At 41.2% G+C, this 72,089-nt stretch overlaps 2 protein-coding genes across 2 annotated transcripts; one reads left to right on the top strand and one right to left on the bottom strand.

Annotated features, from left to right (window-relative positions):
• Nucleotides 1–35,336: 35,336 nt before the first annotated feature.
• On the top strand, nucleotides 35,337–38,264 carry adoa (2-aminoethanethiol (cysteamine) dioxygenase a). Its single transcript, XM_026316488.1, has 2 exons — nucleotides 35,337–35,850; nucleotides 36,889–38,264. Exons 1-2 carry the CDS (start codon nucleotides 35,515–35,517, stop codon nucleotides 37,345–37,347), a joined length of 795 nt encoding a protein of 264 aa, XP_026172273.1. The 5' UTR covers nucleotides 35,337–35,514; the 3' UTR covers nucleotides 37,348–38,264.
• A 2,918-nt stretch (nucleotides 38,265–41,182) lies between these two features.
• Nucleotides 41,183–43,673, bottom strand: egr2b (early growth response 2b). The gene is made up of 2 exons (XM_026316499.2): nucleotides 43,277–43,673; nucleotides 41,183–42,974 (listed from the first exon to the last, which is right to left on the bottom strand). Exons 1-2 carry the CDS (start codon nucleotides 43,443–43,445, stop codon nucleotides 41,797–41,799), a joined length of 1,347 nt encoding a protein of 448 aa, XP_026172284.1. The 5' UTR covers nucleotides 43,446–43,673; the 3' UTR covers nucleotides 41,183–41,796.
• Nucleotides 43,674–72,089: the final 28,416 nt, after the last annotated feature.

The following is a 72,089-nucleotide window of genomic DNA, read 5'->3' as shown; positions in this document are numbered from 1 at the left end:
ATCTTAGAAGTGCATGCTGGTGGGCTGAGGGTGCTTTTCAACCTTTTTCTTAAACTGCAGAAAATAAAGAACTTCAGAAACAAACCACTCACACCTCTGACATATAAAATATACATATTGATATAGATGTTATTAGATCATAAATAGACAGGTAACAACTTTGTGTTAGGGTTGGAACAAACTTTATGCGGCTTCTCTACAGCTGTGTGCACACTGCCCACAGGCTGGTAAGAATGAACCTGAGAACAAGATTAAGTGAGAGAGGGTAAACATACGTACACACACCCATACTAATAAAGAGAGTTGATGAATAGGTTCACTTTCAGTGCTGTGGTGTTTGTGGTGGAATAATCCGTCATTTAGTAGAGATGACCTGATGTTATCAAAGAGTAAGAGAGAACCAGAGAGATGAATGAGACTATAACACACCCACAGCCAATATTTCCACATCATTGAGTCTCTCTTTTGCCATCTGAAACAAACACACACAGTAAACAGCAGCACTCTGGGTAAACCATCTGTTACAAAACACAGTGTTGTCTTAAGTTAACTGTTCATGAAAATCCCCTGCACAGAGCCAGGAGTTCATAATAATGAGTGCATTGCAACACTAATACATATTTTCGTACAGTTCTATGTATTCCAAAATGAAGAAACAATTGACCAAATTAGCAACAAATGTGTAGGACTCATAAATACAGACAACTAAGCAGAGAAATATAATAACTGAACAAACCAAAATGAGCCCAAGGTTGGATTATATAAAGACTGATTAGACCATTTTAGGTAAAAAAAAAAAAAAAAGCAATACAAAGAAAAAGTATTTTAACTAAACCAAATACAGAAAAACAGGACAGTTGTGTATTTGTTTTTAAAAACTTAAAATTACATAGAACAGTGCCACAACATATATACTGTACATGCTGAAGGACTAAACAAAATCTTTATATAAACCATAAAAAAGTAAGGAATGAGTGCATTAAAATCACCCCTATAGTTGCTGGTGTGACCATCACCATGGTCATGACCAGTTTAACGTGTTAACGTTTGCTATACACTGAAATAAGTGTATCTGATTAGCAGTTGAAGAAATGCCATGTCTTAAATGATTTAACTTGAAATAAGTTGCATCTTGTTTCAACAAATTTCTTTTTTCAGTGTAGGAATCCCATTTCTTTCAGTTAGGCCTACTGAATTAATTGAAATTTCAACTCCATTATGGCACAATGAAAACTGCCTCCTACTGAACACCTCTAAAACCAAGGAGATGGTTGTGGATTTTCGAAGGTCCAGTCAACATCTGTGCTGCTGACACTGAATCAGTGCCAACCTCCAGATATCTAGTCATGGACCTGGACAATTAGTTGGACTGGTCATTTAACACAGATTTATAATGTAAAAACACATATTTTATTAAACTATGGTAACAAGTGTGCTGTTTTATGCTGCAGGACTGGAATGAGGCTGGACTCACTGGAGGCTGTGGTGGAGAGATGCTCACAGACAAAGGTAGAGGCCATCCTGGAATACACTGACCATCTCCTTCACAACATCCTGATAGAGCAGAGAAGCAGCTGCAGTGGACGACTCACCTCACTGAGCTGCAGGACTGAACGATACAGGAGATCCTTCATCCCCACTGCCATCAGGCTCTTCAACACCTTAGCCAATGGCAGATGACAAGTGAGTACTGAGTACTGTCACTACCTACTTACTAATTAACTACAAGACTACCTGAATTTCCCTTTGGATGAATGAAGTTTATCTTATTTTATCTTACTTGATAAAAACTCAGGACTTTCAAAGCTACAAATCATGCTAAGTGGAACATTAATGTATGTACAGCAGTTAATTCAAGTTCAAGCCAAATCAAAATTTTCTGGTGACACAGTTCACAAATTAGGATACAAAGACAGTGAACTGTTACGCCAAAAAAACCAGTTAATGTTGAGATATTGGATAGTAGAAAACTATGTAATCTTATATGATAATCTGAAGGTTGCCAAAGTCATTTGGATTATTTGTCTGGACACCTGTGGTGTCCCACAACAAATTTACCAACTAATCTAACTCTAAATGTCTTACAGGAAAAACATTGATTTTGTATTTCAAAAAAAAGCTGTTGAATAAGCATCTACATATTCAGACATTTAATATCGTGTGAGTCTGTGTCCTCGTGAGCATGTGTGACCAGACCATCTCCTGAGTTCTGTGTTCATGCTTCGGCACCTCTGAGTTCTGTGTTCATGCGTCTGTATTCTGTGTTTCGTCTTGTCTGGTGTTTACCCTTTTGTTTCTCTGTGACCCAAGCCTTTGTTCCCGGAGTTTTGGTTTTCTGTTAATAAATCATTCTTGCACTGAGTACCAGAGTGAGCGTATTTTTGGTCCTTTAAATTAAAACCACACGGTTTTGACAAGTCCCAGTTGTCCAAACACTCTATTTGCCTGTACTGCTGATTTGTTCTCCCACACATTTGACCATGCACACATATCAATTAGAGGTGGAATGTAGAGGCTATGTTTAGCAGCATGACTCATAAACATATACATATAAACACAAATTGAGAGTAAGGCCTTGTCGATCATTCATGACCTATGAGCTGGCCATAATCAACTGTTTTCACTTCCCTGTTTTGAATATGTGGATTCCCCTCAAGACATACACAAACTGCTTCTTTTTAAGGCATTGCCAACATGACGAACAACATAAGATATGCACAGACTTCACTGAAAACCAAATAACACAGAGATGCAGCTGATGTATAGCTATGATTTATTACTTAAAGTAATGCAGGCTGTTTGATACAACTAACTCTGACAAGTTTTTAAGCTAGTCTTTACAGAGTACAATATCATCCAGGAGGCTCTTGTCTTTCTTTAAATGTGCAGTGACCTTCACCTGCCAATGAAATATCTTGACCAAACTCAGACTACTTCACATGATTACCTTCAAGAGGAAAATTATAAGCTGAAATCTTCTTGGTGGAGACAGTGCTAACCACTGCCCCGCCATGCCATTCTCATTATACCACTTTGGAGCCATAACAAAGGCATTGACCTAAATGAATGGCAACAGGGTCCTTTAAGTGATGGGGCAGCTAAATGGTCAGAAGCACAGTGGTCAGGGTGTAGGATTTCACAAGTGCTTGGAGGTAGAAAGGAGCAGAAACTGCAGTGCAGTCCAGCACCAAAGCTGTGAACTGAATGTGAGCAGCAACAGGGACAGAGAAGCAGAGTAGTTTGGGAAATTGGAATACTGGGGGGGGCAACAATATTCGAGAACTGATTTGATTTTGAGTGATTTTATTAGTGCCAACATTATATCAACATACTACTTTTAAAAGCATTTCTTCTATTATTATTATTATTATTATTAATAGAGGTAGTAGCACTAGCAGTTTTCTTCTGTTAAACTATTAATAGCACAGGTTCTACAAGTTCTATGACCAAAACATTTGATATATGTATTTATGCATTATTATTCTGATCACAGGAAATGATTCATTGCAGACATATACAAGTGTATTAAGTCTTTGTGTAGTAAGGACATTAGTCAGATATTATTCTGTATTATCTATTTAATAATTGAGCCTCCATTTCTAAAAGCTTATAATATCCATTTCCTATCTGAGTCATAATCCGTGCACATATTGTACACACACAAACACATACACACAGACTGAGATGAACTTAGCATTCAACACCTCTCTTACAAACCCATACTCTACTTTCCCCCCTCCACCTGTGTAATGCTCATGTTTGAAGTCATCTCTCTATTACACCCTTGTTTTTGTTCCAGTGTTCCTCTCCTCATTGTTCGTTTCCTTATTATGTGCCCTCTAAAACTTGATCATTATAGTAATATTGAATTTCTGCAGTAAGCTGACTTTGTGATCTTCAGCGAAAATGACTTATTGTGTCACTGAAAGGTTTACTAATGTACACAGTCAATGGAAACCAAAATCATCAACCCATGGAGGGCTGTATTCAAAATCACACTGAAAATCTAACTGAACAAAATGAAATTACAGGCTCACTGTGTCAACTTCATCACAGGAACTTATAATGTGACCCAGAAGTGTTTGTGGACCTGCATGGACATCTTCTGGTGTTCTTTAATGAATGCCAATGGAGCTGCACTGCGCTGGACTGTAAGCACTGAATGTACTAGATGACATCACTCTCATGGAGTCTGTTTCTGACAGTTTGCTGACACAAAACCTGAGAAGAATCAGAATAGGAAAAGGAAGGATAAGGAGAGAGCATTTGGCTGTGGCCACCACATTCAAATCCTTTTTGGTGAGATTGGTTTGACCTGTTGTCACTTTCATTTGCACCAAAGGATCTGAAACGGTTTCACAATCACTTGTGTTTCCTAAATAGATCGATTGATATCCCTGTAGTTGTCATGGCTGCTGGTGGTTTACTGGACTCAAAACATGCAGACACAGAAATGACATCTGTTTGTAAGGTTTTAGTGGTCTTTAATAAGAATGAATGTTCAGGAAAAATAGTTTGGCAGTGGTGGTTGGGTAAGTGACTCAGTGTTGAATACAGTGAGTACAAATTTCCAAGAGCACCAGCAGATTCCAGAACAGCATTACCAAAGCCCATAAGGGCCAGAGGAATCATGGAGGAGGACCAGGGCATAGAGTCATAGGTAGGAATAGCATGCTCTCCTTCAAGGAACGCTGAAGAGAATGGCAAGGACTAAAAGAATAGAAAACAGATTCTCGAAGCATGGTCAATTTCAGAGGCAGCTGGACATCTTGCTACTATTAAAAGCAAGAAGTACAAAATAGCGACGAGTTGAGTTCCAGCGCCACCTTAAAAAAACTGTGGATTAGCAGGTGTGTCTGACACTCTGTGCCACTGGAGCACACCAACAGGTACCAGTTTTTAGCATTTTATTTACCTAATTTCATCTTGAAGCTAAGAAGTGAATGCATGTGCAGTTTGTGGAATCAGTGTATTTGCTCAATATATTATGCTCGTGACTCTGTAACATAAGTCATGGTTGGTAATGACAACAAGCTCATCATACCTTTCCTTAATAATGATGCACCAAAACAAAAAAGTAAAATAGAATTTAAAAAAATAAAAGTGAAAGAAGCTTCAAAGTTACAGTTACAATTTATGGAGACAGTTCCTGGAAATTTAGCATAAAATATTAGAGTAAAGGTGTTTCCAAAGTGATGGATATACAGTGGGTACGGAAAGTATTCAGACCCCTTTAAATTTTTCACTCTTTGTGTCATTGCAGCCATTTGCCAAAATCAAAAAAGTTCATTTTATTTCTCATTAATGTACACTCAGCACCCCATCTTGACAGAAAAAACCAGAAATGTAGAAATTTTTGCAAGTTTATTAAAAAAGAAAAACTGAAATATCACATGGTCATAAGTATTCAGACCCTGTGCTCAGTATTGAGTAGAAGCACCCTTTTGAGCTAGTACAGCCATGAGTCTTCTTGAGAATGATGCAACAAGTTTTTCACACCTGGATTTGGGGATCCTCTGCCATTCTTCCTTGCAGATCCTCTCCAGTTCTGTCAGGTTGGATGGTGAACGTTGGTGGACAGCCATTTTCAGGTCTCTCCAGAGATGCTCAATTGGGTTTAGGTCAGGACTCTGGCTGGACCAGTCAAGAACAGTCACAGAGTTGTTCTGATGCCACTCCTTTGTTATTTTAGTTGTGTGCTTAGGGTCATTGTCCTGTTGAAAGGTGAACCTTCGGCCCAGTCTGAGGTCCTGAGCACTCTGGAAGAGGTTTTCTTCCAGGATATCTTTGTACTTGGCCGCATTCATCTTTCCTTCAATTGCAACCAGTCGTCCCGTCCCTGCAGCTGGAAAACACCCCCACAACATGATGCTCCCACCACCATGTTTCACTGTAGGGATTGTATTGGGCAGGTGATGAGCAGTGCCTGGTTTTCTCCACACATACTGCTTCGAATTAACGCCAAAAAGTTCAATCTTGGTCTCATCAGACCAGAGAATCTTATTTCTCATAGTCTGGGAGTCCTTCATGTGGTTTTTGGCAAACTCTATGCAGGCTTTCATGTGTCTTGCACTGAGGAGAGGCTTCCGTCGGGCCACTCTGCCATAAAGCCCCGACTGGTGGAGGGCTGCAGTGATAGTTGACTTTGTGGAACTTTCTCCCATCTCCCTACTGCATCTCTGGAGCTCAGCCACAGTGACCTTTGGGTTCTTCTTTACCTCTCTCACCAAGGCTCTTCTCCCACGATTGCTCAGTTTGGCTGGACGGCCAGGTCTAGGAAGAGTTCTGGTCGTCCCAAACTTTTTCCATTTGAGGATTATGGAGGCCACTGTGCTCTTAGGAACCTTGAGTGCTGCAGAAATTCTTTTGTAACCTTGGCCAGATCTGTGCCTTGCCACAATTCTGTCTCTGAGCTCCTAGGGCAGTTCCTTCGACCTCATGATTCTCATTTGCTCTGACATGCACTGTGAGCTGTAAGGTCTTATATAGACAGGTGTGTGCCTTTCCTAATCAAGTCCAATCAGTTTAATTAAACACAGCTGGACTCCAATGAAGGAGCAGAACCATCTCAAGGAGGATCAGAAGAAATGGACAGCATGTGAGTTAAATATGAGTGTCACTGCAAAGGGTCTGAATACTTATGACCATGTGCTATTTCAGTTTTTCTTTTTTAATAAATTTGCAAAAATTTCTACATTTCTGTTTTTTTCTGTCAAGATGGGGTGCTGAGTGTACATTAATGAGAAATAAAATGAACTTTTTTGATTTTGGCAAATGGCTGCAATGACACAAAGAGTGAAAAATTTAAAGGGGTCTGAATACTTTCCGTACCCACTGTAGGTATGGATGGATGGATGTTTCCAAAGTTATTAAAAGCCGACTGTATTAACTCTCTAATTTTATAATATTCATCATCTTAATTTAGCATGTTAGCAAGCAAACAGGTGCTACTTGGAAGTGCACTACAGTTATGCTTGATGACGATTTCATTAGAAATTTTGACCTGATGATCGATTCAAAGTTATTATACTAAGGGAAACATAAATCTGAAACCAAATTTTTTGGCAATAGCAGTTGTTTAGAGATGGTATTTCAGTCTGGATGGGTTTTAAATTTTGTACATATTACTGAATGTCTGCCAACATGTATTCTAATATTCATCCCAAATGCTTTTTATTCTTATATAAGGTCCTAAACTGTGTCAATTTTACCCTCTTTACTCCAATAAGACATCATCCAGAAATCAGCTGATGGCTGCCTTTGGGATCTCAGGAATCTCAGGAATGTTCATCAGGAACCAGGGAACCAGGGATCCCCCTCACCTCTACTTCACTGTCACCCAAGCCTTCAAAGAACTGTGCAGGTCCCCCGTCCATGCATGCACCCCTCAGCCTTCTCATATATAATCCATCCATCCATCTACCTGTCAGGCTGTGGCGGGAACCAGTATAGCCAACACACGTGAGCTGCCATCAGGTTGTCTTTTATTATGAAGGTCTCTCTTAGAGCTGTTCAAGGGTCCCATCGGAGCCTGGAGTGCATTGCCAACTCAATCTTAGTAGTCAACAAAGTGGAGTGAACAGGAGCTGTCCCATCAGTCTCCGTTATGTGATAGTGTTGTTGCTCCACTGTCGTGTTCCTGTGGTACTCCAAGGGAGATGCTGTCTCATACATCATCGGGGAACAAAGGGCCTGACTGGGGTGGGGGTGGGGAGAGGAGCCAGGCCCTTCCTGCCCCCTGACACAAACACACAAGCATGTACTAATTCCTTGTGGGGGCATTGCATTGACTTACATCCATTTCCTGGAGACATGCCCTAACATCGTGCCCACTTGTCACTGTGTACAGGTTACAGGTACAATGTAGTAAAAACATAGTATGTACACACACACACGCCAACCCCCTCATCGAATTCCACAAATATCAGAAGAATCAACCCTCTTCCTACTGTTCAACTTAAAGTTTGTTTCAAGATTAATTATCAAAATACAATGTCCTTGTTCTAATAGCAAGACCTTATTTCCAATAATGGCCTGTGTAGTATGCATTAACAGATTATCCTCATCTAACAAAATGAGTTTTCTTTTCATAAGCAAATGCCATTGATGAAAAGCTGTGGAATTTTAATTTCAGTATTTTCAGAGTGTTTTGTATGTTTCTTTCTATGAGAACCCTTTTTCTATCCTATCCTACAAAAAGTATCAAACATATTTCAGTGACACACTTTTGTATTTTGCTGGCACATACATTATTGGAAAAATGCAGAATTCTATGAGGACACAGCTGGGAAATATAACTGTAAGATGTTTTTGGAGCAATTTTGACTAAATTATTTTAATTCTAACTTTAACATGAAAAAACACCCTGGCTGTGTTCATATCATCGACATTTCCTTGTGTATACAGAAACAATGAGCATAAATACTCTGTAGGGCTCAACCTTTACCAACAGAAGCAAAGGAATTTCTGCAGTATGCATTTTGCATGATTAAAGTATTTTTCATGCAGTAATTCATAAATATGAAACAGATAACACATACACTTCAAGGAATTCTGTTGCTCAATACATAAGTGGCCAGTAGTCCAAGATGGCCACCATGTATTAAACATGCACAGAAGTGCTGTTTCAAGGACACAGTACTTTCAGCTCTTTGTCAGAAATTTAGCAGAACAGGACCACTGTATAGGGTCTGTGTGTGTGTGTGAGAGAGAAGAGCTTCTGGCAGCTGAAATGGATAAGCAGAACATTAGCATAGCAATTGGAAGCTTTACTACAAAGGGGATTCCTCCAGTCCTCCCCCAATCTCTGCTGTCAGTAAAACAGCTGTAATAAGACCAATTATGGCAGTGTAGTTTAAGGGGGTTTGGTAGAACTGTGGGGATGCCAACAAACAAATTCCATATGAATTAGCAAAGGTAACCAGGACTTAGCACAAAATTTGTACTGCACAGCACTTTGTGACCTGCTCAGGGTTATTTAAGTTGAAAACCTGTTATTATGCATGATAGTTATGATGCAATGTTGTTAACAGTACCAATTATACTCATACACATGAGTATAATCTACAGCACTGCAAAAAGCCAAGTCTTGTTTATAACAGTTTTGCACTTGTTGGCTCTAACATAACTAAGTCTCCATATTAATCTGCATTGTCACAGAATGCAACAAAAGAAAAGTATGGAAGTTTAAAGAAGCCAAAAGAGCACGCAAACCTAATTTCAGGAGCTTGCATTACTCAGTTTGCAGGTCAGCATTTGTGAGTGAGCAGGCATGAATTTGAGGTAGCAGGCAAAAAACAAACCAAAAAATAAAAGCATTACTTACTCTACCTGTTAAAACTTGATTCTGCCTGATGAACTTGCTTCTGCCCGGTGATTTTGATTTGTCCGTGGATCTCTATTCGGCCTATCATCTGTAATCAACCTTGGACCAGCTTCTGACCCTGCTCCTGTCCAAGTATCTGCTGATTATTTGAAATTTGAAATCGTAAACGGGTTTAGGGTTTTTTCTGTCATGTTAGACTTGTTTTGTACCTCACTCTGTAGATTTATTTTAAGTGGGGCTCTGAAGATGCCTGGCTGTCTTTATGAAATCCATTGTCTAAATTACTGCAAAACACTTATTACATTCCACTTGTATCCATAAATGCATGCATTAAGGGCTAATTCTTGCTTGTTTAATATAGATATCTAAAATCTTGTGTTTCATACTTCTACTCATACTTCATACCACTCATGTTTTTTCTGTTTTTTGGGGGGTTTTTTGCCTCTAATACCTAACATCACTAGGGGGACATGAAGCCAGTTTAGCTCACTGGATAATGTGGGGACTTCAAAAAGAAGAAAAATGCCATGGTTTGTATACAGTATCTCACAGAAGTGAGTACACCCCTCACATTTTTGTAAATGGCTTATTATATCTTTTCATGTGACAACACTGAAAAAATGACACTAGTAGTAGTGAGTGTACAGCTTGTATAACAGTGTAAATTTGCTGTCCCCTCAAAATACCTCAACACACAGCCATTAATGTCTAAACTGCTGGGCAAACACAGTAGTGCTACTGGCATCTTATTTTTATCTGCCGTAAAACAGATTATAAAACACAATAATACTGATAACCATAATTTTATCACGGTGTCAAATTTTTCATCTCTGACCACAAGTATAACAAAACATTGCAGGCAAACATTACACATCACCATAGAGTGAGACAGTTAAGGCAATAGCCTCTATCAAAGCAGCAGCAGTGACAAATGGGCTGGTTCTGCCCCATTGTTTTATATTTTACTCATGCTTCTCTGAGTCCTGAGTGATAGAGATGCAGCTGATTTTTTTTTTTTTTTTCAGTTTAATGTATGAGGACAGTTTTTTACGAATCGTTTCCTTCAGTAAAGTGTGTCAACCCCCCCCCCCCAAAAAAAACAATTTACAATTACACTGAGCAATTCAACAATACACAGGCTAAATACTGGTAATAAATGACTAATCAGTTAGGCTTAGGTTAGAGTATGTGTTGAGCTTAGACATTTAGTTATGATGGTTACAGTCAGGGTCAAGGGCCAGGGAACACATATCATGAACATCCTCATGTAGATAGCTGTGTGTCTCTGCACCTGGTATTACTCACAATGTATGAATGACATGAGATGAGAACTTTTTTAATCCCTAAAGGGAAATTTAGTTAGTCTTGTAGTGAACGTAATAAGTAATTAGTAATATATGTTTTCAGTAACAGTCCAGTTCATGTTGGTTTCATTTTGGATAGTCAGAAATAAAACCCCAACTATGGAAGACAAACACACAGCCCTTTTCGAGTAACATGAACTAAATGCTAGTTATATATGTGATAACTTATATACCTTCTAAGAACCAGTTTGCTTTTCCATAGGTTAGAAGGCCACCACATTACATCACTGTATACATACAAGTCAAGCTCTGCCGCTTAATTGAAATAGTGGAGCAGCAATTTTGTTCCAATAGTTATAAATAGCACTGTTTCTCCAGCATGATTGTCATGTTTTATGCAAATAAATGAGAGCAAGATGCAAGAGCACAAACTTGAAAATTTTAGGCATTTATTCAGAGAAAAGTATCTTGCGCATATATTCTTGTGATCCTGATTGAGGAGCAAACCTGAACACTGAGGAACAAGGCTTGAACAAGTGGACAAGTACAGGGGGAACACTGCGGAGCAGGTTGTGGTCCAGAATGAATGAGCAGGGAATGCTATTCTGGGCCTTCCGAGTCCACTAGATACTGGAGACCTTGGCACCAAACATCCAACTGCTGGTGGACTGTGAATACCAGGTGATCGTCCACCACCCAGGTAGGAGGGGGGAAAACCACTGTAGGGGCATAAGGTGTCAGGTATCGACCTAGGCTGCTCCTGCGCCTATGTTTCCTGGATTTCTTTTCCCATCATATACAACTCACCTGCTTCTATGTGTCCTAAAATCTGGTTTCCAGTGTCTGCAACCTGGTTCTGAGAATGTACTACTCACCTGCTTCTTTATGTTTCCTGGATTCCAGTCTCCCAGCGTATGTAATTCACCTGCCACTTGTGTATTTTCTGGATCATCGTCCCTAAGAACAATAGTCATCTGGTTTCCTCTTATGCCCTCGTCTTAATCAACTGTGTTTCCTAAAAACTTTTTTGAGAATTCCTAGTTCTGGTTCCTTCATCATCATCATCTTCCTTTCTTGTTTTCTATTGTAAATTAAGTCTTTATCTGCACACTTGGGTTCAGCTAAATCTCTTGCCAAAGCCATGACCTAAGGATCTCAAGGTAAGAGACATGAAAAACTGGATGGATCCAACTCCTGATTGACTCTTTCGGTTTGCCCATTGGTCTGATGATAGAAGCTGAACGAGAGACTGAAGGTTGCCCCTAGTACAGAAACCCTTCCAGACCTGAGATGAGGCCCTACGTCTGAGACTATATCCATGGGGATGCCATGCAGGTGAAACATGTTGGACTATGACAGTGGTCTATGGTTATGAGAGAGCTGCTGGCCTGGACAGCAGTGTGGAGCCAGATGTTCTGTCCTTGTGCAGATTGCTGCTGCATATGCAGGAATTGTCACGTTTGGGGGGGAAATGAGGACCAATGATACGCCCAGTCTGGTACTCAGGTAAGAAAACAACTTTTATTATATCAAGGAAAAAAAAAAACAGGAAACAAAAGTGCAAGGCTTGGCGTGAGGTTCTACATGAAAACTAAGAACGCAGGAGGAACACATTAAATCAAGAAAACTAGGCGTGGCAAGGATTAAACAGGAAACTATGAGACATGGGAACAAGACAAGACATGGGCGTGTGGGTCTCACACAAACCTGGAGTCGCACCAGACCTTAGGGAAACAAGAGCTAAGGGGACAAGACATGGAAGTCCGGGTCACACACACTAGGAGACACACCAGACTCTAGGGAAAACATGAGCTGGGGGAACATGGCATGGAAGTCTGGGTCACACATGATAGGAGATGCACCAGACTACAGGGAAACACAAGGGAACATGAACTAGGGGGGCATGGCATGGGAATCTGGGACACACACGCACTCGGGGACTCACCACACTGTCTCAAAAAACAAGGGGACATGGGCTAACGGGACATGGCATGGGAATCTAGGTCACACACGCACTCGGGGACTCACCATACTCTCACGAAAAACAAGGGGACATGGGCTAACGGGACATGGCATGGGAATCCAGTTCACACACGCACTCAGGGACTCACCAGACTCTCACGAAATACAAGACACATAGAAACGAAGTACTAAAACTTGGCAAGGTGAACACAAAAATCCTCCTGGGGAAAACAGTCTCTGTCAATACTCAAATGAAGGGCTACTTAGCTTAGCTTGGGAAACAAGGCAGTCCATGGTCCATGGCAGTCCATGGATACCCACTTATTCCTTAACCAGGGTCACAGGGATCTGCTGGAGCCTATCCCAGCTCTCTTTGGGTGAAAGGCAGGGGTACACCCTGGACAGGTCACCAGTCCATTGCACATAGAGACACACAGAGACAAACAACCACACACACTCACACGCACTCCTAACAATCTAACAATCCTGACAATCCAGTAATGTAAATATAAAATACCCAGAAAACATGCCTGAATAAAGCAGTTTTTTGAAGGAGATAAAAAAACATTAGCACTGCATCATCTCCTGCTGTTTCCACTGAAATTATGCAGACATTTTTTCCAGCAAACTAATGAATTTTCATCTTTGGCCTGTGCTGTTAGCATTCTTTCACAGACAACAGAGTTGGCATCGTTCTTAGTGATGGCCTGATTCAAAGAGGTCATAGGGGTCAACAAATAAAAGACTCCACATGTTCTCAACAGTGGAACACTTTGAGAAATAATGACAACTCTGATGACAGAGAACAGGCTCCGTATTGAGTGAACACAAAGGCCACGTTGACTGGTTGACTGGTGATCCATAAGCAGCTGTTATCATTGTCTCATTGTCTCAATATGCTGATTCCAGAGGACATAGGAATGTGTGTCTGAATATGTCTCTGTGTGTGTGTAAATGCTTATTCAATCACACTTTATCAGTCCACACTTCAAGGAGCATGTTTATAACCTGTGTGTATGTCTGGTTGCATGATTTGTTTCTACCAAATTTGCATCAAACATGTTCTATGTCTGTGTTTATGTGTGTGTATGTGCTGGGCAAATAGTTGAGAGCAGAGAATCACTTGGTCCATTCAAAGTTCTTTGGCTGTGGCTATGAAGTCGGCATGATGAAGCTTGCTTGACTTCTCTGCAATGTCAGTCATGCACATTTTAAACAGCCAGGGAATAATGTTGGCTTTATGTCCAAACACCACATGCAAATAAGGTCTCAGACAAACAGAGTTCTTCACAAGTTTGTCCTCACTGAACACGATTCAAACAATATTGATTTATGCAACTTACACTCTGGTTGGTGAGCTCTCCTTTTCTCAGGCTGATACCTCTGATAGTGTTAAATCTAATAAAATAATTTTGTATAATACTTTTGGCAATACTAATTTGTTAATTTGACTGAAGCCTGGGTTTCCTTATAAAACCAGATCATTCTGGAAATGAGGATCATGATTACACTACCAATACACAGATGCAAACTGAGAAATTGTAAATATGAGATCCAACTTACAAAGTTGCAAAGTTATGTTGTTTTTACATTAAAGTGTTTGATCATAAACATGCCATTTTCATATGTACTCTATTCTGACTTAAGTAAAATAAGTTATCCATAAAAAATTAAGGTAACAATTTGCCTGCACATTTCTAAGTCAAATAGAAGAAAATAAAAGTTATAGAATAGCTTAAATAAAGTAAATTGACTATGTAATATTAAAAACGTTTTCATTAAATTTAATTTGGTTCACCTTAAGTTTTAAACTTAGTGGAGTAAAGTAAGAAGAAAGAGAAGTAACAGGACAAATTCAATCATTTGTTGTACAAAGTTTGTCTAACTACAAAAGTAACATGGGATTTATTCAAAACTCAGCAGAGTTGAAACAACTTAAAAAGATCTGTGCAAATTGTTACCTTCATTTTTTAAATTGAGGCTATGAATTATTTTTAGAGTGTATGATACTTCAATACATATATCTGGGTCCTTCATCCACCACTGCAGTGTTACATGGTCCTGTATGTTTGCTGTGTTTAGCACCTACACTGGCAAAACAACCATCACCTTATTATTGGCCTTGTGAATTGTATTTTCACAAAACAATACTATTAAGCTCTACTTACAACATGTGTATGGAAAGTATAGCTTTGTCTTACGTAATCTTTATTAGCACAAGGAGTTTTTTTCTGTTGTTTTCATGAATGTGGCCAAAATGCCAACATGTGGCCCAAGTGTTGATGACAAGAGGTGATTGCAATCCAATTTCCATCATCCAACAGGCTGCACTACTTTGGCACAATAAACTACCACAGTTGGTTGTTTTGACCATATCTGTTGTAAACACCTGTATTTTACATTACATTTGTTTTGTTTTTCTTTTTACTTTAGAATTTGATGTCATCCATGAAGTACCCTGTGTTTAAAAAAGAAAAACTGAAATATCACATGGTCATAAGTATTCAGACCCTGTGCTCAGTATTGAGTAGAAGCACCCTTTTGAGCTAGTATAGCCATGAGTCTTCTTGGGAATGATGCAACAAGTTTTTCACACCTGGATTTGGGGATCCTCTGCCATTCTTGCTTGCAGATCCTCTCCAGTTCTGTCAGGTTGGATGGTGAACGTTGGTGGACAGCCATTTTCAGGTCTCTCCACAGATGCTCAATTGGGTTTAGGTCAGGGCTCTGGCTGGGCCAGTCAAGAACGGTCACAGAGTTGTTCCGAAGCCACTCCTTTGTTATTTTAGCTGTGTGCTTAGGGTCATTGTCCTGTTGAAAGGTGAACCTTCGGCCCAGTCTGAGGTCCTGAGCACTCTGGAAGAGGTTTTCTTCCAGGATATCTCTGTACTTGGCTGCATTTATTTTTCCTTCAATTGCAACCAGTCGTCCTGTCCCTGCAGCTGAAAAATACCCCCACAACATGATGCTCCCACCACCATGTTTCCCTGTAGGGATTGTATTGGACAGGGGATGAGCAGTGCCTGGTTTTCTCCACACATACCGCTTAGAATTAACGCCAAAAAGTTCAATCTTGGTCTCATCAGACCAGAGAATCTTATTTCTCATAGTCTGGGAGTCCTTCCTGTGTTTTTTGGCAAACTGTATGCAGGCTTTCATGTGTCTTGCACTGAGGAGAGGCTTCCGTCGGGCCACTCTGCCATAAAGCCCCGACTGGTGGAGGGCTGCAGTGATAGTTGACTTTGTGGAACTTTCTCCCATCTCCCTACTGCATCTCTGGAGCTCAGCCACAGTGATCTTTGGGTTCTTCTTTACCTCTCTCACCAAGGCTCTTCTCCCACGATTGCTCAGTTTGGCTGGACGGCCAGGTCTAGGAAGAGTTCTGGTTGTCCCAAACTTTTTCCATTTGAGGATTATGGAGGCCACTGTGCTCTTAGGAACCTTGAGTCCTGCAGAAATTCTTTTGTAACCTTGGCCAGATCTGTGCCTTGCCACAATTCTGTCTCTGAGCTCCTTGGGCGATTCCTTCGACCTCATGATTCTCATTTGCTCTAACATGCACTGTGAGCTGTAAGGTCTTATATAGACAGGTGTGTGCCTTTCCTAATCAAGTCCAATCAATTTAATTAAACACAGCTGGACTCCAGTGAAGGAGCAGAACCATCTCAAGGAGGATCAGAAGAAATGGACAGCATGTGAGTTAAACATGAGTGTCACTGCAAACGGTCTGAATACTTATGACCATGTGCTATTTCAGTTTTTCTTTTTTAATAAATTTTCAAGAATTTCTACATTTCTGTTTTTTTTCTGTCAAGATGGGGTGCTGTGTGTACATTGAGAAATAAAATGAACTTTTTTGATTTTGGCAAATTACACAAAGAGTGAAAAATTTAAAGGGGTCTGAATACTTTCCGTACCCACTGTATTTACAATTCAAGATTATGAGAAAAAATTATGTTCTTCGTCACAAGTTTATTCTGTGTAAAATGTGAACCTGTGGTGTGTACGTGGTGCAGGCTTATCGTTTGAACAGGGCATCAGCAGAGCTGGCCAGGAGAGCAGCTGATGATGTCACCAAAAAAACTGGTGAGCTGAATTTTTGAGCATTACAGCAGTTTACATGTACATTATTTTTCTCTGTGTCATGTCATTATTACATATAATTTATGGACATCTATGGTTTGATTTCTTTGCATGTGTGGATTGCATGGGTTGTTACCAACGTCCGGTACCAATTTCTACATTTCTGTTTTTTTCTGTCAAGATGGGGTGCTGAGTGTACATTAATGAGAAATAAAATGAACTTTTTTGATTTTGGCAAATGGCTGCAATGACACAAAGAATGAAAAATTTAAAGGGGTCTGAATACTTTCCGTACCCACTGTATATATATGTATATATACAGTATATAGTGTTCCCTGTCTAATATCCTGACATTACCAACCAAAGTCCAGCAGGTAAGTTTTTTGCCGAGATGCTCTTACGAGCACAGTTATCTGCTGATCCCAGGGAGAGGCAAAGTATAGGTTGTGCATAGATATGGAGGGGCTCTGCTAACACCACATGGAAAACAGGTGTTCAAAGTGGCCTGCAACTTCCATTTAACAGTCTCCAGTGAGCTTATACCGCAGCCCTCTTGAGTAGCCCTTCCCCCTCTTCCCAGTGTTTGTCAACCTCAGAATCCCTGTTTGTCTTTTCTCCAGCTTCCCAGTGTGGTCCTTCCCCAGTCTCTCAATATTTGTCTGCCAGAGTCTACCTGTCTGCCATTGCCTCCAGTTCTTCACGTGTCCTTGCTTCCTGGTCCTCTTCTGAACCTCAGCTAACGAAGGCCCCGAGGTTGACTTTTAATAGTACTGTTTCTGTACTAGGATGTCCTCTAAATCTAAATCCTGTCTTAATCAAAAATCTTCAAATAGTTCATTTCTAAGTGATCTGATAGCTGCTTAGCAACAGCTTTTTCAAGGATTTTAGAAATAAATGGTAGGTTGGATATTGGTCTATAATTAGCCAACACTCCTGGATCCAGACTAGGCTTTTTGAGTAAGGGTTTGATTACTGCAGTCTTAAAAGCCTGAGGTATGTAGCCTGATAAATTTAGCAAGTCTTTATGTGAATTCAGAGAGATCTATGGGAAAGAAGCAGTCTAAACTGAGGTCTTACAGATGATTCAAGAGCTGCTGTAGTAGAAGATTAATCTGTGGCAGCTATAGGAAGCATCTGATACATTTTTGGGGTGTATGATAACCAAAACCACTTGTTTCCAAGAAGGGAGACAACCAATTTATACTGCAAAGGCCTTCTGAGAGGCGGGATAGAAGAAGGGCCAAAACAATAGAATAGAATAGAATAGAATAGAATACTTTTATTGTCCACCATGGTGGAAATTTTCCTCTGGCTCACCAATACATACATGAATACAAAACAAACATACAACACAGAACATAAAATATGATCAGTATAAATATACTAAAAAACACACTATAAGACATTAAATCTGTGGCTGGCAGACACGTATCAAATCCAAGCTAAGAATATCCACAGCAAATGGGACAAATGACTTTTTAAAAACTGCCTTAGTTGCCAGTGGAACCCTGTAACGCTTCCCAGAGTGCAGGAGCTCAAACTGATATGGCAAGGATGAGAACTATTAATACTTTTGGCTTTACGCAATGTCCTCTATCTGCACAGCTTGTTCAATTGTTTTGGGGGCTTCACAACAATCTTAGAGGCCAGTGAAACTATTCTGTTCAGCTTGTTTTTTGACTTGCAGGTCAGGTGGTTGCACCATGCGATAAAGTGAAATGTTAGAACACTCTCAACAACTGATTTGTAGAAAACTTCCAAAATCTGTGGAGAGACCCTGAGACTGCCGAGCTTTCTCCGGTGATACAACTGCTGAAAGCATTTTTTGAATATATACTTAGTGTTGCTCTGAAAGTTGAGTTGAGAGTCTAATATTGTGCCAAGACACTTAAAGCTACTGACAATCTTCACACTCAAGCCATTGAGTATGACAGGCCATAAGTTTGTACCGTTGGAAGAAAACCAATTCCTTTGTTTTGCTACATTTATCTGAAGCTGGCCTGAGCCTTGGTGTGGTCTAAATAGACCCCCTCGGCTGAAGGATTGTTTTGATGCAAGAGACCAACCAGAGCCATATCGTCAGCGTAATTAATTAATTTGAAACGTGTCATTTAACTTATATTCATTAGTGAATAGACTAAACAGAACAGGCGATAGAACACAACCCTTTGGGCACCCTGTGCTCACAGTGATTACCTCTGTAGTGTTCCCCCCAGCATACACCATCTGTGGACAGCAGGATCCACAGAAATAACCCTGACCCATGAGGTCAGCAAGTCTCTTTTCTTCATGTCGAGGCACCTGAGGAGGTTGGATCAACTCATCAGCTGGGCAAGTATGACTTTCAAGCCAGGCAAGTCAAGGAACCTTTCCCTATGGAGGGGAGAGAGGAATGACAGAGCCATTTTTTCCATTGGTGGCAAAAATATTCCCCTCATGTCAGACCAGCCTATCTGAAGTCTGGGAAGACGGTATACAGCTAGTCTCTCAGACAAGGAAATAGGGAAAGCCACCACAAACCAACTTTCAAAAGGCAGCGAGGAAAGCAAAAAGTGTGGTGCTATCACTTTATATTGCATTCCAGGGTGATGTAACCTCTGAAGCTGTGCAAAGTTACATCAACAGCCGTTAGCTGTTAACGTTTTCCTAACTTCCTAAACTAACTTTTTCATCCACAAATGGCTAGGGCTCACATGATGCTTCTCAGCAACAGGCCTGTATGGGTGGAATGTGCTCCACCCACCCTTGAAATCCATCACTCTTGGATACAGGCAGGAGAAGCTGAAGTTTGTAATGAAATTGAGAGATTCCTTCGATCCAACAGTGAAGGAGGCGCAGGCCAGAGTTAAGACGGCAATAAAGTGGAGAGCAGAAGGAGAGGTCGAGAAGGTAGTCAGTAGGCTGCAACACCAGGAGGTGGTAAGTAGGGTTCAACGGGGGTAAGTAGGCTTCGGAGGGGGTGATCCACCCAGGATGTGATTGAAAGCTAACAGGAAAGAGAAGATTTTGTTGTGGCTGAGGTTGCAGAGATGGAACAGGAGGAACTCCAAAAGCAGTGGCACAAGCACAGCAGAGAGCCTGGACAACATGGGAGGGTGTCACAGGCCGTGTAATCAACTGGGCAGATTTTTGAAGAATATAAAGCTCAGTTTCCTTATCAGGGCAACACTCCACCTTCCTTCCATAATCTCCATCAGTGGCTGGGCACGGAGCAGGCCTGTGACCTCTGCACTGTCACCAACACCTCCCTCCAGCATATCCTGACAGGCTGTGTGACAGCACTGACCCAGGGCCAGTACAGGTGGCAGCATGATCAGGTGCTGAGGAAACTAGCAGAACTGGTGGAGAGGAAGGGGCTGGAGGCATGCCAGGAAAGTGTGAAAAAGGGCCAGCAGAGGATCCACTTCCTCAGAGAAGGAGAATCTGTGGAATAGATCAGCAGAAAGGCAGCAACCAAGCCCCTGTCATCATGGGTGGAGTGGAAAATGGAGGTGGATTTGAGCAGACAGCTTAATTTCCCAGCAGATATCTGCAGCACCTCATTGCGGCCAGACATGGTACTGTGGTCCACAGCCCAAAGGAAAGTGCTGTTGGTTGAACTCAGAACCATGAAAAGAGGGGATTGAGGCTGAGGAAAAAGGAAAAAGCTAAGGTACACTGACTTAGTAGAAGAATGCAGAGAAGGAGGACAAAAACAAAGATCTGTCTCATAGAGGTGGGTGCCTAGGATTTGTGGGGCACAAGGACATGTCTGCAAGAGCCCAGAGGAAGGCAACCAGGGAGGTGGCTGAAGAAGCGGAGAAGGGGAGCTTTTGGCTCTGGCTGAGGAGGCGATTAAAGGTGTGGGGAGATGGAAACTCCTAACGTTTGGCTGCCAGGGAGACATCCTTGCTCACTGCCCTGCCACCAGGAGATGTTCTGGGATAAGGGGTAAAACCCCAGAACAGGAACAGTTCAGAACCCTGCAACCAAGGGAATTAGGCACCGTTGGAGGTGTGACAGGCATTGAGCCAAGCAGGATTAACACCGATCTGTACAACTACGCCTCTTTCTTTCCAGCCTTTGTGATGCCTGCTTTAAGCTACAGATACGTGAACTGTACCATGGAGCTAATCTCCTCTGTTTCACTAACTTCTTTTTCTGAGGGGCCACAGTATCAAGCGTTTCACACAGTGAGGCTACAGCACTGTCAACAACATGATCAACTTGGTAGGGAGTTAATTAATCATTAGGCCTATTACTACCTAATGTCAGATTTTGCAGATGTCAATTTTGTGAACTTGTTTTGTAATCTGCCACACACGCTAAAGCAATGTTGAAGAAGAAGGTAGCAATGAATTTAATGGTGGAGGTTAAATTCACAAGTAAGTTGAAATACATACAGTCGTTACAGGTTTATGGTGGGAATATTGGTCAAACTACATTAGCTGACTTAGCTGTGCACTTGCCAGTGAATGAGCTACTGTAACTGATGCACTTTATTATTTTAGTGCTATGAAATAGCAATAGCATGCAGTAATTTAAAGCACTGCAATTATTCTTCTACATTAAGAAATGAACTTAATAATGAACTTAATGAACTTTTATGTTTACAATAGGGGCAGTTTTATGTTTACAATAGGGGCAGCATGGTGACCTGTCCAGGGTGTACCCCTGCCTTTCACCAAAAGAGAGCTGGGATAGGCTCCAGCAGATCCCTGTGAAGCTAATTAGGAATAACCAGGTGTAGACAATGGATGGATGTTTACAATAAACATAAGGGGAGAGAGAGGGTTGGACACATAGTTACTAATGTTACACAAAGAATTACTAATGTTACTAATGTTACACAAAGAATTTATGGACAGTGAATCCAGGCATTGGGCAAACTCACAATATCTAGAAATCTGTTTTTCCATAGGTAGATTTAAATTTTTTTTTAAAGACAACAACCTGGTTCAGGTGAGAAAGCAATTTAAAATGACACTATCTGACATCATAGCTCATACCAACCCTATATTCAATTATAATAATGATATAAATCAATAGGGATCGACTCATACTGCTTCCCAGTCCATGCTACTATCATTGGATGTTAAGGTTGCTATTTGGTTGACAGCACAAAGAAAGAGAGAGGAGAACAGTCATGGAGACAAGGGGAGAGAGCAGGGTGTAGTCACCGGATAGAGCATAAGGCTCTGTAAAAATGCCTCCTTGGGGGCTGAGCACCCCTAAAGCTAATACTACAATCACCCCTGGTATGTCAGACCAAGATCAAGGGCGTGATTTTAGTTGCATTTTGAGAAAAATCAATTGAATCTTATAGTAAATTAAATGCAGTGTTGAAACTATTGTTTTCAACATCTATTTTTTTCCCAACTTTTTGGGTCCTTGTCAAGGGACCCTTCAGCCATAGCTGAGCTACTTGCTGTTGGCATTCGGCTCCCCTCCCTAACCTTAACACTCCCTTCCCTTCCCCTTGCTTCCTCTGGAGGAAGGAGGAGAAGGAGGCTCGCTTACATGTATATTCCACCATTGAATGTCATTAACCTTGTGCTCGCTCTCTCCCCTAGTTTGTGCTCTCTCCCTGTATTTCTCTCTTTTTCTTTGTACTTTCTTTTCTCTGTACCTTCTGCAGGTGTCCCTGGTCCTGGAGCAGTATATCGCTGATGTGCAGTTACTGGCCCCACCAACCTGCAGTGTCTATTTGTTGTTTATTGTTGCTGTTCTTTTCTCTCTCCTCTATCCACTCATTCCAACTGCTCGAGGCAGTTGGCCGCCCAAACTGAGCCTGGTTCTGCTGGAGGTTTTTTCTTCCGTTAAAGGGAGTTTTTCCTCTCCATTGTCGCCAAGTGCTTGCTCATAAGGGATTTGTTGGGTTTTTTGTTTTTGTAAAGTGCCTTGAGATGATTTGTATTATGATTTGGCGCTATACAAATAAAATTGAATTGAACTGAATTGAATTGAGCTCAAGGCCCAATTAAATGAGAAGAAGAGGCCTTTCATTTCAGGGGACAGAGAGGTGAGAATGACCTGTCCAGGGTGTACCCTTCCACCCGAGAGAGAGCTGGGATAGGCTCCAGCAGATCCCCGTGACCCTGGCTTTCAGGAAAAAGCGGGTATAGAAAACGGATGGATGGATGGATGGATGGAGAGGTGAGAAGAGAAGAGTTCAATGTGAACTCAGGCACAAGATCAGGCAGGCCAAGAACAGCTACAAGAGGAAGCTGGAGGAGTGACTGGAGCAGAACAGTGTGCAAGATGTCTGGAGAGGCCTGAAGACCATCTCAGGAGGGACAGCTAATGGAGATCAATGCCGGGCCAATGAGTTGAATCTGTTTTTCAACAGATTTGACTCCACAAACCCCCATTATTTTTTTTTAGTATACATTTTATAAAATACTATTATTACATAATATTGATTTTACGTAGTGATAAATGTTATATTTAAGTAATGCCTTATAATTAAGAAATGATACTACTTAAATTTAAGAAATAAACTAACAGCATTTCAATGTTTTTATTGCTGATAAAAAACAGCACATTAATATACTGAACTTGTCAACAAAAAGACAAGTAATATTTTTTGACATGTGCAAATTATTTACAGGAACATGAACACACAGTATTCAACGATATGCTATATCCTTCTGAAAGACATGTATTAAAACTGGCTAAACATTAAAACTTGAGTCAAGTCTCTAAAACCTAAAGATGACCACTGTTATCTCATAAGAGCAACAATGTGCAATTGTAAACACTGGTAAACTTTACATCACTTACTACAGTGACAGGAGAATCTGTTTAGAGATTCATTGTGCAACTCGAGAACAATAAACAGCCATTCCTTTGTCAAAATCAAATTGTAAGTTGATTTTTTAATGTTTGTAACTTGGGTTTTAAGTCACTGTGGCCCAACATTGGAATGTGTTCTCCATCGGTTTGGGGTAGCTAAGATGCAGTGCATATGCAAGTCCAAAGAGAATGCACACAGCTTTCAGCTTTTTCCATCACAATTTCTCCCTCGATGAAGATCTTAACTGAGGCTGGATTGAGATGCAGAGAAGATGTGAACACAGCATCTTCATTCTCAACAAGGAGGATTCCAAAGTCAAGGTGGTGGAATGGTGATCATCATCAGAGTCCTAACAACACAGAACATTCAATACATTACTCATACATTAAATAACTATCACTACTGTTAAACAAATAGTCTGACACAGACACATGAGAAACTGTGTGAATTGGTTATGACTATTATATCAACTCTTCATTAAAAGGGTTAGTTCATCCAAAAATGAACATGTTGTCACTTACTTATTTACCCCCATGTCATTACAAACCCATAAGACAGTTCATCCTCAAAACAGAAACAAAAATATTTCTTTCTTTTGATTCATATGAATTTATTTTATGTTGCCTTTATGACCTTTATAAACATTTAAGTTGAGGTTACCTGGACATTTAATATAGGGAGAGAAACATCTCAGGATTCATTAAAAAAAAACAATTTACATTTTGTTCTGTAGATAAACAAAAGTCTTATGGGTTTTGACTGACATCCATCCCTAAGATACAGCAGATTTGCTTGCCTGAGTCTATATTCGACATCAACAGAGAAATTTGGGACATCAAATAGCTCTGGACTGTGCTTGTCACTCCTGAGACGATTGTGAAAGGCTCTCTGTATCTACTATCTGTGGCTGTCATCTAAGCTGATGACTTTGATTGTTGCTTTTTCTGGGAGATCTGCAATATCTGACAGATTGCATAGTTCGTAATTAAATTCAGGATCTTTGTACTGGATACTGAAGCTGTAATGAAGTTCCAGCAATTCTTTAATATTGGTTATGAATTTCTCCACTGTAGCAGGTCTCCTATTTAGGGTGACCTTTCTTATATCTGCCTCAGTGAGAATGACCCTTATTGTCATCTTCTGGTCTTGTCATGATCTGGACATTTGACATCCTGTTTTGGACTTTTATTTTGGAAGGATCATGCAGGAACTGGATTTTGATGTTTTGTTTCACTTCACCTTGACCTGATTATCTTGTTTTGTTCCCTCAGTTTATATACCTTTGTTCAGCCACTGTCTCATTGCCAGGTCATCTGCCCATAACTGCCCAACACTCACTAGAGTTGCCCAGCATTATCATTGTTATGCCAAGTGTGTTCCAAGTTTGTTTTTTGCCTTTTTCTGCATCTGGATCCCCTTTGGGATTTTTTTGTTCATGGACTGCCTTTTCGGTTAAGTAGCCGCTTTCCTTTGTGTTTGTGCTTTTCCAGTTCTTCACCATGTCTTGTGTTCTTGTTTAGTCCCCTTTGTTCCTGCCTTGTCCCCTTGTTCATGTCTCTTGTGTAGCCTGATGTGTCTCTGAGGTGCGTGTGTGACCCAGGCTTTCATGCCCTGTCTTTCTGTGTTCATGTCCATGTCTCCCTGTGGTCTGGTGAGTCTCCTTTAGTGTGTGTGTGACCCAGACCCTCATACCTTGTTCTCTTTTCCATGTTCTTGTTTCCCTGTGGTTTGGTGAGTCTCCTTATGTGTGTGTGACCTAGACCTTCATGCTTTGTTCCCCCTGTTGTTCATGTTTCCTGGTAGTCTGGTGCGTCCCCCCATCGCGTGTGTGGCCCAGACTTTCATGCTCTGTTCCCCTGTGTCTGGGTTCATGTTCATGCCTTGTCCTCTGTATTCATGTTCATGTTTTCCTTTGGTCTGGTGAGTCCCTGCGAGTGTGTGACCCCGACCTTAATGCTTGTTCCACACTCATGTTTCATGTTCCCTTGTGGTGTGTTCCCGGTGTGTTTGACCCTAATGTCCTGTCCCTTTAGTTCATGTGCCCTGTTCCTTTGGTTCTTGCTTCACCAAGTCATGGTCCTTGTTTCTTGTTGTTGTTTCTTTAAATAAAGCTATTGTCACCCCCGAGTACCAGAGTGGGTGGATTATTGGCCCAATAAATACTAATAATTCCCTGAATTGTGACAGGTCTGCCATCTGCATCACAAAAAAGCTTGTTAAAATATGCATGTTCTCATTAACAGATAAATATGAATTTGCTAAGCAAAATGATGTAAATGGGAAGGCTAAATTACATAAATATTTCTGACAGGTGTATTTAAAAACGGTTTGGCAACATCTATGTAAAAAAAAAACCAGTGAAATATGACCATTTAGGCTGCATCTGTTACACTTAATGCTGTTTAAAACAGAATGTAGTGCCCGAGTGTCACTATTAAATTGTCTCCAAATCTGTATGCTGGAAGAGGGAAAACATCATTACGCTCATTTAGTTGCACTACAGACAGAGAGGGGTTAGTACTGTCACAGAGCTCAAACGATCTCAAATGATCATGATACCATCCAGTAGCGCTCCTTCAAAAAGCCCCTCCCCTCCCTCTTCAAAAACGTAACATACTGATTGATGTCTTCTTAACGTCATCAGAGGAGTCAATTTTTCGTCTGAATAGTGCAAACAACTAACATGATTTAGCAGTGACAACCTTAAAAAAACACAAGAATGAGTAATGACCACTTAAAATGTTTTATTAAGCCAAAATCCGGGTTTAGAGTGTGGTTTCAACACCATCCAGCTGGTGCTGCTGAATCTGCAGCACTGGGGTCCCTCAGGGAAGGGTCCTCTCCCTCTTCACCCTCTACACTTTGGACTTCACATACAACTCCAGCAGCTATCATCTCCAGAAGTTCTCCGATGACTCGGCCATTGTTAGCTGTGTGTCCTAGGGCAGTGACTCTCAAACTGTGGGGCGCGCCCCACTAGTGGGGCGTGACGCCGTGACAGGTGGGGCGCAGCGAAATTAGTCTAATTTTATGTATATCCTAATTCATAAATTTCTTTACTGACAAACACCATACACGCAAAATAAAACAACGACATACAAAGAAACGTGTCATTAAAAAACACAAATAGAGGGAAACGAGGAACCATGATGTGGCACTTAACGTCGGCACTTAATTGTAGCGGAACAATAAGCAAACCTTCACGCAGCGACGCAATGATTAGTGGGCATAAGAATGGATAAATTTGTTACACGGACCCCTAAAAGAGCAGGCGACTCCACGCCAGCAGACAAAAACACGACAGACAGTAAGGTAAATCAAGGAAAAAGCCAGCCAAAATGAAAATACGATTAAGCCTACCAAGGTCTTGGATTCACAGTGGGGCTGGTGGGGGCAGAGGAGAGACCCATGTGTGTTTTGTGCCTTAAACCGCTGGCAGCAGACAGCATGAGACCCAAGAAATTAAAAAGGCACTTAGCAACAACGCACCCCAATCTCGTCAATACACCACTCGACTCCTTTAAAAGAAAATTGGCAGAATACCGTCAGCAGGAAAATCGAATGGTAAATGGTAATCTTATTTTTTGCACAGAATGCAACATGCCTAGGTAATTACACAATTGCACTTTCATTTTATTTATTTTGAACTCTCTATTATTTATTTAGAAGTTATTTTGAATAAATTTGAAAATTTTAAGTTTGAAATAAGTTTCATTGTCATTTTTTGGGGTGAAGTGGGGCTTGAAACTTTATGCTCGGCCTTAAGTGGGGAATGGCAGGAAAAGTTTGAGAACCACTGCTTTAATGGAAGGGTACGAACAATTTTGTCCACATGTGTAGCAGATGTTAACTATATCCAACAACCAAGCAATAACAAAAAACAAAGACAACCAAAAAAGACTAAGAAAACTTCTTCGGCTGATAACATCTCGATTGAAGAACTGAACGAATAGGTAAATTTGTATACTTATCTGCCTGGAATTTCAAATTGAAATAAATTTGTTTACCACATCCCTTATATAATGAAGATGTCTCTAAGCAACAAGGTCTCATCTTCTAGAGTACTGACACTGTTTTTGTGTTAATCACACAGAAGTGTGTGTGTGTGTGTGTCTGTGTGGAACTATAATAAACTGGTCTCATTATTTCTCAAGAGGATATTGCGTGCTTTGTGTCCCCCTCACCCATCATACATAATGCAACATGCACACATACACAGAAAAGAAAAAGAATACACGCATGTAAGGAGGTACTCAAATCTAAACCCACACACAACTGTCAGCTGCACGTGAACACACACACACACACTGTCAGTAGAATAAATTTACTCAAAGTGTATGTGATGCTGCTGACTCATCCCTATGTTTTGTTGTTTAGTGAATCATGCTCAGTTCCTTCTGCTCCAGAGAAAAGTGACAGGATAGACAGTCTAGTCTGATATATCAGCTTCGTTTTGATTTCATTGAGATGTTTGCTTGCAAATTTACACCTTAAGTTCTCCCTGTCGTGTTGAAGATAACAAAGGTGTGTGTAAATACCATCCAACTATTATCTATACTGCTTTTTTCTGTCAAGGGTCATGGGGTGGCTGAAGTGAAACCCAGATGACTTCAAATGAGAAGTGGGATACACCCTGAACAGATCAACATTCTATCACAGGAAAGACACAGTAATTCAGACTCACATCTACGGGTAATTTAGAGCCAATTTAGAATAAATTAATGTTAGAATTTTTACAGGCTCTAGACGTTCAATCAACATATCTTCAAAACAAAAAACTGATTATTATTTTATTAGTGTTTTATTTTAATCATAAGACCATTTTTAAAAATCTAACTAATAAAAATAATAATAATAATAAAATTATATTCTTATATTTTTAGACATAATACCTATATGTTAAATACCTCCATCCATCATCTATACCCAGTTATTCCTATTTAGGGCCACAGGGATGTGCTGGAGCCGGTCCCAGCTCTCTTTGGCTGAAAGGTAGGGGTACACCTTGGACAAGTCACCAGTCCATCACAGGGCCACATAGAGACAAACAACCTCACACACTCACACTCACTCCTATGGGCAATTTAGAGTCACCAATCAACCTGACACACATTTTTGGACTGTGGGAGGAAACTGAGTACCTGGAGAAAACCCATGCAAGCACAGGAAAAACATGCAAACTCCACACAGAAAGGTCATTGCTGGGTTTCCAACCACAAACCCTCTTGCTGTGAGGCAACAGTGCTAACTACTAATCCACCGTGCTGCCCCCATGTTAAATACCGTGGGAGCTGAGTTCAGTTCATATATGTTTAAGTCCATAAATAAGTGCAGTCTGTGTTTTTGTTTAAAGTTTCATTTTGAATAAGTGATTTCATAATGTGTTAAGTCAGCAAAATGTGTTTGATTTGAATTTATGCTGAATTAAGAAAGATGTCCTTTAAAAGAAGTCACTTATGGTAACTTAATGTTAGAGCAGTGAAGTGCGTATTTTAAGAGAGCGCCTTTGTACGGTGACCGGCAAGGGCAAACGTGCTGCAATGGCCAAAACACATGCAAGAGAGGAAACGCACGCAAGAGAGAAAAAAACCACGTAAGTGCGGCAGGCCTGTAGGCGTCTATTTCCCCGAACTGAGGGATGCTATGAACAACGTTTGGCTAACTTTTACAGAGGCGAGAAGACACATGTAGTGATATTGATATATGATAGTGATAGTGATATTGATATATTGATAGTGCTTGCGCAGCCTCCGAAATGAGACGCGGCTATAATTTTGAATTGCAACAGAATGAGCATCCTCTGATGATTGTTCGCATGTGCTAGTACATAGGTCACTAACAGGCGGACCCAGACGCCGCCCCATACGGACCCGGACCTACAGCCAAAACAGAAGGTTAAGATTTAAAACCTAACGGGGGCGCTTCTATTTCCACCGGCGCAGCTTTTGTAGACTTTACGGTAGTGGAAACGCACAGACCAATTGCATGCGAGTTGAGCCATCCCACGTGATCCCACTCAGCCAATCAAGTCTGTGCATCCCATGCGGTAAATATTACGACTCTACAGTGTAAACAGAGATAGAGGCAAGTTACACATGAAGAGACGGTACAAAGAAAAAGAAAAAGGGGATACATGTAGAAAACAAAGGGAGAGAAACAGGCGAGTGAGACGGAGAAAGAGAGAACTTAGTTAATGAGAGAACATTATACATATCTACAGCCTATATGTTCAGCATATATGTTCAGTTGTATGTTACATGACAATAAATATTGTCAAAAAGTTTTTGAACTTTACTGAATTCATTTGATTTGACAGTCAGGTATTGATTACATGCAGATGTTAAAACTACTAGGCTACTTAGGCATACATCTTTACGTAAAAGATACGACGCTCCTTTCCCTAATGACACTAATAAAATACAAAACCAAACTATAATGCTTCCACAAGCAAATATTATTAAATAGACATGGAAATCGAGAGGAAGGATAATTAGTGGAATACATTATCCTAAACTACATGTACCCACTCTTATTAACATCCGTTACACTGAGCTAGAATTTTGCAGGAAAGAGGTGATAAAAGCCATATTGAATAAGATCCAGCAATATTCAGGCAAAAAAAACCAAAACAAGTCCTAAGTCCTTCACGTGAGTGGGACCAGAAACGTGTCAAATTAAAAGATTCATTTAGCGTTAAAAATTCAGAGGCAACATTAAAACAGTAAAAGGAACGAGCTGAACCAACTTGAGTCATTTGAAGCTAATTCATAGCTGAAGGAGTCCAGACTTATTTGTCTGCAGGGAAAATATTCATGATGGACAAGAACAAGTCCCCCTCCTCCATGTGCAGATGCGCGTGCAGTGCCAAGCATGGAGCAGTCAAGGGGACACAGTTCTGTATTCTGTCTCACGTTGGCAGGTTTCCATCAGGCACAAGAATTCCAAGTGCTCCGTGGTAAAAACGTCATTCAGGTAGAAGGTTTTGTTAGTGATAACAACACAGGGGTGCCGCTAGGGTTTCTGGGCCCCCTGCCCAATTTGTACACCAGGCCCCAAGGCCTCATCCCCCAATTATCTTATCTTCTTGCCACATGTAGCGGCAATCAATAAGCATTAGAACCGGGGGGGGGGGGTCTAGACCCTTTTTATGGGCACTGTCTGTCATTTCAGCCCCCTTAAAATGATTAACTATCAAACTATCAAAATTTATGGAAAGTATAATTTTTACTTTTTAAAATGCTTCATTAATGACTGCATTCATATTGTAACTGCAGCATGTAATGAGCAGAGATTATGTTGGTTCTTCACATGTGATTGTTTGCATTTATTTGTACTGTCAACATTCTGCAATATACATCCACAACACTAAGTAGTGTTATCAGCAACAATTGTGAGGGCTAAGCCCCCCTAAGGATTAAATCCTAGAACCGCCCCTGATTAGAATTATTGCATATTCAATGAGAGACAATAAAGAAGCTGCAGCTGCACTTCTCTCTAATTTGAAACCATGAGAAGGCCCTGGGTCTGGACAACGCACTACGTTTCTACATACTAACAAAATAAGTCTGGCAATCTTAGACTGTAAATTAAGAGAACTACACCATATACATTACATTAGCAACTAACTTAGCAACAAATCTTTTCTGCACACATATCTCATGAGCTGTTAAACACTGATACCATTTACATAATAAAACTAAAATGTAATAAATTTAAACAACAATAAAGCATGTTTTCTAAAGCTCACCTTCTTCAAATATCTCAATCACCTCCTACTCTCCCTGTCTCAGATCTTCTTCACTCGAGGCATGAATGGTTACAGTGTTTGTTTCTGACACAGAAGAGAGAGTTTATAGGTAAAGGAATAGCTTATACAAGAACAAGGAAATGTAGTATTATTATTATTATTATTATTATTTATTGTCCTGCGACAGACTGGTGACCTGTCCAGGGTGTACCCCTGCCTTCCACCCGAGAGAGAGCTGGGATAGGCTCCAGCAGATCCCCGTGACCCTGAACCAGGAAAAGCGGGTATAGAAGATGGATGGATGGATGGATTATTTATTGTCATTATTATTATTCACCGAGTGAATTATAAGTTACACAAACAGTGACATGATCACTAAACGAGAAAAATCAGTTCTATTCAATGAATCATTCAGACTAGTTTTATCAATGGGTTTCTCCAATTAATTGAAACGAAATCGGACGTTATTACAACACTTATTTCATAAACTCACCCATGATAATTAAAGCAGATTTACAAAACTACAGCGTAAATTTCAATCGATTCCTCACAGAAACTTGTTCCAATGCTGCGGAAACCTTGAATGTACATCATTAGAACAGCTTTATTGTTGCTTGGTGATTTTTCATCTTTTTATGAATGCTGCTCCATTAGCCTGCTATTGTTCGATTGCATGGAAATATTGTTGCAGCTTCTAGCGGATAAACATCGGGGTGAGAGAATTTCTATGTTGTTACTTAACAGCTTCATAAAGACTAGCTTCAGAATCAGAACAATATGTCACCTTTTTTTAAAAACTGGGTGACTAGCTGTCTTCTCCGTCTCGCTCTCTCCTCTTTTTCGTGCTTTTCTTTCCTCTTTTGGTACCCTGATTTTGGCAGCGCCATCTCTTCACTCTTGCCATCCACCTGAATTCAGGACCGGTCTGTGAAGTGCCGCTTTTCTGAATAACCCGCGAACGTCTTAAGGGGACACACACGCTCTTGGCACAGAGGGGTGCTTTCATTATAGCCTGCGTCCTAATAGTTTATTGTGCGAAGAGGGAATTTAAATACCAAAATCATACGCCAAAGTTTGGGGTTCTGCTGGGCACTCTGTGTGACCAGGGCTCTTAGAATCGTCCTAATCTTCCCCCCGGTTTCTATGTAAAGTGCGTTGAGATCATTGGTGCTATGGAAATAAACTGAATTGAAATTGAATTAAATTTGTAATAAATGTTCTACAGTAGGAGCAAATGCCAATAAAGAAAGGAACTTGTTTTCTAATGGCACGTTTTAGAATATTCCGAATGTTTCAGTGTGCCTAAGTGAGAGGGATTTGCCCTGTGCTGTGCTGCATAAAAGATAGCATGCTGTTGAACAAATTACAATTCAGACAGAATGCCTGTCCTTATGCAGCAACTTATATTAAGAATGCGACTGTGTCTATTTCATATTTTTTCTTTTGTCAGATCGCAAATCATTAAATCAGCAAACTAATTTAAAATTCTTCTTCTCACATACAAATCCCTTCATGATCAAGCTCGTACATTCCTTAAAGACCTCATAGTACCTTATTATCCCAATAGAGCACTTCACTCTCAGAGTGCAGATATACTTGTGGTTCAGGTGGCCCTGAACCATCCCTTAGTTATGCAGCTATAGGCCTAGACTTTCCATCAGCCCACTGAGCTCCCCTACTCTTCTCTCCTCCTCCCTCACATGATTACTGTAACTCGTTTCTATCTGGATGTCCCAGTAACTCCATTAAAAAGCCTCCAGTTAATCCAGAAAACTGAAGCCAGAGTCCTGACAGGAACTAGCAAGAGAGATCAAATTTCTCCTATATTAGCTTCTCTTCATTGGATCCCTGTAAAATACAGAATAGAATTTTAAATCCTTCTTCTCAAATACAAATCCCTTCATGATCAAGCTCCTTCATACCTTAAAGACCTCATAGTACCATATTATCCCAATAGACCACTTCGCTCTCAGAGTGCAGATCCACTTGTGGTTCCCAGAGTTTCCAAAAGTAGAATGGGAGGCAGAGCCTTTAGCTATCAAGCCCCTCTCCTGTGGAACCAGCTCCCAGTCTGGGTTCAGGAGGCAGACACTCTCTGTACTTTTAAGGCTAGACTTAAAACCTTCCCTTTTGACAAGGTACCTTCTGCAGGTGTCCCTGGTCCTAGAGCTGTATATTGCTGATGTGCAGTTACTGGCCCCACCAACCTTCAGTGTCTATTTGTTGTTTATTATTGCTGTTCTTTCCTCTCTGCTCTATCCACTCACCCCAACTGGTGGAGGCAGATGGACGCCCAAATTGAGCCCGGTTATGCTGGAGGTTTTTTCTTCCGTTAAAGGAAGTTTTTCAGTTCAAGTCAATTCAATTTAATTTGTATAGCGCCAAATCACAATATAATCATCTCAAGGCACTTTACAAAAAACCCAACAAATCCCTTATAAACAAGCACTTGGCGACAGTGGAGAGGAAAAGCTGTTGCCAAGTGCTACTCATAAGGGATTTGTTGGGTTTCTGTTTTGCCTTTTTTTTGTTTGTTTGTTTGTTTTCTTGTAATGTGCCTTGAGATGATTGTATTGTGATTTGGCGCTATACAAATAAAATTGAATTGAATTGAATGTGCTGTCCTCTGTGTGAGCTGAAGTGTTTCTAAGATTTTCCTAAGTGTATCATTATAGATTGTGGGAAACCCACAGTAGCCTGAAGTAGATAAAAGAACAATAACACATGAAATTGTAACTCTTGCCACTGAAAATTATGAAAATAAAATGCATTTGAAAGATGGACTTCTGAAGATGATTTAGTCTCTGGAGGATCTTGGAACAAAACAATTAAATAATGTACAGATTAGGAACACTTGGAGCTTGTGGCTGTACTGCAACAGGTCACTGTTTTCAGATGTCAAATAAAGCACTATTCAGTAGCTTGTTTCTTTTTTTTCAGGATTTTCTTAACTGAAAAAAAATCATCATCACGAGGGACAATAACTGTTTTTCCAAATAATTCAAACACTGCACTGATTTTGTCAGTGGCCTCCTGTTTTAATGCAAATTGTTGTTGACAAGGCCTATAATTAAATTTTGAGGTGATCACCACTGGTTTTGCTTATTATTAGTAGTAGTAGTAGTATTATTAGTAGTATTGTTTTGGACAAACATCCCATTTATCTTAAGCCCTCAGAGTCTTGTAAACTTCCTGTGGTGCTGGGATTTCTGCAGCCCTTATTTTCTGTCAAAATCGTGTATATCAAATACACACACTGGATCATGCCCCAGTAATTTATTGGGTAATGCTTAGACAACAGGAATGCATGTTTAAGGCATTTTCCTGGCTCCTCAATACCTTTAAATGGAATAGTAGAGTATTCTTGTTCAGTTTTTACTTCAACCCAACAGAGCTAATTGCCACTAACATTTGGAGAGGTTAGAAATTTCCCACTTTTAAAAACTGTGTGTAACACCCAAATCAACTTCTTTCAGATGAGGAAGATGAGTCATAGCTTCTTTGATACCAGCCTCTGACAATACAGAATTGTCCCTGGAGCTGCTGCTACTTCTGCTACTGCTGATGCTACTCTAGTTTGGTCTATTCTTTGGACATTTTCTTTATTTTATTTTATTTCATTTATCTTTTATTCAATTCACTCTTTTCCTTAGCCTCCCTTCTTTCCAACTTTGGCTTTCCATTTCTGCAAATTAATTTTTTTGACAGTTTCTTTTCCCCATTAATTTTCTTTGACTTGTCATCGATCTCCAAAGAGACCCCAAAATCTTGGGAGTAGGCAGACATACTAGGTTACAGTTCGGGTTACAAATCTACTTAGCAGCTTTGGACTTTAACCCCAAAACTGCAGGGAATTCAATGACTTGCATGACCTATCCCTTTGCAATAAGCATTGCAACGAGGACCACTGGGAAATGTAGTGTCACTGATCTTGTCATTTTAATTCTTTAGATTTGGTGTATGATCTGGTATTCTATAAACTTAAACAATCACACCAATATCCCTATTGAAGTCAGACTGGCTGTACAGAGTATAACAGCTTCTGTTTACATAAATTGAGAATGCGTTTCCATTTTCTGGTAAAACTGCATATCCCATGTTGCTTTTGTTTTGGTGCGCATGCTCTGTGAGCATTGGATGATCATTCGAGATGGTGGGAAATGATTAGAGGGACAGCAATCAGAGATGATCATAAACTGTGTTTTGTTATATTTTTGTCCGTTTTGAAGTTCGACCGAGTAACTCCGGACGAAATCTGGTGACAGTGGAGAATTTCCAAGGTTTTTACTACGGTTGTATTTGCGTCGGAACAGCTACAATGCCACGGGACAACAAAACTCCGCTTATCCAGAAAATTGCAAAACAGGCCTATATTATATTTAAAGGCTTGAAGTCTTCGGCCAATGGGGATAGTAAACTCTTTACCGACAAACAAAGTGAACTAATTTCTTTAATGAGTGCACTTAGGGCAACCGATCTGAAAATTGCTCCCCGGAAAAGCAAGTCGAGCTCCGGGGCAGCGGGGCTCCGCAACCCTCCGGTCACTTACATGCACATCTGCGAGACTGAAGTGTTCAGCATGGGGGTGTTTTTGCTGAGGACCGGCGCCTCCCTACCGTTGCACGACCACCCGGGGATGAACGGCATGCTGAAGGTCTCTTAGACCTCATATCTAATATGTTACGGCCTTTTGTGGCTGCAGTGCCAATTCTAATCTGTGTGTTTGCTTGTAATTGTTAAAACGTTTATGGCCCAGAAAAATAGCCAGCTCAAAAGTACCAGTCTCATTGCATTCCGGCGCTTTTGCTCATGTTTTTTATTGCAAATTTGTGTCTGGATTTGCATTACTGAAGTACAAAATTAATGAAAGGGTTACTTTGTTTCTGGCTTTGCCTCACATGGTGAATATTTGTGAATGAAGCTGCTAGATTACGTATTCCCAAAATTACACTAGACTTAATGGTAACTTGGGTGACTGGTTCCATGTACAATGCACAGATCTCAGTAGGAGTGGGGTGTCCTAAAAATAGCCTGACGTATGTTATGCTACGTATTCGTATGCTATACTTTATTCAGATGACTACGGATCAGCCAGAGAAGACCAGTCCATATTTAATACAATTTCTTCATCACTTATATTTTAACAGCAGCATCATTTTATTCTCTTGCTACAATAGTAAAATTCAGTATGAACAGTCATATAGAACATTGATCTCCAATTCGGGTTTCACTCGACCTTGTGCTTTGGTCTGTGTGTGTGTGTGTGTGAAGCATGATTGTGTAAATAGTGATTGTGTAAACTGTTCAGTTTATAACCAGAAGTCAATCTCATTAAAACAAATAATATGCTATATTATAAATTAAGAATGGGGTACACATGAGAACATGTAAACTCCAAAAGCCCCCAGTCAGCCACCAGGCTCCAACCCGCAACCTTTTTTTTTTTTTTGTGAGGTGACAGTGCTAACCACTTGACCATTTTATGCATTCCCAGCAAGTAAAAATTTTAAAATTATGGGAAAGCTTTCAGCCCTGTTATGCATATTAACGATAATTAGATCTGCTGTTCTCAATAGTAGACTCAAATGTGTCATAGAAATCATCTCAACACCATGCTTTTTCCTATATATTGGTGCTGCAGTGGGAGTATTTTGTAGTGTTTCCTCCAAATTATTTTGTGTCTCTTGTTTAGGTTCTTTACGGAAGGGTGAGAGTCCGCTGCTTTGATAAACTGGAGGATCACTTGACGGTCAACACCATCCCACCTCATTTTGATCCGCCGTTGGCTCCACATCAGTCGGCTTCCCTGCGCCGCTCTAAGTTCCGCTCAGTCACTGAATACTCAGAGAATAGTGGGCCATGCCTCCTCACTCCTTTGAGAGATAACCTCCACCAGATTGATGCAGTGGGGGGGCCAGCTGCTTTTTTGGATATCCTGGCACCACCATACAATCCAGATGAAGGGAGGGACTGTCACTATTACAAAATTCTGCAAACTGTGGCAGAGGGTGAAAGAGATGGAAAGAACAATAAGGAGCAGCACGGAGAGGAAAATGAGAAAGAGGAGGAGAGATGGCTATTAGAAATCCCTCAGCCAGAGGACTTCTGGTGTGGTGGGGAACCTTACCCAGGCCCTGCAGTCTCTATCTGATTGAAACCTCTGATCACTGCAATTTGTGGCAGTGATGATATTGTTTCAGTCAGCCACTCACACGGGGAAACCTCAAGTATGCCACAGCAGGGCAGGAGCTTGCAGAAATAGGGACTTGAATCCTGACACCCTACGCAGACTAAGGACCACTAAACTACCTTCAACAAAACTTAACTAGGAAAATGTTGACAACAGGGTTTCATATTCATAATATATTTTTCCTCTGACCATTATGTGGCCTTGTACACACATGAATGTCATCAGCCAATTGTTCTGTGGATAGCTAAGTGGATGTTTTACTGTGCTACAGAGGACTTCTACAATATTATATGTCTGTAACTTAATTCATACCCACCTAATCTCTGAATATTGAATACACTAGTGCTATTACTATTGTACACACTCATTTCCTCTTTCAGAAGTGCATACACTATATGATATGTGCTTTTATATTTTTCATGTCTTTAATTTATTCCAGATGAGAGGTTCCTAACCGGCCTGGACATTTAAAGAAAAAATCAATTTCTACATATTTGTTGATGACTTATACTGTCCTGTCACCGAGTGTAACTTAAGCCACAGTAATATGGAGTATGTGATGCATCATACAGTATTAAAGGTAGAAATTTTGAACCTTAGGCTAGAAAGATATACAGTATAAAAATGTTACATTTTCAAAGGAGGTTCCTCTTTACCTTTTTCATAGTTTAAAGCCCAAACACTTAGACTTTCTCCACTACCTTTTACATAGCTTGACAAATATTATCATTCCTATACTTTAGCTTATATTATGATGCCCCTTTGCAGTATATTGGGCACAGGCCGGTATGCCAGTTTGACAACAATTTTGTCACTGATGTTGAATGTACTATATGTGGAACATTAAAATATTGTAAATGGAAATACTCATAAAACATCACTAATCCTACAGTGGTCTTAATTTGTTGATTTTTCTTACTAACTCGCTGCAAGAGACTGATAAAGTGTTGTCTCACTGAGCTCTATAGGTCAAACAAACCTCAAAAAATACAGTGTCAGCCAAAATAATTATTTCTTATTTCACATTAATTTTACTTTATTGGTCTTGGAACAAAATCCTGGACACCCCCAGAGCAACCACATAGCATTCTACAAATTGCCTACAAAAATCTTAACGTTTTGGACTGCCAGTCCCCATTGCCTGTGGTGTATTGTGTATCTGTTACTGTGTAGAGATTTGATAAACATCCCATTTAAATGCCAGTGTAATATGATGCCTGAGTGCTGAGTTTAATAATCATATTGTGGAATGCTGCAAACCAGGGGTCTCCAACTCCAGTCCTTAATGTCCACTTGTATCCCTGCCCTTGCAGCTGATTGGCTGAACACAACTGATCCAGGTAATCAGCAGTGGATAGGGCAGGGATAGTTGGAAAACAAGCAGGACAGTGGGCCTCGAGGACTGGAGTTGGAGAACCCTGCTGTAAAGTAAAATGAGGCAAATTCTCTGCAAAAGAACAGAAAAGTGATCTCCAGATCCCTCAGAGTCAAATCCAGACAGAAAAAACTGAAGGCCTAGTCTTTTTCCACACTTCAGCACAGCGGATGATGTTTGATATGGCTTAAATATTATTACAAATTTGGGTAATATTTAAATAAATCAGTTAAATAATGTTTAGTGTTTGCAAATGGAGGATAATTGCAGAACAAAACCCTAAAATGAACCTATAATCTATGTTCTGGATAAACAAACAAAGCTTTTCTACCAACATTTTGTTAACATAAGCACTAGATACAAATATTTGTCAGTGTCCAATCTGTCAGGCCAGCGTATGACTGTGGGGAATACTTGCGGTGCAGCTTGAACAAGAAAAGCCTGTTGATGGCAGCGGCTAGTAGAGATGTGAGATATGTAGGAATTTTTTTTCTTTTCTTTTTCAGCTCAGAGTGACTTAGAACATTAATGATCATCTGATTTTGTGGTCAAGTTGGGATTTCATTGATTAGTACAAGCTCTACTACGGCTTTTTAAAAGCCAATAGTAGAGTCTTTGGGAAACATGCCATCTTCTCCAGAATCAAACCTGAAGATTAATGTCACTTTAATTTGTTTGTTCAGTGCAGTGACAGGTCTGTGACACATTAGGGAGGTTTTTCTCAGTTATTAGAAATTTAATTGGCTGTTTGGATTTCTCAGCATTTATTCATTCTAACACCTCTGCACAGTGGATTCATCAATGAACTTTCAGTGACAAACTGAATTCAGCTGACTCTCGAAAACTTGGTACAGATGAACTACTTTGCATCAAAAATATAATGTTTGATATAATACAGTATATGTTGTATCTACTGGCAGTATTTACCATTGTCACTTTTACTAAAGTTAAATTATCTTCACACAACCAGGACCTATAGACTGTAGCTTCCTACTAGTTCTATAATGTTTATCCTGGAGGGTTTAATTTTAGGATGAATACTGCAGGAAACAGCTTTGTCACAACACCACAATAACCTGAGTGTTGCTGTGATGTTAATCAACCTAACTGCCGTTTATCTGACCTCAACTCACGGTTTTATATTATCTATCCATAATTAAACTTGACCACCATTAGTCCATTGTAACATAATAAAAGTCAACATAATAAAAGCGTGTGGAAAGAGAATATATTCCCGTTGGAATGACTACATAATTTCTTGCAGTTTCAGTGTAATCATACTTTTAGTAGTGAAATGTCACCATACTGTAGCATGTCTAAATACTCGTAGCCTACAGCAGGGCTTTACTTTGATGTAGGTTCCTAATAGCCTACTTTAAAGGAAAGATGTGTCAGAAAAGAGACAAAAGGCACAGGAACTTCTAGTTCCATTCTTTTGAAGTGCATATCTCTTAACCACTTGTAAAGTTTACTTTCTAACTTGTTTATATTATGTAATGAATCATTAAGACAAAAAGCTAGAACACCATAAATGGTTCCGCTATGCCATAAGAGAAAAGAACCCCATTCTGGTGTTTATCAATATAGAAATTTAGTAAATGGAAAGGAAACGTGACCAGCTGCCGATTCCTGAAAAGTGTGAGACCCAACAAATGATGGAAAATCAATTTCCAAAAACACACATTTTTGAATATTCAGCTTATTAAAGTTTATAACAAACAACATTATTTCTGATTAACCTCAGAGTAGATTAAAAGAGATAGGACGTGAATAGAATTAAATTAGCCTACGAGCAGTGTGAAGAGGGTTTTGCAACATTTACACCTTCACATAGCGATAGAAATAATGTAGTGGCCTGTTTAACGACCATAGAACGGATAGAATTAGACAAAATATGACAAAATAAGAAGGCTACATCAGTATTTTTAATATCTATATTTTCACTGTTTATTAGGCTAATTACAATTTGAAGTTAGCCTTTCGTTCCCTTTTCATTTCTAAAATGTGGGAATGTTTAGGGATAATGCAGACGTCTTCACCGTGGGGTTGATGTCAAAATTTATTGCCTTCGTTGAATTTAAAACAATAGTTTATGTAATAGGACGCATGAACTTTTTATTTCGCTGGTATTGCAACAAGCGTATTGTGCTGTAGCTGACTACTTTTATTTGCATACTCAATCCGTTTACCCTATAACCTGAGGTCATAGACCTAAATAAAAGCGAGTGGGTTAAAACTCTGAGTCAGAGATGCCATGGGTGACGCGGTGTGGGATTTACCCAATAAATTTCCAACACCAATATTTTTATAAGTCGTTTTATACATAGGCTAGAGATGGAGAATTTCATTCGCATCACAATCGGACACCGTCGACCCGTATTGTGCTTTGGATCTGAGTAATAAAGCAAATGGTACCAGCTGTTCTTTATCCTTGTCATATATTTAATAAGTTTCAAATCACATCACAACAAAAATGTCAAGTTGGTATGAGTTCAACGTATTTACACTCCAACATCAATCACGACACTTGGCGTTACACGAGACGAAATGTGTACAAAAATAGAATGTCTTCCAATTTTACATGTTAAAGGACAAATATACATTGCAATCGAAGCGTCCTTGAATCAGGCAAGGCACTACAGGGGAAACAAACATGTTAGAATGAAAACAATGTCGATTTAATAACTTAATACCAGTTGTCTTTATCCAAAACATTATTGCAATTATCTCCCATTTAAACGAGCAGCCTCTTGTGCGCTCAGTAAGTGTTGGCAATATTAAAATTCCTCTTTATTACAATCTCCCTCGAATATTCTTATTAATTAATGGCTATATTTACTGTTCAGTAGACTGTGAAGCAAAGTGCATTTGTGTCCGTCTCGCTATGAAATGATGGATGTGTGTAAATCGCGCATAACTGCACAAAGATTTTTTTAATTACCATCCTGGTGTTTACGCTATGTTTGTTTTCTTTAGGTCTTTTCTCTTTAGGGGTTAGTATTCGTCACACTGCCCTGCTGATGACAGTTTTCTGATTATGAACAGATGCCATTGGTTGCGTTGATCCCGCCTGACGGTCGTTCCAATCCGGAGCTGCTGGACGAGGAGGCGGACGAGGTGGAGATGGTGGAAGACTTTCTCTCCTTCTGCCTCAGGTGAATTTTAGTGTGTCTCTTCCTCTCGTCGCTCCGGGCGAACTTCCTACCGCAGAAGTCGCAGGCGAACGGCTTCTCTCCCGTGTGTGTCCGGATGTGCGTGGTGAGGTGGTCGCTGCGGCTGAAGTTGCGCATACAGATCCGGCACTGGAACGGCTTGTGTCCAGTATGTATACGGATGTGTCTGGTCAGTTCGTCAGAGCGGGAGAATCGACGATCGCAGCCCTCCGCGGGACACGGGTACGGCCGCTCATGGATTGGCGTCTTGCTGGGTCTGTTCGGGTACTTTCTGGGCCGCAGGATCGGCCTTAGAGGTAGGTTCTGTGGACTATAGGCAGATGGGAGCCTCGGCGGCCCTCCCTCAGAGCCACCACCACCACCTGGACCTCCCAGAGTAAAGTTCCTGATAGTGTTTAGCGGGGTCAGGGGTGGAGGGACACGGAATGTCTCGAGCGGGCACGGCCCAAATGGTTTCCGATCTTGGATACTTGCCGTGTGCATGTCCCGCTGGCAAGCAGGTTGGAAGAAGCCCGAGTAGTCGGGAATGATAGGGAAAAGCCCTGGTGCATCTGACCCACCCGGCTGCTTGGGCGAAGAGTAGGAAGGCGGTGGGTACGAGGTGATGGGGCACGTGGAAGTGGACAAAAACGCCGAGGGATCCTGGTACACCTCCCCGCAGCCAGAAGAGGAGTAAGGAGGCGGGGGGGAATATATGTGGTGGTGGTGATGGTCTATCTCTGCCTGGCTCTGACCCGCCATGGTGCAACTCAAACTTCCGCTCGAGAAGTGATTGGGAGATCCTGAAGAAGCTGGGGAGGAGGACGCTGAAGAGGAGGGAGGAGGAGGAGGCGGCGGCTGGGCCACGTTGAAGATGCCTGAGACAATATTGATCACTCCCTCGGGGTTCCAGTTACCTGGATACTGGGAATCGATTGAGAACTTTCCCATGTAGGTGAAGGTCTGGTTACGATGGGATGCGGGCTGAGAGAAGCCACTGGAGTAGGAGGAGAGATCCAAGGAGCGCTTTTCTACGCTCATATCTGCGCTCATCAAGCCATCTGCAGAGAAAAAAACAAAAACAGCATTAATGGGGCAAGATACACATGATTCATTTACCTGCACCCGCACTAGACAGAAAAGTCAGTTTTAAGTGAACGAAAGCTTGTGCGTCTCTGGTCTATTGTTCACCGACTGTGGTCTCAAAACACACATTTTTACTATGATAGCCAAAACAAAGGGGTTTTTATTATTTTAGAATTCAGTCTATGAACGGGCTTAGTGTTGTAAATGCTCAGCCACTCTGACAGGATAACAGACAACTTTTCATACACTTACTCTCAAGCACTGCGCTCGATCTTACCTGCTGTCATGTTAATCTGGTCGTAATGCGCTCCTAAATCAGTGTTGGGAAAGATAGCCACAGATGTCGGCAAGGTGGTGGCGATGTCATCTGAGTACACGCTCTCACCTACAGGATGCACGAACCCCCCGAGATTCAGCGGCACCTTCTCCAGAATTTTAGCTGTCATTGTGTGGTAAAAATCGCGTCTGCTCGCGTTTCTTCTGTCTTTTGGGTTTTTCCTTTATCTTATAACCGACCACAGTGTGTAACCCAGCCGAGCGTGGGTCACCACTGCATGTCTCCGACTGACAGTGGGTGTGAGAGGATGAGCTCCGTGTGTCTGCTGCGCTTCATGCGCTCTTGTTGTAAAGCTGACACCGTGTAAGTAACTCTTATTGAGGACGCGGGCCCTGGCATGGCTATGTATATATGGGGAACCTTTTGAATGCGGCCGCTACGTCATTACCCAAATATGGAGGAGGAGGGTTTTGAGGGCAGAGAGGGGAGAGATGCTGCTAATGCTGATTGGCTGAGCGGCTCCGTGACGATTTCAAAGGGAATCACTTGTCAGTGGAGTACCCGCTATTTCAGGAGAGATAAAACTGACTTTTTCCATTCGATGCTGAACAGCAGCATAGCTGCATAACAAAAAAACAAAAAAACAGAACTACACACCAACCAAACATTCCACAGCCAACATGCACAAATCTGGTTAATTAAATTCTCTGTAAACGATTATTCGTTTATTGTAAATGTGTATTTTCAGTCTTTTCACACTCATATAAAAAGAGGAAGAGGAATTCCGGTTGCACTTCTTAACCCATAAAAGGTTTAATCCGGTAAACAATGGAACAGCCCCATGCTCTATATTTGGTTTCGATTCCGGAATATTATCATCGGAAAGTGACGAGTTTTACCGAGCTGAGAGAGCGAGATAGCAGCTCAGGCATAACCACAATCAAATGAGACAGACAGAAAAGCGGAATTTACTCCTTTGGGTGCGATAGGCTGAATGGGCTCGGAAACTTCTGTCAGCCTGATTTGACTATGCTCTAGGAAAGAACATATTTGGTTCAGTCAGGAGTTAAATATAGTAATTTAGAGATATTTATAGAGCTTAGCGAAAGCAAACCAATATTTATAGAAGTGGTGGTGGCCCATGTGAAATAAACAGTGCAAAATAATGCAAATGAATTCTGGGGGTGACAGTGGTTCACATAAATAAGGATCTACATATTTTTTAGTTTCTTTCAACCTCTCTAATTTTACTCATACTCTACCCTATATAGGACACTTTATTCTAAAATCAGATTTATTAATAAATGGGGGGTGATTGTCTGATTTTTAAATAATTATTGTAATACTATTAGTACTGTACAGATTTTGTTTATTAGTCCCAAGAGAATTGTGTGCCCTCCTGTGGCCTCCTTAAGAAGCCTCTCTCTCTCGCTCTCTCTCTCTCCCCCCCTCTCTCACATGCATACTCATGTCATGGACTCATTTTGGGCTGTTTGATCTTGTAAAGTCCCTCCGTGGGTGGACAAAAGTTGAGAGACAGAACCAGAAAATTTGGGTGGAATATAGTTTCCATTTTGTGTGCGTATGTGTGTGTTTGTATTTGTAGATTGCACAACCACAGTATGATCAGTGTCATATTGTAATCTAAATACAGGTTTATCACTAACCATAGGGTGTCAGACTTTTGACAACTCAAATATATATATATATATATATATATATATATATATATATATATATATATATATATATATATATATATATATATATATATATGTATGTATATATATATATATATATATATATATATATGTATGTATATATACATATATATATATATATATATATATATATATATATATATATGAGAAGCTTGAAAAATACCAAGGGCTGAAAGAAGAGCTAGAAAAGATGTGGATGGTGAAGGCAACAGTGCTCCCCGTGGTAATCGGCACCCTCGGGATACTGCGAAGAACCCTCAAACTCCCAGGCCTCTGGTAGAGGACCCGAGTTTGAGGAAGACACACACACACCACCCATAGGGGGTGAGAAGGGAATTTTTTTTTTTTTTTTTTATACAATGGTAATGATGTAATAAAGGTGCAGTCATAAATGTGAACAAATAGTATAATACACACAGTATAATACAAGGCTAACTGTAATTAATTGATTGGATTTGTAAGGCCATATGAGCTGACATGCTGGAGCAGAAGGCCCACATTTAAAAAAACCATTATCCTGATCAGATCATATCCAGATTATTATCCCGTGGTAGATTATCATTTTGTCTTTTACTCTGTACAATAGAGACCTTCTTCTGATTTAGATCTTAACTTTGCAAGGTTTACTACACTTACTAATATTCTTCCACTTCAGTGTTCACTCTATGAAGTACTATTTTCACTATCACTGCTACAATGGATTGTGTTTTATTCATTTATACTGAAACTGAAAGAAGTGCACTGATATGTAATCAGTTGTGCTTCTAATGCCTGCAGTTGAATTTGTTTCCATCTAACACAGACTATAAGTGATGAAACAACTGTTTAAATAGCTTTAGATTGTCACCTACGCACACAAACACACACACACACACACACACACACACACACACGCACACACACAGCACCCTGGTATGTGTTAAATGAATAATGTTATTGACAGTCCTTATTGATTAGTGTGCTGATTAATGCGATGGCTGTGTGCGTGTGTGTGTGTGCATTTGACATAACATTTTCAAATCCAAGCATTACATCTGGGCATGATGTGATAATTGAATATGGGAATCCAAAACCATTGGAATAAATCTGCTGTTATTACATCCTTCACCAGATACTGGACTACAGGGATTTGCTGCTGTTCAAACACAAGAGCATTAGTGAAGTCAGCTACTTATTCGTGATGCTAAGGCTTTTAACATATATATAACATACGTCAATAATAAGGCCTAGCAGTCATCATTCCAGTGCAACTGAAAGATGTAAGATAGAAGGTAGGGATCTGTGCAAAAAAAGTCAGATTCAAACTGGGAAAACCTTTTGTTATAGAAACATAACCTTGTAGACAGGGTCGCTGTCATACTGAAACAGAAAATGATCAACTGAAAACTGTTGACGCAAGTTAGAAAAACACTACTGTTTAAAATATCATTATATATTGAAAGCCTTAAGATTTTCCTCACTCTAATCAAAACCAGGATAAATAGACCTAGACCGAAAGTAAGCAAAGATGTGTATAGACAGTCCATTATCATTCCCAGGGGGTCATATACTAGCACTTTGTGAAGTACCAGTTAGACAAAGTTTTAACAGTACCTTTTGTGTCTGTATGAGATGCACCAGGCTTTCAACAGATGACACTGTTAAGACAGTGTCATCTGTCTTAACAATCAATTCAGACAATCACTAAAGTCATGATTTATTGCTTCAGAACCATAATTGTTTTCAATAAAATGTAATGGTAATTCATCTGAACCTTGCTGAGAAATTGCAGTGTAGACCAGAGTTGTGGCTTGGCAGAGTTATATTCTATATATTCTAGCCCAGCTAACAATAACTATTTAGCAGTCTCAGTGGTCTCCTGATCACTTCTTGAAAACTCATAAAATCTGAGGTGGCTATCACCATCAGATAGCACACTCAAGACCATTATGCCATTGCTTATGGTTGACATCAAGTACACCAGTTATTGTAACCTACTGCAGCAGTAACTCAGGGAAAATCCCTGTACTGTCCCTAAAATATACCTAATGCCATGTGACTGATAGTGTGCTTGTGGTTGTCGGTAGTTGATCAAGAACAACAAAATACACTAACACTCTCATAATATTAACATAGAGGCTGCTATAGTGAGTCTATTATATTAGCTAAAAAGCTTTTTCTTTAGTTCTTCTAATTTCATAGCACATATTACGTCTTCTTCTATCTTTGTCTAATGATCAGAAGTTTGAGTTATGTTTAATTTATTTCCATCATGTCATCTCAGTCCTTTAATATTGACACAATAACATAATAATTTCATCATCAGAACATATGATCTCCCTGGCCTTCCAAATAAAACCAAATCCAATCTCCATTCTACAAAATGAATGATTTTGGAAATTCAACTTCCTTCAAGTTAAAATGCAGTGGAATAACTTTAGAATTTCAAGCTTCAGGCCACAATCTAGTACCTGGGTTGTCTTCCTCAACATACAGGCCAGTTCACTTTCAAGTAATGCATGATAGCACTACCGAGTCTGTTATGAGACAATATACAAGTTAGTCCTCATCTGATTAATTGCCATAGACATCATGATGAAACCCACACTAGATATAGTTTGCTTTTTGTAGCCCACATGTTTTCTGTGTGTGGGAGTACAGTAACTGGGGTGTGTGCATGCAAATGTGAGTGCATTCATATGTGTGAGTGGGGTGGAGAGACGATGAGTGTGCAACTGTCAAAGTGAGAAAGCTAATATGGTTTAAATTTAAATCTGACCCATCTTCAAGTGAAAGATCAAAAACCACCAGTAACTGCACCTACGTGCACACTGTTGACTTATAAAATTCCATAAATGGAGAGCCCAAAGGCTTTTTAAGGATGTTCATTACCCCATTTTTACAGTCATTTTAAATATCAAGCAGTAGCCTGTCACTGTAACGTATGTTCCTATTAAACCATAAGCCCCACAAAGCAGCTTCAGCTCCCGATGTGACATTTGATCTGAAGTGCTCATACCTGGCTTTAAGAAACCTGTCTCATTATCTTGTCCTTTTAAATATATTTATTTATTTCAGGTAGGAATTTGTTTTAAAGATTAATGGCTACTCTAGGGCAGTAGCATGGCGGATTAGTGGTTAGCATGGTTGGCTGCCTTTCACCCAAAGAGAGCTGGGATAGGCTCCAGCAGATCCCTGTGACCCTGGTTAGGAATAAGCGGGTAGAGATAATGGATAAATGGAAGTATGTACACTGTAGGTAGGTGGATTAGATGTACTTTGTCAACCATTTCTTAATACTCTGAAATATAGATTTAAACCTAACCATAGCAGAAAATAGCTGTACATTAAACTGGCAGTTGCTTTGTTCTGCTCTCTACATCTAAAAACAAATGTAAAAAAATTAAATCTGGCTCTATGTGCAGTTTATTAGATGTACGTAATCATTCCTGACAGATCAATAAGGACTTAGACTGAACTCTGGAGACAATCATTTTGTGACTGGAAGTCTCACCCATGCAGTACTAAGCAAACAGGAAACAGCATCACCAGCCAGTCTTCTTGCCAATTTTTCCAAGTGGCCTCTGAAAGTATTGCATTGTAAATTTGTCCTGCACATGAAAAAGCACCTTACCATTACTGTAAAGGTTGAAATTACAGCTCCAACTACAGACAAAATATTATGGCATTCTTTTCAATGTGGATTCTTAATCAATGCAGGTCTTATACTTATAAAACTTTCAGAGCCTAGAAAAGTGAGTTTTATTTTTGCAGTTTCACCTAATGTACATGTGCAGTGGGCCACACAACACAGAGTTTAACCTGGAAGCTGCAAAACCTAGGCATTATAGCAGTAAGTCCTTGGGATACTGGGCTGAAAGTAGAAAACAAGCACCAAACTAAAAAGGACACATCTTTGGGGGCTGAAAATATTAGCAGCAATGTATTGGCAGTGCAGCAAGTAGCATTCAATATAGTTTGGTCTGGAGTATTTGGGTACACAGATCGAAACATATCTTCTGTGCTTCCTATGACCTGACAATTTATTTGGTTCATATGGACTTGTGCCTGAATATTTTTTAAATTCAAATATTCTTTCATATTAATATTCATATTTATCATTGCATTTACAGTTGAAACCAGAAGTTTACATACACTGTATAAAAAGACACATAACCTTTTTTTCTCAGTCTCAATTTAAATCAGACTAAACTTTTCTTGTTTTATGTCAGTTATTTCTATTTGATAAATGCCAGAATAATGAGAATTTTATTAGTGACTTTTCAGTATTTTCTTCAAAGTCAGAAGTTTACATACATTTTCTTGGTATTTGGTAGCATTGTCTTTAAACTGTATGACATTGGTATCCTTCCACAAGCTTCTAACAATAGTTTGCTGGAATTGTAGCCCATTCCTCCTGACAGAACTGGTGTAACTGAGTTAGGTTTGTAGGCCGCCTTGTTTCCATATGCCTTTTCAGCTTTTCCCACAAATCTTCTATAGGATTGAGATCATGGTTTTGTGATGGCCACTCCAAAACATTGACTTTGTTGTCCTTAAGCCACTTTGTAATTAATTTGGCGCTATGCTTAGGGTCATTGTCCACTTCCTGGCTGATGACTTGAGATGTTGCTTCAATATTTCTACATAATGTTCTTTCCTCATGATGCCATCTATTTTGTGAAGTGCACCAGTCCCTCCTGCAGCAAAGCACCCCCACAACATGACGCTGCCACCCCCATACTTTACAGTGTTCTCAGGCTTGCATGCTTCCCCGTTTCCCTCCAAAAATAACAATGGTCATAATGGCAAACAGTTCTATTTTACTTTCATCAGATCACAGGACATGTCTCCAAAATTCAATGTGTCCATCAGCCTTTAAGGTGTCAACCTTCAGGCATCTGGAAATTGTACCCAATGATGAACCAGACTTGTGGAGGTCCACAGTTCTCTTCCTGATGCATTGGCTGGTTTCTTTTGATCTTCCTTTGATGTCACACAGGGAAGCAGTGTATTTGAGGTGTGCCTTAAAACACATCCATAGGTGTGGCTCCAATTAACTCAAACGTTGTCAATTAACCTATCAGAAGCTTTGAAAGCCATTACATCATATGACATATGACATTCCAGTGTCATTGCTGTATATCCTGGTGGTATGGATCAGTGAGTCGATGTCTTGCTCATTCCTGGCGTACAGCTTGATGTCATCCATGTACAGGAGGTGGCTGATGGTTGCTCCATTTCGTAGTTGGTATCCGAAGTCCGAAGCCGGGGGACAGAACAGAACTGAAGTGGGGACAGAACATCTCCTTGGTAGATGCCGCACTTGATGGAGACTTGTGCAATTGGCTTGAGGTTGGCCATTATGGTTTTTTCCACAGTCCCACTGAGTTCCTTATAAAGGTTCTTAGAGTCCTATTAATGTTGTATAGCTCCAAGCATTCCAGGATCCATGTGTGAGGCATTGAGTCGTAGGCTTTCTTGTAGTCAATCCAGGCAGTGCACAGGTTGGTCTGTCTGGTCTTACAGTCTCGAGCGACTGCTTTATCTACCAGTAGTTGATGTTTTGCTCCCCTGGTGTTCTTGCCCATTCCTTTCTGGGCCCCGCTCATGTATTGAGCCATGTGCTTACTCATCTTAGCTGGTATGATGCCTGAAAGGAGCTTCCATGTTGTGCAGAGACAGGTTACCAGGCGGTAGTTGGATGGGACTGCTCCCTTTTGGGGGTCCTTCAGGATCAGGACTGTCCTGCCTTCAGTTAGCCACTCTGGGTGAGTCCCATCCATTAGCAGCTGGTTCATTTGAGCTGCCAGGGGCTCATGGAGGGCAGTTAGCTTCTTTAGCCAGTAGGTGTGGATCATGCCCGGTCCTGGTGCTGTCCAGTTCTTCATGGATATCTGGATTCATGGATACCTTTCCTGGATATCTGCCATACTAGTTCCTGTTCAGGGAGGTTGCTGTGGTCTGCTCTCAGGTCCACCAGCCACTGAGGATTGGTGTTATGTGATGCCTCATGTTACTACCCTGCCACTGAGAGTACACTTTGGATGGTTCGGTGGAGAACACCCTGTTGATTCCTTGCGTCTATTTCTATAGTGTACCTCTTCGGGCATGTGGCCAGGGCTGTGAATTGTGAATTACCCAACTCTTCCTTCATCTCACCTCTCTGCAGTTCTGATAGTTGGCTAACTTCTCTCCGTCTTGCCTTTAATTTTGTGTCCAACCTCCTTCTCCATGCAGGATACTGCTCCTTAGTGGCGATGTTTATCTTGTGGCCAAGCAGCTCAAGGATCACTGTTTCCGTAGTGTATATCAACCTGTTGTGCAGTGATGGTCACAGTAGGGATTGTTTGTAATGCTGCATTCACATCTTCTAGTAGACTTTCAGAGAGTACTTCACTTAGTCTTGTGAAGCATTGACTATGACATTTGGTAGCTTGTATTAAGAATTCTTGCCACAACCAACTCCAATGGTGTCAATACCCAGGACAGAGCTGTTGTTTGTGTTACATTTCCAGGCCAATGTGGACAGCGAGGTATCTCTAGGGCTCCATTACCTCTTCCTCCTCTCTGAGACCGGAAGTTGTTTTTAAGCCAGTTCTGGTGCTATTGAGGTCTTCAAACCATCTCCTTGATCTTGCCCATATTTATTAGCAAGTGGTTGTGCCCACACCACCCACTCGAAGACCCAAGCCTATGTATTATGCAGTGGGAACCTCCAAGTGGCTCGACACGTTAGAGGATGATAAGATAAGATAAGAAAACCTTTATTTGTCCAACAATGGGGAAATTGCATTGTTGAAACAGCAAAGTACAAGTACATAACAGAGTGCCAAAAGTAGAAAAGATGTGAGATAAATAAGAAAAATGTGGAATGTGGAATAAAACTATAAAGCTGTAAAAACTATAAGTGTGTACAATATGTGCCTGTGGGTATGTACAGTATATGGACATCAATGGATAAATAAATAAATACCAGGTAAAGTGACTACAGTATATTGCATTGATGTTATTTACCTTATACTCCACTATTGTACATGATTACAGCAGATGGATGACAAATGTACAGTGTTAGTAGTATTCATTGTAGAGTCTGACAGCAGCAGGAAGGAAAGACCTGTGGAATCTCTCCTACACACAGCGAGGGTGGATCAGTCTGTTACTGAAGCTGCTCTCCAGGGCAGACAGGGCATCCTGCAGGGGTGAGACTCATGGTCCAGCATAGATGTTAGTTTAGCCAGGACACTTCTGTCCCACACCTCCCTCACTGAGTCCAGAGGACAGCCCAGGACAAAGCTGGACTTCCTGATGACCTTGTCCAGCTTCTTCCTCTCCCTCACCGTGATGCTGCTGCTTCAACAGACCACACCGTACAGGATGGCTGATGCCAACACAGAGTCATAGAAGGTCCTCAGGAGTGCCCCCTTCACCCCAAAAAACTCAGGAGGTAGAGCCGGCTCTGGCCCTTCCTGTACAGTATGTCTGTGTTATGAGTTCAGTCCAAACCCAGATGGTTGTTGTCCAAGTGAACACCCAGGTACTTATAAGAGTCCACTCTCTCACACTCTCAGGAAAGGAGGGGAGGTGGTGGAGCTCTGTTGAAGTCTATGGTGGGCATTGTGGAGTGGGAACAAGGACAATATAAGCTCCAGATTTTAATCATTGGGGAGGTATGAGAGAGAAGCAGCTGTGGAGACAGTGGACGGAGTGTGGGGTCCGTGTGGCTGGAGTAGGAGGAGGAGCGGGCAGCAGGAGGTCCTGTGCTGAACCTGCTGAAGAACAGAACATGTTTAGCTCACTGGTTCTGCTCTGGTTTCCTTGCCTGATTCCTGTGATCCAGTGATTCCTGCCTGTGATTTTTTTGAAACCAGACCATACATCCCTCACACTGTTTTGCTGCACTTGTTTTCTAGCTTCCTCCCTCAGCCTCATAGCATTTCCTCTGCACACTTTTTAGTAAGCCCTGGTTCCCATGCCCGAAGGCTCTCATCTTCCTGTTCAGTACTTCCTTGAGGTCACAGATAACCCAGGACTTGGGTAAACACTGTGCAATGGTGTTAATGATACAAACCATTATTATGTAATGCACTCTCTGTTAAGGCTCACAGAGTATATTCTGGTCTGTTGCACCAAAACATCCATTCAATGTCTTAATAGCTTCCTCTGTACTGTTCACAGGCTGCTGCGGTGGCTGCTGATGGACAATGGACAGAAAAAGGAGTTCCCCCAAAATGAATGAATGAAAACACTTAGGTCTTCAGTTTGTATAATCAATGATGCAGTTAATGGTATCACTTGCTAAGTCAGCAGCAACTGAGGCAGAGTGAAAACTACAGCGACAACAGCACATGAACTCTCTCAGCAGATAATATGGATGCAGACTCACATGTAATAATTTAATGTCTGAGCTACAAATATGCTCATTCACAATGACATGTCTGGGATCTGTTGTCAACAAGCAATCCAATTCCTCATCTGTGAAAAGATGAGAAAAACTAATGTTTAAAAGTAAAGAAGTATACAAGAAATGTTGAACAACAGCTGGTGCAACAGGCTTCCATTAGAAGTGTGCCATCATGCCACAGTAGCCCAGTGAGCTTCCTTACTAAATTCTAGTTCAACTAAGTCTCTGAGACATATTAATATACTGCTAATTTGCAACAGCAAACATATTTTAACAGAAACATTGATGGATTATGAAGACTTGGCACAATAGCTGCATCATAGACAAAAGATCAAAATCGTGTTGCCTGTCTATGGGACTAAGAAATGTGCAAGAATATTTTGCTGTTTGTTTCACTTCCTGTGTGTCACCACAGGTTCATGCCAGAAGTGAACAGCACCCCTAGAGGACAGGACAGCATTTTATTTGAGATGGCAGTATTTCCAGTGGAACATTGCCATGCAGTGTGATGACAGCTTAGTCAGACCACAGCTAGTGTAGAGCAGAGGTGGATGGTGATGGGGACAATGACTGTACACTTACAGTTATGACACTTTTTTTCTGGAACTTTAGAGGGGCAACAAACCTTTTATTTAATATACAGTATACATATTTTAAAAAAGAACTTATAAGTAAACAAAACAGAAAGAAAGATAAATGCATGCTAGAGATAAAAATTTCATTCAAATATTGTTATATTAATGTTTATCATGAAGCCATGATTGTTATGTAGAGACATAAGAACATCCCCTGTTAGAGTCTATTTCTGGCCAGAGACTTGAATATCATTTCACCTAAATCTCACTACTTGCTGCCTATCTCTCTGTTGAGTACTATTGAATAATCATGTCAAATCAAGCTTTATTTATAAAGCATCTTTCATACATGTCTATGCAAAGATTTTTATACATAAAAGACAATAATGTTGAAAAATGCAATTAGGTCAAAATGAATAATAAAAATTATTTTTAAACCAATCAATAAAATGAACGTTAAATAAACCTTCAAACTAGACTTTATCAGTTGACATTAAAACATGTGTGCTTGCCTTCTGGTGATTGTAAATAAATTATAACTGATTTATAACTTCATCATACTAGTGAAAAAAGCTGCCTTGATGATATGAGCCTTTAAGGTCAATTCAAACAGAAAAGTGACCTCTAGGTTCTAGCTTGTCTCATTGTCATTTCAAGAGAATTTAATTTAGTGACCACTTTCTCTCTCTGAAACTTTATTCTAGTGACTAAAATCTCAAAATCATCTTGATTGAGCAGTAAATCCAAAATAAATCTTTAAAATGGAGTGATTGATGCCCAGTGTCATCATAAAACAAAACAATAAAGATAAGATGAGGTGAGGTGAAGTAAGGTAAGGTAAGGTAAATTAGTGTCATCATAAAACAAAATAATTAAGATAAGATAAGATAAGATAAGATAACTTTATTGATCGAAGTCAGAATGTCAGACATTCAAATGTCTGGAAAAGGTCATTTAAAATGTGAAGTTCAGAGTTTCTCAAGTCTTGCACCCTGATTATGAAAGATACCTTCCTAGTATGAGTTAAATATAAGTTATTGTATTGTAGGTTGGTGTATTGTTTTTAGTATGCAGTGCCTGTTGTACGGTGTGCTTCAGTTTTGTGTTTTCTGGCCTTTGTTTTTGGTTGAGGAGGTGATATTTGAAGAGTCCCATAGACTGTAGTATTGCCCATTGGAATTGTTTTACATTATTTCTTGTTTATTCTTGTTTACATGTTGAATGTCTTTGGTAATATTATGAACTCTGTTACATAGAACAGTAACAGAGTTTGACACTGTGACACAGTTTTATCTGCCAACAAACTGCTGTACAGGTCATGTGAAACAAGGCATGTCTCTGTATAACTCTCTCCAGTTTTCTTCTTTTATCCTTTTTTTCTGGTTGCTGTCTTTTCTTCTCCACTATCTTGGAACAATATCAGACTGTTTCCACTTGCTTTCATGTTTCAGCAGGCAATGAAAGCTGTTAGCCTGTGATGCAACAAAGCTAAAAGTCAGTGTGACAGGAGAGCTCCTCTGAAGAAAAAAATCTGGATTTAAGAGCGCTGACTTTTAGTAGTGGGGGTAAAGATCTTCCACCTCATGAAAAATTGGATTAGTGTGTGTTCTGGTGGGCACTGGATCAAAGCTTAATGACTTAATTTTAGTGTATATGCTGTGGCTTTGCAGCTGGTGCCACAGATCTCTATATAGTTCCCAGCATGTGCACATTTTCATATAGTATTTATAGAATATTACTTTAAGGAACTACTTGACAGTTCAAGAAATTAATTTATTTTTGTTATTTCCAAGAATACAGTGAAAAGATTATATGCGCCTTCTGCAGTTTGCCCTTTCTGAAGTGTAACTATGGGCATGATAATATATAAAATCAATGTAGGAATCTTTGAAAAACATCAACTATATACTTTTACTAAAACAAATCCTCTGAAAGAATGAATGAAATTTCTGTTGTTGCTTTTTAGACTACATGATTTAGCATTGCTTGAAGCATAGAGTGATGTAGGCATGGAATTATCCCACAAAATAAATAGAAAATGGTACATAAACAATGCATTTTTGATTGTTTATGTATTTGATGAGAACCAAAGATCTGAATCCAAAATAGTTTGGAATTTCTACATAGATAAATAGACCGAGATAATAATAGCTTCAAAGGATCTTAGTGTCTTCAGCATATATAGTCAGCAATTTTTTTAGAGAATTTTTTTATTACTTTTTTCAAAGTCAGAAGTTTACATACACTAAGATTACTATGCTTTTAAACAATTTGCCTTTAAACAAATTGGGGAAGCACCAATGATGATGTAATGGCTTTGAAAGCTTCTGATAGGTTAATTGACAACGTTTGAGTTAATTGGAGGCACATCTATGGATGTCTTTTAAGGCTTACCTCATATACACTGCTTCCTTGTGTGACATCATAGAAAGATCAAAAGAAACCAGCCAATTTTATCAGGAAGAGAACTGTGGACCTCCACAAGTCTGGTTCATCCTTGGGTACAATTTCCAGATGCCTGAAGGTGCCACAGTCATCTGTTCAAACAATCATACTTGGAACAATAAACATGGAAAATCATGGAAATGTCCATCCATCATACCACTCTGGAAGGACACAGGTTCTGTGTCCCAGAGATGAACGTGCTTTGGTGCACAATGTGTGTATCAACCCCAGAACAAAAGCAAAACACCTTGTGAAGATGCTGGCTGAAACTGGTAAGAGGGTGTCATTATCCACAGTGAAACAAGTCCTGGACTGACATGCGCTGAAAGGTCACTCAGTGAGGAAAAAGCCTTCTAACCCTACCATCTGAATGTTGCACAATCTTCCAATTTTGGTGAACCTGTACGAATTGTAGCCTATATGTATGTATATATATTCAATTCAATTCAATTCAATTCAATTTTATTTCTATAGCATCAAATCACAATACAAATCATCTCAAGGCACTTTACAAAAACAAAAAAACCCAACAAATCCCTTATGAGCAAGCACTTGGCAATAGTAGAGAGGAAAAACTCTCTTTAATGGAAGAAAAAACCTCCAGCAGGACCAGGCTCAGTTTGGGCGGCCATCTGCCTTGAATGGTTGGGGTGAGTGGATATAGGAGAGAGAAAAGAACAGCAACAATAAACAACAAATAGACACTGCAGGTTGGTGTGGCCAGTAAATACACATCAGCGATATACTGCTCCAGAACCAGGGACACCTGCAGAAGGTACAGAGAGAGAGAGAGAGAGAACAGAGGGAGAGGGAGAGAGCACAAAGTTAGTGACATTCAATGGTGGAATATACACATAATGGGGGAGGAGAGGAAGAGAGGGGAAGGGAAGGAAGGGATGGGTTAGGGTAGGGGAACTCAGTGCACCGATGGTCCTCAGGCAGTCTAGCAGCATAACTAAGGGATGGTTCAGGGTTACCTGAAGCCAACCCTAACTATACACTTTGTCAAAGAGGAAGGTTTTAAGTCTAGCCTTAAAAGTACAGAGAGTGTCTGCCTCCTGAACCCAGACTTGGAGCTGGTTCCACAGGAGAGGAGCTTGATAGGTTCTGCCTCCCATTCTGCTTTTGGAAACTCTGGAAACCACAAGTAAACCTGGACTCTGAGAGCGAAGTGGTCTATTGGGATAATATGGTACTATGAGGTCCTTAAGGTATGAAGGAGCTTTATCATGAAGGGATTTGTAGATGAGAAGAAGGACTTTAAATTCTATTCTGTATTTGGAGCCAAGGAAGAGAAGCTAATATAGGAGAACTATGATCCCTCTTGCTAGTTCCTGTCAGGACTCTGGCTGCAGCATTCTGGATTAACTGGAGGCTTTTTATGGAGATACTGGGACATCCAGATAGTAATGAGTTACAGTAATCTAGCCTTGAGGTAACAAATGCATGGACTAATTTTTCTGCATCATTTTGAGACAGGATGTTCCTAATTTTGGCAATGTTGCGCAGGTGAAAGAAGGCAGTTCTAAAGATTTGTTTTATGTGTGAGTTAAAGGACATGTTCTGGTCAAAAATAACTCCAAGGTTTTTCACAGTAGTGCTGGAGGCCAGGGCTATGCCATGTAAGGTAGCTATAATTTTAGAAGTTATTTCTGAGGTTTTTAGGCCAAAATACAATAACTTCTGTTTTCTCTGAATTTAAAAGTAACTGGTCATCCAGGCCTTTATGTCAGTTAGACAGGCTTGAAGTCTGGTTAACTGGTTTGTGTTAACAGGTTTCATAGATAGATACAGCTGAATGGCATCTGCATAGCACTGTTAATTAATAGAGTGCTTCCTAATGACATAGCCTAAAGAAAGCATGTACAGGGCGAACAGAATCGGTCCTAGCACAGAGCCTTGTGGAACTCCATAACTAACTTTTGTTCGTGTGGACAAATAGCTCATTCCTGTGTAAGTGGTCTGATAGCTGCTTAGCAACAGCTTTTTCTAGGATTTTAAAAATAAATGGTAGGTTGGATATTGGTCTATAATTAGCCAAGACTCCTGGATCAAAACTAGGCTTTTTGAGTAAGGGTTTGATTACTGCAGTCTTAAAGGCCTGTGGTACGTAGCCTGATACTAGAGATAAATTTACTAAGGCACTAATTAATGGCAGGGTGTCTTTAAGCAGTCTAGTCAGAATGGAGTCTAAGAGACACGTTGATGATTTAGATGAAGCAACTGCTGATGTAAATTTAGAGAGATCTACGGGAGAGAAGCAGTCTAAACATAACTGAGGTCTTGCAGATGATTCAAGAGCTACTGTAGTAGAAGATTCATTTATTCCAGGTATAGGAAGCATCTGCTGAATTTTATCTCTAATAGTTGTGATTTCATTTGTAAAGAAACTCATGAAGTCATCACTGCTGAGAGCTAAGGGAACACTGGGCTCAACAGAGCTGTGACTTTTTGTCAGCCTGGCTACGGTGCTGAAAAGAAACCTGGGATTGTTCTTATTTTCCTCTATTAGTGATGAATAGTATGCAGTTCTGGCTTTACGGAAAAAATTTCTCTAAATTTGTGGAACGCCACTTCCTTTCCAGCCTTCTTGATGCCTGCTTTAAGGTACGAATATGTAAATTATACCATGGGGCTAATCTCCTCTGATTCACTGATTTCTTTTTCAGAGGGGCCACAGTATCAAGCGTTTCACGCAGTGAGACTACAGCACTGTCAATAATATGATCAATTTGGTAGGGAGTGGGATTGTGCGCATATATATATATATATATATATATATATATATATATATATATATGCGCACAATATATATATATACATATATGCGACTGGATAGCTCAGTGGTTAAGATAGGGGTTACATGAAGAGGATGTGGGACCTATGGAAACTTCGAAACCCACCATCCACACTAGGGCCAAAGCATCTAGTAGCTCAATGTTCCAACATCCGCAAACGGCAGCTGATATCACAACTAGAGATTGAAGAAATACAACACAAATGCTACGGCAAGGGGGAGCCAGGACACCAGGCCAGGGGGGAAACAACACCACCTCCACCCGAGATTGGGTACCAAGCCCCAATGACAAGCCCAACACTCTCACCACAAGAGCAGCTGACCTGAGAATGAAGATTGTAGGCAAGATGGACACCTGGAAGCTCCGCAGCCGGTTACCAAGACTAAGTGAAGTACTCTCTGAAAGTCTACTAGAAGATGTGAATGCAGCATTACAAACAATCCCCACTGTGACCATCACCGAGACCAACAAGCTGATATACACCACGGCAACAGTGATCCTTGAGATGCTTGGCCACAAAATACATTCCACCACCAAGGAGCAGTACCTTGCATGGAGAAGGAGGTTAGAGGCAAAAATAAGGGCAACAGAGAGAAGTTAGCCAACTATCAGAACTGCAGAGAAGGGGGATGAAGTTGGGTAAGAAATACAGCAGGCTGTTCATACCAGAGGCCCTGGAGACTGCCAAACAACGACTCACAGCCCTGGCCACATGCCTGAAGAGAAATAGAAGCACGTAGAATAAACAGGATGTTCTCCACAGAACTCACACTGTGAGAGTGTACTCACAGTGGGGGGGCAGTAACACAAGAGCAGACCCACCAAGGCTGGAGACTGAACAATACTGGAAAAACATATGGGAGAGGGAGGCATCACATAACACCAATGCCCAGTGGCTGGCTGACCTGAGAGCAGACCACAGCAACCTCCCTGAACAGGACCCAGTAACCATCGCAACGGCAGATATCCAAGAAAGGGTCTCAAACATGAAGAACTGGACAGCACCGGGGCCTGACATGATCCACACCTACTGGCTAAAGAAGCTAACTGCCCTCCATGAGCCCCTGGCAGCTCAAATGAACCAGCTGCTAATGGATGGGACTCACCCAGAGTGGCTAACTGAGGGGAGGACAGTCCTGATCCTGAAGGACCCCCAAAAGGGAGCAGTCCCATCCAACTACCGTCCGATAACCTGCCTCTGCACAACATGGAAGCTCCTGTCGGGCATCATAGCGGCTAAGATGAGTAGGCACATGGCTCAATACATGAGCGGGGCCCAGAAAGGAATGGGTAAGGACACCAGGGGGGCAAAACATCAACTACTGGTGGATAAAGCGGTCGCTCGAGACTGTAAGACCAGGCAGACCAACCTGTGCACTGCCTGGATTGACTACAAGAAAGCCTACGACTCAATGCCTCACACATGGATCCTGGAATGCCTGGAGCTGTACAACATCAATAGGACCCTAAGAACCTTCATAAGGAACTCAATGGGACTGTGGAAAACAACCCTAGTAGCCAACCTCAAGCTGATAGCACAAGTCTCCATCAAGTGCGGCATCTACCAAGGAGATGCTCTGTCCCCGCTGCTGTTCTGCATAGGCCTGAACCCCCTCAGCCAGATCATCGCTAAGACGGGCTTCGGATACCAACTGCGAAATGGGGCAACCATCAGCCACCTCCTGTACATGGATGACATCAAGCTGTATGCCAGGACTGAGCGAGACATCGACTCACTGATCCATACCACCAGGATATACAGCAACGACATTGGAATGTCATTCGGACTGGACAAGTGTGGTCGAATGATAACAAAGAGAGGGAAAGTTGTCAGGACTGAAGGAGTTGAACTCCCAGAAGGCAGCATAGCGGATGTTGAGGGGAGCTACAAGTACCTTGGAATCCCACAGGCAAATGGGAACCAAGAAGAAGCCGCAAGGAAAGCAGCCACAGCCAAATACCTACAGAGAGTAAGCAAGTCTTAAGAAGTCAGCTAAATGGGAAGAACAAGGTCCAAGCCATCAACACCTACGCCCTGCCGGTCATCAGATACCCAGCTGGCATAATAAGTTGGCCAAAAGAGGACATAGAAGCCACTGATGTCAAGACAAGGAAGCTCTTCACAATGCATGGAGGACTTCACCCCAAATCCAGCATCCTGAGACTGTACGTTAAGAGGAAGGAAGGAGGCCGGGGACTGGTGAGCATCAGAGCCACCATCCAAGATGAAACAGCCAAGATCCATGAGTACATCAGGAAGATGGCCCCAAGCGATGGAATACTTAGTGAATATCTCAGGCAACAGAAGCCCGATGCAGAGGAAGAAGAGCGAGAACCATCATGGCAGGACAAACCCCTGCACGGCATGTACCACCGACAGATACAAGAAGTGGCTGATATCGAAAAGTCCTACCGGTGGCTGGAAAAAGCTGGACTGAAAGACAGCACAGAGGCACTGATCGTAGCAGCACAAGAACAGGCCCTGAGCACAAGATCGATAGATCTATCACACCAGGCAGGACCCCAGGTGCAGGCTGTGCAAAGATGCCCCTGAGACAATCCAGCACATAACAGCAGGTTGTAAGATGCTAGCGGGCAGAGTGTACATGGAACGCCATAACCAAGTGGCCGGCATAGTGTACAGGAACATCTGTGCCGAGTATGGGCTGGAGGTCCCAAGGTCAAAATGGGACACACCTCCAAAGGTGAGGGAGAATGACCGAGCTAAGATCCCGTGGGACTTCCAGATACAGACCGACAAACAGGTGATGGCTAACCAACCGGACATAGTAGTGGTGGACAAACAACAGAAGAAAGCCGTAGTGGTAGATGTAGCGATTCCAAGTGACAGCAACAACAGAAAGAAGGAACATGAGAAGCTGGAGAAATACCAAGGGCTTAAAGAAGAGCTAGAAAAGATGTGGAAGGTGAAGGCAACAGTGGTCCCCGTGGTAATCGGCACCCTCGGGGCTGTGACCCCCAAACTGGGAGAGTGGCTCCAACAGATCCCAGGAACAACATCAGAGATCTCAGTCCAGAAGAGCGCAGTGCTAGGAATAGCTAAGATACTGCGAAGAACCCTCAAACTCCCAGGCCTCTGGTAGAAGATTGAGGAAGACACACACACCACCCATAGGGGTGAGAAGGGAAATTTTATATATATCTATATATATATAGATATATAGATATGTACCAGTACCTAGCACTGCATATAACTCCTCCACTGTAGCACTATAAGTTTTGATCTCATTAGAAAAAAACCTTTAAACAACACTTCACAATTTATTTCATGTAAGTTCATGTTTTTATGATGTTTTAGTACATTGCAATATACTGGTCTGCTTTACTGTAAACAAACTGGTGTTAAATTTTCCATCAGGCCTTAATCATAACTGGCATTCTGGCAACAGTGCAGAATAGATCTGTGATCACACAACATTTAGTATTATATGAAGGACCTTATATACAGTGTTATATATAATTCACAACAGTATGCACTACAGCAAGAATGCTCAGTCTTAAACATGGGATGCTGATTGGATGACCAGCCCGCTGACAATAGCTAAGTTACCACAAAGCTCTGGCACAAATTTCTGCAAAACACTGAAAACATTTGCAAAAACCCCAGCGTTAATAAGCCTCATCTGAATGTTTCGCATTTTCAGGAATGTTTCTCATCCGCCTCCACAAACTCAGATGAGGAAACAGTTTGGCTGTGGGGACGTCCTCAGATAATGGCCTGTTTTTCTCTTGTCTCACCCACGGGCCCAAAAATGTTTGCACACTATGGCAGAGAAGTGAGAAAGCTCTGCCGGATAAGAGACAAGAAGAGAAGAGAGGCAACATAGGTCTCAGAGAGGATGGAGAAGATGGAAAAAAGAAAGAAATTAAGCCAAGAGGAGGAAAGAGAGAGAAAGATGAAGAAAAGGGAAGAGAAGGGGAAGGAGAAATAAGAATAAGAAAAAAAACTGAGTGGGAGGAGTGGGATGTAAATGACAAAAGGAAGCAAAAAAGCAGGGAAAAGAAAAGAAAGTAACAGGTACAAATGGAGAAGCAAGAGAAGAAGAAAAGAATAGATTAGAGAGGAAAAGGAGGAGATGTAAAGAGAAGAAAGAGTTTGGAGGAGAGAATGAGGAGAGGAAAAATACCTTTGTGAAGATAGAAAGAGAGCGAAGCAATTGATGGACGGAAAGGTACAAGAAGTGAGAAGAAGCAAAGGAAGCTAAAACAAGGGTAATGCGAAAAGAGAAAACAAGGAATTAAGATGTGGAAGAAAAGAATGTGATAAGAAGAGGAGGGGAAGAATAACAAGAAAACAAAGCAAGAGTAGGAAAAAGCTCAAAGGGTTACAAACAAGAAAGTACAAAGATTTCAGTAAAACACTAGCAGAGAAGTAAAGGAGAGGGGAGAACACTCAGAGAAGGGGTGAATGAAAGAAGAAAAATGATGGAAATGAGGCTCTAGAGACGGGAAGTGGAATGGGAGCGGAAAACTGAGGAAAAGAAGTATAGACCAGAGTAAAGGTGTAAAAAAGTGAGATGAGAGTAAGGAATGATGGAAAAAAATAAGGGAATGGGAGGAACAAGGAGATAAAACAATGAAGAAAGGACAACACGAGGGAAGGGGGAGGGAAACGAAAAAAGGAGGAGTTCGCTGACAGAGACTCTGGGGTTTGCTTTTGCTCTGGCCAAACGCTTTGTGCGCCCACGCCATGCCAGCCGTTCAATTACTAGTCTTTTATTTCAGCATCAGCTTTAGAATCAGCTGGGGATGAAAGCAGTGGGGGCCCCAGGCCCCTCCAACTCCCTTATCACAAGATCAATCAACATTTATCTGCTGCTGCTGTCACTGTAATTCCTCTGTGTTCCACTGTTTCTCAGTTAAACAGCAAATATAGTTCCAAACCTCTTTTGGAGATTTGTACCTAAATTTGCATGCTGTTTCATGACTTTATTTTATTCAGTTCTGATCAGTTTGTCTTGTGTGGTGTTTTGTGTGATAAACTCACATCACAATGCTGCTTTGTATTTAATGGGGAACTCTGGGATATAAATTCCCTATTGTCCATACACAAACAAAGATAATGAATTAGAAAATGAAATCCAGTGAAATTTTGAAATCTGTTATGTCTGTATTTTTAGACAATTCTTCCATCATTCTCTGTGCATTTTCCAAAATAGAGCTATTTAATTTAGGTGAAAAAAAATCTGTGACAGACAGTAAAAGGAAGTATGCAGCTAAGACGGGGGGATAAGAATAGGGACAACAGAAGGAATGAACATTAGGCAGAACGTTAGATTTTATTTGGATTATTTGGATTTTTTAATTTTTCTTTATTTGGTAAACTGTTGTATAGTTGTGTGCCTTCTCCACACTGCCAGGAATAAAACTGTAGTGGTGGTGAGTTTAAATATATTGTGTCTGGTATGAAATAATCACCAGTTAGTTGCATCTCATTACTAAAACCAGGAAAATGCTGGAAAAGGTACTAAACTCAGTCTCTTTGTCATTACCTCTGTCACTACTTGGTATACTATGGGACACTGACAGTAAAATTTTATTATTTATTTAACATCTGGATTTAACATTTTTACAATAAAAGTACATATATTTCATATGTTCACAAATATTGCTTTAAATCTTGCAAAAAAGTCAGACTACATTTAGAACATTGTTTGACTCTAAATGTGGTGAATTTGAGCATGTTCCATTTTATACACACAATTTTGCATATAAGGGACATAATACAAGAAGGCAGTGTATGAGCAGTAAAATATTACTGAATACAAAAAATCTGGATTACATTACAAAGACATTTTAAATTAGGGTGAGACTTTATTTTATGTGCCCTTTAAGTTCCTTAGGTTTCCCCTGAAGAACTGTGTAATTGTTCTAATTAAAGTGACAATAGAGGTAGTGATGCAAGACATAACCAAAAATTTTGGGTTTTTTTTTTTTTTGTAGTTTTTTTATGTTATGCAACTATTACATCTTCTCTGTAATTAATACAAGACTACATTAGCATTTCCAGGAGTTATTTTCTATGAAATTACTAGGAACCCATATAAAAAAATCTTGAATAAACTGCTCATTTTCATTTAATCAATTTAAATGCTTTTTTTAAAAGTTGTGCCTGCAGAAAAATAGGGAAAATGCTGACAGTACAGTGCATCTCATTTTCTCTCTTTCCACCCACATCCTCAGATTCCCCCCTGTCACCCCACACTGCCAGGACACACCAACAGACACATACTTACACACACAAAGTGGTGAGGCTGACCATGTGGGAGATGACTGCCTGTTAGGCCGGCAGATTCTTTTTCTTCTCCTTGGGCCGTGGGAGGTTTCTGTTTTTCTTGGTAATTTGGTGTAGGTGGCTCTTTTCCTCCAGTGAGGTTGACAGTCAAATGGATCTAAGAAAGAGGTCACAGAAAAAAATATATGACAATCTGACTGTAGCTGTTTTAAAATGCTTTACAGAATTATTCTGGTTATTCAGCAATAAAAGTGTTTTTTTGGAAAAAATAGTGCACGGGAAGTACTGTGTCATATTATTTTGTGCGATTTGTCAGGTAAATCACACCCAATTTGTTTTCCTCCTTCTAAATTCCCAAAAAGACTCTGACCTTCAAGAATGTTCCCTACAATATAACATTCAAATACAGCAAAACCTGGAACCCATGTAAATACATTTGAATATTATTTAGGAAAAAAAGAGAAAAAAAAAACCTTTCTGCTCCCTCTACAATCCACTCCATGAAATTAGCCACTTACTGTTTCAGAAGTGAGCATTGCCATCTGTCCTGAAACCTGTTCACAGTATAACATCATAAAGTCAACAACAGCAGAGGAGGAAGTTTCAGTGTAAAGTGGACAAAAAGAAAAAAAACATCACCTGAGTTGGCCTATGTCTCATACTAATCTGGACATTAAGTGGTACAAATGTATGTGAATGATGATGTTGAATAGCTGTTAGAGGCTACCTGCCTGCTTATTCAGTTCTGCTGGGCAGCACTTGCCCATGTCACTTCAGTGGTAGATAACTGTAATGCTGCCTGTTTTGTTTTTTGACTCTTTATGACCTGAAGTCATAATTATCTAAACTGTGTTTGTGTATGAAAAAGAATAATCTGTGTCTCTGTAAAGAGAGTGTGTGTGAATGTTTGTGTTAAGAATGTGTGTGTGCATGCTGGCCTTTATGTTCTTGTCTTGGGGGTTGCAGCAAATATCAGCAAAATAGGTCTCAAACAAAGACAGTGTAAATAAGGTTTAATGATGCCTCACCAGTGATGTCAGTTTGCATGTGAGTGTGTTAGTGGACACATGCATTCTGGGTGTGGGTGGGTGAAGTCATGTTGTGCATCATGACAGGATGCATTGGGTTGCATTGTCTTTGCCACTGGAAATCAACAGAATGCATACAAAATGCATACATTTTCAATTGTGTCCTGCATATTTGTAGGAAAAATAATGAATACAATGAATCCTTGATTTCTTTTTGAATGGCCTTGCAGCCAACATATCTGGCAGGTTGCACAGAGCTCCACAGGTGTTTTGAGTATATCCTTTAACAACTGGAGTATGGAACCAGAGCTGATCATAGCCACATTTCCTGTCTGATAATAGAAATTAATAAAAGTAAATAACAGCAAAGTATTTTTTTAGAGCTATTATTACAACATTTAATAGGATTCAGTGCTTTTTCTTTATTCTTGTTAAGGTACTTATCAGACAAGAATAAATGAGGCATTGATTTTATTTAAGTATCTGCATTTTCTGTCTTTCTAAATGACTAAATTTGCCTTATTACAATGTTTAGTTTCTCTAATGTACCTATTCTACCAACAGCAAAATGCACACAGCAGAAGTTTTCATTCTAGAAAAATTCCCAATTATTTATTCAGTATATAAGAATTCATCCATCCATCCATCCATTATCTATACCTGCTTCTTACTAACCAGGGTCACAGGGATCTGCTGGAGCCAATGCCAGCTCTCTTTGGGTGAAAGGCAGGGGTACACCCTGGACAGGTCACCAGTCCATCACAGGGACACTTAGAAAAAAACAAACCTCATACACTCACAGTCACTCCTATGGACAATTTAGAGTCACCAATCAACCTGTTTTTGGAATGTGAGAGGAAACTGGAGTACCCGGAGAAAACCCAAGCAAGCACAGGGAGAACATGCAAACTCCACACAGAAAGGTCCATGACGGGTTTGAAACCACAAACCTTCCGCTCATCTTTCGCTTATCCCGGACCAGGTTGCGGGAGCAGTAGCCTAAGCAGGGATGCCCAGACTTCGTTTTCCCTGGACACTTCCTCCAGCTATCCCTGACACTGAGGCTTTCCCAGGCCAGCCAAGAGACATAGTCCCTCCAGCGTGTCCTAGGTCTTCCCTGGGGCTTTCTCCCGGTGGGACATGCCTGGAACACCTCCTGAGGCAGGCGCCCAGGAGGCATCTGGAACAGATGTCCAAGCCACCTCAGCTGGCTCCTCTCAATGTGGAGAGCAGCAGCCCTACTCCGAACACCTCCCAGGTGACAGAGCTCCTTACCTGATCTCTAAGGGAGCATCTGGCTACCCTGCGAAGGAACCTCATTTCAGCTGCTTGTATCCAAGATCTAGTTCTTTTAGTCATGACCCCAAGCTCATGACCATAGGTGAGAGTAGAAATGTAGATTGACCGGTAAATCGAGAGCTTCACGTGTACACCAACCACATTGCTGCTGCTGATGCACTGATCCGTCAATTTCAAGTTCCATCTTTCCCTCACTTATGAACAAGATCCCAAGATAACTCCCCCACCTGAGGCAGGATCGCTCCCCTGACCTGGATATGGCAAGCCGCCTTTTTTCGGTTGCGAACCATGGCCTCAGACTTGAAGGTGCTGATTTTCATCCTGGCTTGGTTGCAAACCACCCCAGTGCATGCTGAAGGCTCAATGGAGCCAGCAGGACAACATCATCTGCAAAAAGCGTTTGTTGTATTCAGCCCTTGAAGTTCCGAGCAGTCTTTTAGTTACCGTCCCATCCGGTTCCCCTAGCGTTTTTTGTGTTTAAGTTTGTTTTCTCCCCTGGAGTTCCCAGGGTAAATAAAGCCATTTGTTGTCCAGCATTTGGGTCCTACCTCCTCCTTTTTTCTCCACTCCGACACCGTCCTGTGACAGAATGCTTTGGCCACAGACAGACCCAGCGGACAACGGAACAGCGGAGGCGTTTGTGGCAGTGCTCCTACGTGCTTTGAGGGATGTTTTGATTACCGCCTGGTAATTGGCGGTCCTCGCCATGTGTTCCTGGCTGGAGGAGAGCATCCGAACCCCCCCAGGCTACGTCTAAAAAGGTCGGTCTGATATATTGATTGCACTCTTTTCCACCCTCCGCACCTTGTTGGAGATGTGTCTGGGCGGCCGGTTTACCATCTCCGAGGCTAGGCAAGCCTCCCAAGCCCTGCTTCAGCCTGTGATGCTGGGTCTCCTGACGCCAGCGTCACGATGTCCCGAAGCCTCAGCCCTGGCCGGAGCGCTTGAGCGGCCGGTGTTCCAGTTGTTGGCGTCCTTTCCTCCTCGGCTCCAGCTCCCGGCGTCCCAGTCGCCAGAGTCCCAGCTCCCGGCGTCCCAGTCGCCAGAGTCCCAGCCTCTGACATCGGTTCTTCCGCCTCCATCTCCGGACCCTCAGCCGCTGTCCCCAGCGCAGGCATGCGCCATCTGGCAGGAGCTGAAAGCCAAGACTCTGGCTCCCTGGGATCAGGCCCCTGTCTCCGCTGGCGGCACCCTCACTGCTGCCCAGCCCGAGTCCCTCCTCACTGCTGCCCAGCCCGAGTCCCTCCTCGCTGCTCGACGGGATCGCCGACAGTGGCGGTGTCGGAGCAGGGCAGTCGTATCGGCAGTCCGAGCCCAGTCGCCTCTCGCCGACCAGGATCCTGCACCCTCAGTGTGCCGACGACAGCATCCCCGTTGAGGATTCCTCCAGGATCCCGCAACCTCAGTGCGCCGACGCTCACGTCCCCGCTGAGGAACCTTCCCAGCAGTGTGAACCTCAGTGTGCTGACGCCCACGTCCCTGTTGAGGTTCCATCCCGGATCCCTCAGCCTCAGTGCGCCGACGACAGCATCCCTGCTGAGGCTCCACCAAGGATCTGAGCGCCTCAGTGTGCTGAGGTGGCCGTCCCCGCTGAGGTATCCCCCAGGATCCTGTACCCTCAGTGTACCAACATGGCCGTCCCAGCTGAAGTACCCGCCCAGGTTCCCGAACCTCGGTGCGCCAACGACGATGTTCACACTGAGGCCCCAGCCAACCCGAACCAGAGTCGCCCGAATGGCCACCACCGCCGCAGCGGCAGCCACCCGAGTCCCCGGCCATCGCGCAGCCAGAGTCTCCCCCTCCAGCGTTGCCGCCCGAGCCAGAATGTCCAGAGGCACCGCCCAAGCTGGAGTCTCGCCCTCTAGCACAGCAGCCCGGGCCGCCGCGGCAGTCACCAGAGTCTCCTGGGGCCCCAGCGTCCCCAGCGCCGCCTTGGCGGCCAGAGTCTCCGGTGTCCCCAGCACCGCCTCGTCGACCAGAGTCCTCACAGCAACCCAGGACCCACGTCATCCTGAGAGGCCTGCAGTTTTCTTAGAACCACTTGTGAAACACTTGCCATCATTATTTATTATCTAGTTGGTAGTGCTGCTGCCTCTCTGTGGTAACCACATAATTCCTTGACCCCTCTGAAAAAGTGGAAAAACAATCTATTAACATATAAAAAAGCTCTCCATAAATCCAGAATTGCATACTATTCATCACTAATAGAGGAAAATAAGAACAATCCCCGGTTTCTTTTCAGCACTGTAGCCAGGCTGACAAAAAGTCACAGCTCTATTGACCTCAGTGTTCCCTTAGCTCTCAGCAGTGATGACTTTATGAGTTTCTTTACAAATAAAATCATAATTAGAGATGAAATTCATCAGATGCTTCCTGTAGCTGCCACTGATGGATCATCTATGATCATAATCTTTATTTGTTGTTTATTCTGTTTACTGTTCTTTTCTCTCTCCTCTATCCACTCATCCCAACCGGTTGAGGCAGATGGCCGCCCAAACTGAGCCTGGTTCTGCTGGAGGTTTCTTCTGTTAAAGGGAGTTTTTCCCCGCCACTGTCGCCAAATGCTGCTCATAAGGGATTTATTGGGTTTTTGTAAAGTGTCTTGAGATGATTGTACTGTATTTTGGTGCTATACAAATAAACCTGAATTGAATTGAAGTGAATATATGACCCTCATGCTGCCCAGATGTGATATATGCTATATAGAGAAAAAGTAATAAAACAACTTTGAGTAATAGATTTTCAGGATTTCTGTCATTTGATAAAATACTTTCACTTAACTACACAGCTATACTTTTCCAGGATTAAATTCCAGTGTTTTAAGAAATTACTGTTACTTAACTTTTTTTTACATCATTTTAGAATGAATTTTATGGCTCCCATTTATCATCTGCAGCATGCCTGGAAGATCACATGGGAGCAGCTAAAGATCACTAGGTCAGAGTTAATTGGTTTCCACTCATTAAAGTGATCTCCTGTCTCAGTCATTAGACTGAGACAGGCTCCACCATTGACATTTGACTTCTGTACCATCATCAGAAAACATTAATGCTAATGTCTTGTAATGGCAATAAAGATAGAAGAGCTGCCTCATATCAGCCCCTTTATAAAAAGATGGACAAACTGCTAATATTTAAGTATACAGAATCAGAATGCAGCTAAGGCTAATTACATCTTTCACACGTGTGTGCGTGCACCATTATTCTCACTGCCCCATCAATATCAGTGACAGTGAGAGCTGTGATTGATGGGGCTGTTGTAAGTTAATGTATGCCTTCAGTTACAGGGAAGAAACCTTTATAGTTCTGTCGTATTTGGGTGCAGCCATCTTGCAGTTAGTAATGAGGGCTTGCCTCTCTCTTGCCTCTGATGGAACGCTTCATTCCTTGACTCCTGGGGATGATGGTGGTGGCTCACTTGGTAGTGCCCCTTGCCCTGTTGCACACAAGCCGTCCTCCCCCCACCATGTTGATACAGGAATTTCCCTTAGAGCAGTCCTACGTCACGTGTGGGTGTTCAGGGTCCCTCACTGAGCCATGGGGGTGGTATGACAGCTTGGGGAGCAGCACACATAAACAGGCTCAAGCTGTTCATGGCATGGGAAGTTCAACATTCGGCTCTGCTGTTGAGGGACTCTCACATCCTGATTCGGTTTTGGCAAGAGAGTGAGCAACAGGAGTGGTATATATCAAAAGACATGGAGGATGTCAAAAGACAGGGCACAGTGATCTTGTTGTCTGTTGTGGGCTCATGTGCACCACCTCTTGATCAAAGCTACACATCCCCACAGAGCTCAAACAGACATGGACATCATGTCTTACAGTCCCTTGCCCAGGGGACTGGTGCGTTTATCTGGACTTGGTCACTCAGATGGGTCAGGTTTGGGCAGTTGAGAGTGGATCACTTTGCATTTTGGCATTGCACAATGCGCTTGTTCTCTGTGAGTGCAGGTCAATCCTAGTGTATGTGGATGCATTCACACTTATTAACTATATGTTGAGATGCCTCCTGCATGTTTTTTCCCTTGTAGGCACCATTCATGGTGCTTGGACTGCTTCAGCTACTGCATCATATGCAGCAGAATGGACACCCAGGCATGACCAAACAAGTAAACTGAGTACATGCACTCGGCTCTCCACCCATTGTGGAGGCACAGGCGTGTGTATCCCATTGATCTGGGTCTGGCTGTTAAGTGACTGGCTCTGGTTATATGTGTACTTATTCCTCACCTGGTGTTTAGTTAATGTCAGGCTCTAGTGTTTTGGTTTTTCCCCCTGGGTTGTTGAGCCCAGTGAGGTGTGAAGCATT

This window comes from Mastacembelus armatus, chromosome 19 (genome assembly GCF_900324485.2).
Source record: "Mastacembelus armatus chromosome 19, fMasArm1.2, whole genome shotgun sequence".
Lineage (NCBI taxonomy): Eukaryota > Metazoa > Chordata > Actinopteri > Synbranchiformes > Mastacembelidae > Mastacembelus > Mastacembelus armatus.
Note: the sequence above shows the minus strand (reverse complement) of the source record. Positions and strands in the feature narration are given on the sequence as shown.

Coding starts and splice junctions, on each gene's coding strand:
- adoa (XM_026316488.1), top strand. CDS start 35,515: ATGCCACGGGACAACAAAACTCCGCTTATCCAGAAAATTGCAAAACAG. Junction 35,851..36,888: donor GGATGAACGGCATGCTGAAG/GTCTCTTAGACC, acceptor TCTCTTGTTTAG/GTTCTTTACGGAAGGGTGAG.
- egr2b (XM_026316499.2), bottom strand. CDS start 43,445: ATGACAGCTAAAATTCTGGAGAAGGTGCCGCTGAATCTCGGGGGGTTC. Junction 42,975..43,276: donor CCAGATTAACATGACAGCAG/GTAAGATCGAGC, acceptor TTTTCTCTGCAG/ATGGCTTGATGAGCGCAGAT.